The sequence below is a fragment of the Talpa europaea genome (genome assembly GCF_964194135.1).
Source record: "Talpa europaea genome assembly, chromosome: 16".
NCBI classification, from domain to species: domain Eukaryota; kingdom Metazoa; phylum Chordata; class Mammalia; order Eulipotyphla; family Talpidae; genus Talpa; species Talpa europaea.
In genome coordinates, this window is record NC_140084.1 from 34,006,950 (window position 1) to 34,079,038 (window position 72,089).

A 72,089-nucleotide genomic window follows, 5' to 3' on the forward strand; every position below is an offset into this window, starting at 1 on the left:
AGATTTATCTTTGGCTATGTCACATCATTTTCAAATATAAAAATGACCTTTTACTACCTAGAGAATGGTATATAATCCCTTTAGTACTCAGTGAAGAGTTTTATTAGATACCGATCTCTGTGGCCACTAAGTTTCCTATAGTCATTTTCGCAAATGCTCATGTAAGGCCAGACCCAGATGGAAGACTGTCCAGTGTTATGTTCAAACCCTGCACTGGTTGTTCTTCAGTTTTGTCAAATATCCCCATTACATTTTTAAATGCAGAGAAGCACTTCTGTTTGTTGTCCTTGTAAAGAGTAAGGAGGACAAAAATGGCAGGTTAGTTTCTGTAATTGTTTAACTGTATTTATCTCCAATTTTCTACTCAGTTGGTTTATCTAGCTTCTGTGTCTTCTTATATTCCTTCCTTAAATATTATTTAAGACAAAGCTCTAGTACTGCCTAAGCATAGGAGAATATCACAATATTAACACTCTCAATTCATTCTTTTAAATTTTTTTAGAATTTTTTCATGCTATTAATTCCCAAATATGCTTGTGCAGTAGCAGTTCTTCGGAACATGATTTACTTTTATTTAATACAGCTTAGTGCTGCTTCACTTCTCACAAAGAAGAATTGCTTGGGGATTTTGAAAAGCATATGACATATATGTATATTATTTGGAAAAATTAATTTCTGAATCTCAGTTTCTTTCTCTGCATCACGGGAATGAGAGACTACATTCTAGAACTATGCTCAAGGGTGAAGACAGAGCCAGCTCTGTATGGGAGTGATCTTTACTCAGTTTATAGTAAATATTTAGTTCTTTTTTTACTTTTGTTCATAACACTACTCTCATTGCTTTAAAACTTTAAATTTTTATTGATACACTACATCTTTAGCTACCTATTGTGTCTTAAACAAAGCAAAAGTCATCTATTTGACTTTTGCTTTGTTTAAGACACAATAGGTAGCTAAAGATGCCCAAAAATAGATGACTGGATCAAGAAGATGTGGTACATATATACCATGGAATATTACTCAGCATTCAAAAAAGATAAACACATGCAATTTGCAGCAACATGGATGGCGCTGGAAGGGATCATGCTCAGCGAAATAAGCCAGAAAGAAAAAGAAAAATACCGGATGGTCTCACTCATAGCAGGAATCTAGAAAACTTAAATAAGGGACCAGGAAAATGAATAACTATAAGAAAGTGAAAATCAAAATCAACAAAAAACTATGAACCAGAGACACTTTTAGGGGGGTGGGGGCAGGAGGGGAGGGATTGGGGTCAGAATGGGGGGGCTGCAATTGTATGGGGATTATAACAATAAAATTTATAAAAAAAAAAAAAAAAAAAAACAAAGCAAAAGATCCTTAAAAGACACCATAGAGACACTTAACCCTGTTGCTGACAGAAATGCCCACTGAGTTCAGTGTTATAACTGTACTTCTTTTTCCATTTTCTGTTAGAGAATTTCTGTCAACACGGGGACATTAGAAAGTGATGGATTTTAAACTATCCCTCACAGGAACCTGGGTTATGTGTTACACATCCATCATTCACAAGCTATTAGTGCACAGTCTTCAATGATAGAATAAAGTACCTGGGATCTGCTATTAAATTATTTCTGAGGACCTGAAAAGCAAAGTTGGGAATGGAAAAATTTTAAAGCATATGAGGTGGTCTCTGGATGCAACTAAAAATAAAGGAATGTATTATGCAGTGACTACTTTATAAAGTATCACTTGGTATATATCTATATATGTGTTCATTTTAGTTTATAGAATAATGAACAAAAAGTCAGGCAAGAATATCACCAAAAGACATAAAGTTTAGCAAATTAATTCTGAAGTAGTTATGGTACAGAAAAAATGTTACTTGGTAAATACATGTAGCCTATTCCACTTTGTAGAATTCTTCAGGATTAAAAGTTTTATTCCAGGAGTGAAGATTCCTATCAAAATTTTGATTCTTTGCCAATAAGATATTTGTGTGCGGGATGTTTCATATGTACAAAAACTGATAGGAATTTATATATGCTTACTATAACTGATACTTTAACTGACGTAACTTGAGAAAGCAACATGAAACATTCAGCACATTACCTTTAGCACATTCAGCACATGACATACCTGAAATATTGGAGGACTTTACACCAAAAACTTACTTTATGCAAAACTTTTATAAAATGATAGACCACTGCTCCTCACTAATGTAAATGTAAAATCCTCAATAAACTACTAGGAAATAGAATTCAGAGATATATGAAAAAAGTATACACAATTTTCAAGTAGGATTTATTTCTGTGATGTAAGTCTAGTACAATATTCAAAAATCAATCAAAGCATTCTGCCATGTTAACAAGCTAAAAATGAAAAAAAAAACCACATGATTGTATTAAACTATAGATGTTTGACAAAATTCAATACACATTCATGATAAAAAATCTGAGGAAAAATAGAGGGGAACTATATCAACTTGATTAAATTGCATCTACAAAAAACCTACAGTTAATATTATGCATTATGGTATTCAAAATAAGAGAAGGATGTGTTCCTAACAATCTCTCTTACTCTCCATTGTGCTGGAAAGTCTTGCCACTACAATAAATAAGAAATGTAAATAAAAGACTAATTAGAAAGGAAGAAATAAATCTGTCTATATTTGCAAGGAACATAACTGCATACAGGAAATTCTAAAGAATCACAGAAAAAATTTTCTACAAGTAATAAATTAATGAGGGTGAATACAACATAACATACAGATATCAATTATATTTCTATAGCACTGAAGATACTGATACTGGAATTTAAAATAAAATATAATTTAAAATCACTCAAAAACTGAAATGCCTAATGTAAATCTAGTAAAAGATGTACTGAGCTTTTTTGTTGAAAACTAGAGTGCTAATGGAAGAAATTAAAGAGCTAAGAAAAAAGACAACAGGTGTGTCATTTTAATAGGTTGGAAGACTCAACATCATAAAAATACAATTTCTCAAATTAACGTGTAAGTCCATTGCATTTCTGTCAGTATTACAGCAAAAATTTGGTTGACATAACTGATATTATTAAACATTTATTTGAAAAGGCAAAAGAAAAGGAAAGTGAATCATTCTCCCTGATTTCACTACTTACTCTCATAACCCAGACTATGTGATATTGAACACATAAAGCAAAGGAACAGACTAGAGGACCAAGAAATAGAGATGCACAGAAATCATCCTGATTTTTCACAAAGGTGCCAAAGCAATTCAGTACGTGAAAGATAGCCCTTTTAACAAATGATACTGGGGACATATGGTCATCCATAGGCAAAGTAATGAGCCCCAACCTAAAACCTCATATTTTATAGATAAATGAATTCAAACTGATTATGATTGACTGTAAAATAGAATTTTTTTTTAAGATTTTATTTATTTATGCAAGAACTGTGGTACGTTCAAAGGTGGGGGAGGGTGAGAGGATTCATCAGAGACAGAGCAGGGAACAGAACAGACAGACTGACAAAACGTACTGCTGAGGGGAGCAGCGGGTGCAACAGGAGAGGTCTGCAGTGCCATGTGGGGACCCTCACCAGCCGGCCGGGATGGAACCGGCACTGCAGAGGCTGCAGACAGCTTCACAGTGTGGCGCTCAACCCACTGCGCCACTAGGGGAGGCCCTTGAAAATTATTCTTTTTTTTTTTTTTTAATAGGAGGAATTCTTCAGTATCCAGAGCTAGGCAAAGATGTTAATCTGTGTCTCCTAAAAATATTTATATTCAGTATATTAAAAATCTCTCAGAACTCAACAAATAGGAAAGCAACCCAGTATAAAAATGGAAAAAGGATATGAACAGAATATCAGCAAAGAAGATATACAGATTGCAAACAAATGTACAAAAAAAGCACTCAACATCATGTGTCATTAGAGAATTGCAAGTTAAAAGAACAATGAGCTACCACTACATACTTATTAGCACAGCTACTAGCCTCAACACCAAAAACAGCTCACACTAGTGAGGGAACAGAGCAACACACACTCATTGCTTGTGGAATACACAGTGGAACAGCCACTTTGGAATAATTTGGCAGTATCTTAGAAAGCTGGGTATAGTCTAGTCACAAGATCCAGTGACCATCCTCCTTGGTATTTACCCAGATGAGTTGAAAAGTTATGTCCATACAGAAGCCTGTGCAGAACCATTGTTTTATTAATAATTAACCTGAACTGGAAACAATCAAGGTATTCAGTAGATGAATGAATAAATGACTGTATACACACCCAACAGACTAGTATACAGTAATAAGAAAGAAGCTATGGAGGCTTTATGCAAAGACATGTAAGATGCATGCATGAATATTGCTAAATAAAAGAAACTTGCCTCAAGGACTATATGATGTATGAATCCAATGCTGTGACATTCTAGAAAAGGCAAAACTATAGTAAATTTAAAAATTAGTGGTTGTCATGGCATGGTGGAAGTAAGGGATGGATAAATGAAGCATGGGGGATTTTTAGGGAGATGATGAAACTATTTTGGAAAAGTCTGTGTTGGTAGATACAAGACTTTGTATTTGTTCAGACCCATAGACTATATTATACAGAGTGGACTGTAATGTGAACTGTGGACTTAAGTTAATAATAATAATATATCAATAATGGCTCTTTATTTTTAACAAATGTATCACACTAATGCAAGATGTTAGTAATGACAGAAACTCTGTTTCTTGGTACTAGCTGCTCCAAATATTAAATAATAATCAAAATAAAATGGACACATTGGTCACACTGCATTCATGAGAACCAATGAGCCAAATGTAATAGAGCATTGTAGGGCAACTCTTCCATGTAGTAACAACCAGGCTGTAGTGAGGAAGAATCAATATTTTGCAAGGCAGAAAAAGGGGGAGCTGGTTTCCGAAGTAAACATATTGAATAATTGTCAGAGACTCTTTGTTACTTTGCTAATTTATAACTAAAGATTTCACAGATGGAGAAAGCTTCCTTGTTTCAGATATTAACTAAAAAATTAATTAACTTCTCAGACTCCTTCATAAACAGTGACCTACACATAAGCAATTGATTTAAGAACTTGGAGGAAAGGTCCACATATTCTGGTAGTGCAATTTAGAGGATAAAAGAATTGGGTGGAGTCAGCAAACTTCGCATCTAGATCATGTTCATCTATGTGATGGCTCCAGTCATTTAAAGTTTAGGATTGTGAGTAAAATAAAGATGCATATAGAATTTATATTTTGCAAATGTTTCACTACCAAAGATCTTTTTATTAACTTTCATCAACTCATGTTTTAATTTTATTTAGCACATTAAATCGTTGTCTAATTTTCTCCATCCTTACTTTTCAAAGGCACATACATAGATCATTCAGAACATTGGCTGACCATGAGATAGATAAGATAGATAAACTAGAGTTTCCATTTTGAGTTGATATAATGTCTTTCCCCAAATTTGAAAGATGCTATTTTATTTAACCCATATAACTATATTGAGATTTTCCCCCAGGCATTTAAAAATACTGACAATTTGTCCTGTGGATCACATTTACTTTATTGGATTTTTATAAAGATTAATGAATAGTTGCTGACTTTGCAAACAGTTTAACACAGTTGCTAAAACCATCAGGAATTTTAAATGTTGAAAATGTTGCTAGCATCATCACCATCACCAGCGGGCGGAGTCATTGCCATCCTCCTGTTCATCATCATCATTTTCCTCTAGTTGTTTAATGCATGCTTAGACATACAACTAGTTTCACTTAACTACACATGCTGCCCTGTTTCTGCTAGAACCAGGTCAGCTTTCTTTCTGTTCTTTTTTTAGATTTATTTTATTTATACAAGAGCCGGGGTATAGGCCAGAGGTACGGGAGGGTGAGAGGATTCACCAGAGACAGAGTGGGGAGCAGAACAGGAAGACTGACTGAAAGTACTGCTGAGGGGAGCAGTGGGCGAGACAGGAGAGGTCCGCAGCACCATGTGGGTATCTCCCTGGCCGGCTGGGAATTGAACCTGTGCTGCAGAGGCTGCAGACAGCTTCACAGTGCTGCGCTCAACCTGCCGTGCCACCAGGGAGGCCCTCTTTCTGTTCCTAATGCTACCCACTCCCTAAACAAGACAGTAGGCCAATGACACCACGCTCAGTTTCAGTAAAGCAATGTGAAATCTTTAGTGCCTATCCAGGTACAGAGAAATGAGGAACGCTTCAAAGCACCTCTCTGGGATTGAGGTGAAGTTATAAGACTTTGGGGTAGGGAGTGTTTCCATTTTCTCACTCGGCTGCACATGCGTTTTTCCATTCATGAGATGCCTGCACACAGGGCACATATCTCATTACAACATTATGTCTCCACCCTGGGATATAATTTTTAGTATTAGAATGATGCTGACGGGGGTCAGGTGCTAAGGTTCTTGGTTCTTTCTGAGAAAAGCTTTGGTTGTTTCCGGATCGGCAGTACACAGAGAGCTTACTATGGAAAAAAGGTTTGCGTGGACATAAACAGGCAAAGGTTGCACTCAGAAGAACAGGTTAATTAAGAAAAAGAGAAAGGAAAAGCAGAGAGCTGCCTTGTGCCAGGTCAGAAGCTGTCCCTACGTAGTGTTTTTGGGGGGTGTTCATTCCATTGTGGAATTTTATCTGTTGTGGAAACTATCACTTCTAAGCCCTAGTTGTGTTAATCTGGTGTTTGTAATAAGTGCTGATTCTCCACATCCCCACCACTGGTTTGAGCCTACGGATTTTCCATAACCTGTTTAATGTCTCTTTAATAACTCGTCTTTCCCTGTGGATCTTCCATTCTAAATCTTCCATCTATGTGACAGTCACTTTTAACTTACCCTAATCTCACCTCCAGAAGAGCGAAGCTGGGCCAGATCTGTCACGCTTTCAACTGTTTCAACCATCAACTTGCCTTTTCCTCTGAGAGAACATAGCTGGGTGCAGATACTGCTTGTTCTGATATCACTTTCCTTACCCTCGGTGGCCACAACTTCTTTAAGACTAAGTCAAAGGAGTCACCACTTTTGAATGAAGTTATCCTGACCCTACTGTATACCCCCAGAGCATTCCATGTTTTTGTTTCTCATGCCTTTCGATGGTTTGTTTAAAGAGACAATAAAGATACAATTCCAACTATGGATATGCCTTCAAGAGTGCATGGTCCAGTATTAATATCTCATACACTTGAGTATGCTGTGTTCCCCAAAGGATCTATTCTCAGAGCTGGAATTAGAACATTTTGTCTCTGTATCTGGCTGTCTTCTTCCTGTGTTTACCATTTTGCACTTGCTCAGAGTGCTGGTTTAATGACAAGAAGGGAAGACATGCTACTGTCTTTCCTTTATAAATATTCCTTCCCTTAACAATAGTAAGAGAAAGCATTTTTTTTCACTTAGAGTACTAGAACCATCTATAATTCTTCCTCATATATCCGCTCCAAAAAGCAATATACTGGTTGTCATTCTATGCTGAATGTTGGTCCTCAACTCCAGACTAAAGAGTTTTCTGCCATTCTTTTCTTCTTCCTCTGTTTTTGCTATTAAAAGTACAACCTCTGGAGTCGGCTTGAGATTAGCAGCCATTCCTTGTCCAGCTTTTGATTGTGAAATGCCACTTTTATTTCCAGCCTTGCCTTGTCTGATTTCCTCCTGTGTTTTTTCCTCTTGGCTTTTTAAATTAAAGTGCTAGTCCCTGGGGGTATATCTCTTGCCTGAAGCTGTCATCCTGTCTAAAGATAACAACACTGTATTTACCATCACAAAAAGAGAGAAAATAACATGAGAATGAGAGAATGTTTGACCTATTAGTGATAGTGTCTTTTCATTATAAAATAATAAACTGTTTAACTGATAGATTGTGCCAGAGATTTTACAGTTTATAAACCAGTTTCCACATGTATGCTTTCAGTTTATTTTGCTGAGATTTCAAGAATAAAAGGATACTCTGATCAATACGAAAGAGATCAACTTTTGGTTAAAATGGAAGTTCCACATGGAACCCCCAAAAATGTCTGTGTACAGTTAGATCTATATTTTGTGAGAGAAATAGTTTTTTAAAAATGATGACAACAATGGATGAGTTTATTTTTTAGCGTTGTCAAAGCTCTGATATGTTACAGGGCATATTTTATGAACTTTGACAATATATAAAAGCTACTCTGAAGGGGTGAAAAGCTAACTGAATACTATTTATAGAAAATAAAATAAAATTCTACCAATCACACTTTTTTTTAAAATTGGATACAAAATTGTGTTAAGTATATTTAAAAGCATTTTAATTGCAAAGTGCCAAAGACATTTTTACATGTAGACATTTGATATCTGCATGCTTCTTTTGTTTAATTTCATGTTCCAAATACTTCTGAATGCATAAAAATCCACATTGCCAAATGACAGGCTTAGAGGATAGAGCTATAATCTGTAATATACATTAGGATAATAATGTCTTAGAATATATATTACAATTGAGATAACAGAAGCATGGGGAGATACCAATTGAACAGGAGTGATTATAAAGAAAGAAAGGTTGATAACTTGAAGGGTAGTGTTCTGTCCTTCATGAACCAGAGAAATACTTGTCTCTGAAGCCAGTCTCATCTCTTTGTCATGTCTCAGCTGTTATCATGGCCAGTTTATATTAAGTAAACATAACATACTACTTAGCAGAAAAGTTGAATATTTCAAATTTAGGATGACAGAGCAGGATTCTTTTGAGAATGAAATCTTAATATTGATGAGCATTAATAATTATACAGGAACAAGTGCAAAAACCTAGACTATTCCAGGCAAAGACAAATGCTCTCGCTAGGCTACTGTGAGAGTTAACAGAAGGAAAGGATTTCCAAAATTATCAATAAAGCAGCATTACTAGGAGCTATAAAGCATTATGTAAATGATGCTTTAATGGTACAATTTAGTTAGTTATCCTAACATTAGGCAAAAATACCAGAATGGTATGAAATTGGAACTAACAAAAGAATATACATGAAAAATGACCCTGAACATGAGGGGTGAATAAGGTAAGGCATGGCGTTAGTAACATAATTTTTTTTAAGATTTATTTTCATTTATGCATTCAGAAACTGGGGTGGAGGCCAGATGTGCGGGGGTGAGAGGATTCACCAGAGACAGGGTAGGAAGCAGAAAGGCAGATTAACTGAAATACACTGCTGAGAGGAGCAGCGGGCAAGACAGGAGAGATCTGCTGCATCATGTGGGTAGCTCCCTGGCTGGAGATTGAACTCATGCTGCAGAGGCTGGCAATAGCTTGATAGTGCTTAGACTTTAGCCCCTGTACCACCAAGGAGACCCATAAATTTTGACTTTGAAAGTGAATATTTGATTTTCTGTCCTGACTTTGTTTCCTGTAAACTTGAGAAGTTCACTTACCCTACTTGGGCTATACTAGTCCTTGAAGATGTTAATAACCAACCTTACCAGATTGTCTAGAGGTTGACATGAGACAAGGTATGTAGTTTATAGTTTGGTGGTCTGATGAGTTTCCATTTCCATACATCTTCAATTGCGTGTTATGGGTTAGATTTGTGACCTGGCCATTCACTGACCATTCTCTGCTTCCTACTGTTTTCATTTTCATGTGTACCCCCAAAATAAATTCAGTGTAATGTCATGACATTAAGAAACCAGTTAGGGGCCTCCCCTGGTGTCGCAGCAGTTGAGCACTGGGCTGTGAAGCTGCCCACAGCCTCAGCAGCACCGGTTCGATCCCCGGCCACTGGCAAGGGTCCCACATGGCGCGCAGACCTCTCCTGCCATGCCCGCTGCTCCCCTCAGCAGTGTATTTCATCTGTCTGCCTGTTCTGTTCCCTGCTCTGGCTCTGGTGAATCCTCTCACCCTCCCATGCTTGTGACTGTACCCAGTGCTTGTGTAAATAAATAAATAAATCTTAAAAAATATAAATAAACCAGTTAGTCTGTCAATATGGAGGAACACCTGACTTGGAATCAGGGCCTTAGGTTCAAATCTTTGCAGTTTGTCCCTATGAAATATTTACAAGTGCTGCCCTCATCCTAGCCTTCTCAAATATTTACAGCCAGCACCTAAATGAGAACAATCTCTAGGCAGTACAACCTTGTTCATGACCTAAATTCTTAACATGCTCTGGAATACTCTCAAATTGCATTTATGTTCATACCTTTGTAGGGAAACCAAAGTGGCTCCATCTTGTATCAGTGCCAAGTTAGGCCAGTAGTTACCCTGTCCTAGAAGATAGCCAGTTTCACTATTGTTTCTTTTATGTATGTTAATCAATACTCACAATCCACACACAATTCTTTTAGTAATGGTTGAACAAAGATGTATTTGTTCTGTTCTTCAGATTCAATTTACCTTCTCAATTTTTTTTTTTAAGATTTATTTATTTATTTATTTATTTATTTATACATGCACTGGGTACAGTCAAATGGGAGGGTGAGAGAATTCACCAGAGCCAGAGGGGAGAGCAGAGCAGGCAGACTGACGAAGTACACTGCTGAGGGGAGCAGCGGGCGGCAGGAGAGGTCTGCACGCCATGTGGGACCCTCGCCCGGAGGCCGGGGATTGAACCGGCACTGCAGAGGCTGCGGGCAGCTTCACAACTCAGCGCTCAACCGCTGCGCCACTGGGGAGGCCCCTACCTTCTCAATTTGGGTGAACTTACTTGTTCCTACAACCACACGACCTGAGGCTATCTTCCCTTCTACTTCTGTGACTCCTACCCCCTCATACATGCTGCTGGTAATAATATTAAAGAATTAAGGTCTGATAGTAGAATTATCATATGGAAATAATCAGACTACTATATAGGGACATACAATGTTTATGGTATATGATTTTAATCAATGTTGACATTTGCAGGTTTCTAGACAGTATCACTGCCTATTTTGAAAAAAAAAATAATTATGGAGTCAGTTTGGAGGTGCAAGTTTAAAGGTTTACTTTGGACCATGACATAAAATCCTTGCTTTTTTCTCTGTATCATCTCATTTTCAGTCATATGTGAGTCAATCTCTCTTTTTCCTTCCTTCCTCCCAATACGAATTGAAACTGGTGTGGTATCTTGGGCTTTTAGCAGAAACTCTTTTCTTATAATGAATGGCTGTTTGTGAAGTAGTTAGCCACACAGATCTGATTCCAACCCCCCCCCAAAAAAAAAAAATCCCCTATGTGATACTGTCTAAATTATTGTCAGTTTAGTTCTTGGATTTTGTAGTAATCATCCTATATTGTCATTTTTACTTTGTCTCCTAAAATACAGGATGTTAAAAGTTATAAAGACCAAGACTTCCCTGGTGGCGCAGCAGTTGAGCACTGGGCTGCAAGGCTGCCTGCAGCCTCTGCAGCACTGGTTCTATCCCCGGTGAGGGTCCCACATGGCGCGACAGACCTCTCCTGCCGTGCCCACTGCTCCCCTCAGCAGTGTATTTTGTCAGTCTGCCTGTTCTGTTCCCCGCTCTGGCTCTGGTGAATTCTCTCACCTTCCCGTGCTTCTGACTGTACCCAGTGCTTGTATAAATAAACAAATAAATCTTAAAAAAAAAAGTTATGAAGACCTAGGTTTTATTTTAGCTATGCCACTTAATTCAATAACCAGCCCCTAATTGTTTAATATGTATTTTGATTAGGTATATTTGTGTTTGTCACATAGAAGTCATCATTTTTACTTCAGTTGGATTAATGGTTAATGGGTTAAACTGACCAATGAACAAACTATTATAATATTTTAGAAATTCTGAGGGGAACATGTAAGGTGTTATGGAAATATGGAGTTTTAACATCTAAATCATATTGCATGGGGTCCTCTCCCTTCTTGGGAAAATTTCACCAGAGCGCACTAGGTAGAGTTGAACTACACAAGGCTTTATTAGAGACTCAGGCATGAAGGGACCAGTATCAGAAAGGAGAATATAGCCTGGCTCCCTAAAAGGAGTTGGGGGAGACATTTAGAGGGTCGAATCAGGAGGCAGGTAGAGAGCAGTGTCATAGCTTGTTCTGGCTCAGGCTATGCCCGAGCATGTTCAGGTTGGTGGGGCTACATGCGGGCTCTTTGACTTGTCCCTCTAGGAAAATATGAGCTAATCATTAATCAGGATCTAACAATTTTTTTGTCTAGGATGCCATCTTATGGTTGGTGTGGTGGACGGAATTGTTTGGCTAGGGCTGGCCATTGTGTGTGATTTAGTCTACCTATTTAGACAGGGCTTTGGCAACTTATTCTACCACCTCCTGATTTCTTTTACCTAGGCTGTCTGAGTGCTAGTTGTGGGTGGTTATTCCAAGAGGTACTATTTAAAGTCTATTTTGAAAGCAAAATAAAAATAATTTAAAAGAATGGGAAGAAACTCATTCTAGGCACAGGAAATGCATCTTACCTGAATGACTTCAGCATGCTTCCTAATCCCAGAGCCTCAGTCACAGGGGAAATAGAACATCTAACTTCTACTGTATCACTTACATTTGAGCAGAATATCAAGTTTCTGGCTCTGTGGTTGAAACCTGGAATTGCATAAAAAAAAAGTTCCAGATGATATCTCCCACCTTTTTTTTTCTCCTTAACAAATTCCTTTTGCATAATGTCTTACCATGATCATCGATGAATCCCTACTTATCTACTTTAGACTTAAAACGTACCAATATGTTTTCCCTAGGACAAGAGAGACTTTTATTTATTTATTTATTTTTTCAAGTTTTATTTATACAAGAACTGGGGTATAGGCCAGATGTGCAGGAGGGTGAGAGGATTCACCAGAGACAGAGCGGGGAGCAGAACAAACACACTGATGAAATACACTGCTGAAAGGAGCAGCAGGTGAGACAGAGGAGGTCTGCCGTGCCATGTGGGTATCTCACCGGCCAGCCAGGATTGAACCTGCGCTACAGAGGCTGCGGATAGCTTCACAGTGCTGTGCTCAACCACCTGCACCACCAGGGAGGCCCAAGAGATACATTTAAAGCTAGACTTAAAAGCATTTGTTTAACCTGTCAAAATAAATAAATAAATATGAATATGTATATATAAAGCTAGAATTAAGGAACTTTAACTGAGAATTAATTAAGATTAATAGATGTAAGCACAAATTTCTGTTGTAATTTATTGCTGTAATTTGGAACTTAATATGCTCAGAAATTTCTTAGAGACATCAAATAACCCACATTTCCAGAGACAAATCCATTTTTTACTTCTTTCTACATTCAATGAAAGTTACGACCTAGTACTTTCCTTAGATCATAATTTAGATGTCAATCTTTACTACTCTAAAATAGTGGCCCTGGAGTTTTAGCTCTACTTAAGACCAGCTTCCAAATATAATAAAAAATAGCTATGAAATAAGAAACCTCTTAGTAATTCTACTGTCTCACAGCAGGCCCACTTGAAAAGTCACTCAATATAGGAAAGAAATAAAATGTGCAAGGTTCAGGAGGCAGGACCAAAAATGAAGCTTAAATGGTTGGAAATATTGTTTTATACTGCTTCACCATTAACTCTTTTGTGACAATTCAATGAAAACTTGTTTCTGAAGTTTCAAATCATATTACATAGAATATTGCAACTAACTTTCAGAATACTTTTCTTAAGTGAGTGACTTTTTTCAGATTCATGTCCATAACCTAGAAGGCAGAGATCTGCCCACACAAGTTTGGCCAATTAGATGCAACATGGCTCTTTAACATTTTGAGTCTTCAGTTTTAAGGGGACGATCTAATTTCACCTCCTTGTTTTAATCTCAGAAAATGCTGACATGGAGCATCCGTCAAGTCAGTAATATGTCCTGTACTGTCCTGACCTTTGCGCTGACTGTCGAGAGAAGATGGAGACACCAGTCATGTCAAGTGACTACTTACACTCAGTCTCTTTTGCAATTAGTGAAATAGTCTAAATAGGACAAATCAAAGTCCAGCACCCTTTTCTTTCATAATGAGATATGTGTAACACAGTTCAACAGGTAATGTCAGTTGAGGTCAATATTAAACAAAGAATGCACCTGTCTTGTATAAGAAATACACACTAGTGAATTAAATGTATTTAAGATGACTGTTCTACATAGTTCTTAATTTGTTCACGAACATAAAAATAATCTACTTTATCATTTCTGGTTAAAAAAGAATCTAAAATAACAGGATTCTCTGCTTTCTTGCATTTTACAAGAGGGAAGAACATGAATTTGGAACCAGAAACCTTTATTTAAGTCTCTGCTTCCACTTCACTAGGTTAGTGGTCTTGGGTAAATCACTGACTTTTGGGCTTCCCCTGGTGGCACAGGTGGTTGAGCGCAGCACTGTGAAGCTGTCCACAGCCTCTGCAGCGTTGGTTTGATCCTGGCCGGCTGGCGAGGGTCCCACATGGCACGACAGACCTCTCCTGCCGTGCCCACTGCTCTCCTCAGCAGTGTATTTCGTCAGTCTGCCTGTTCTCCTCCCCACTCTGTCTCTGGTGAATCCTCTCACCTTCCTGCACATCTGGCCTGTACCCAGGTTCTTGTATAAATAAATAAATAAATCTTTAAAAAAATCACTAACTTTTGTGAATTTTTTTAAAGATTCATTTTAATTATTTATGCATATAAGAGCTGGGGAGTAGTCCTAAGGTGGGGGGATGGATTCACTAGAGACAGTGGGGAGCAGAAGAGGTAGATTTACTGAAATATACTGCTGAGGGGAGCAGCAGGTGAGACAGGAGAGGTCTGCTGTGCCATGTGGGTCAACTTCCTCCCTGGGGATTGAACTCATGGTGTAGTGGTTGTTAATAGCTACATAGTGCTGAGACTTAACCCCTTGCGCCACCAGGGAGGCCCCTAACTTTTGTTAATTTAATATTTAAAGCATATAGAACAGAAATGTCTGTTTTGCTTCCATGGTGAAAAATACTATCAAGTGTGGTTTTTTTTTTTTTACATTTTGGCAATAATTGTGACAATTACTTTATTTTTCTGTAGTAATCCATGACCTGAGAATTTACTGAGGCATATTAGTTGCTATTTCCTCTCAAATTTACAAATATAATAGTACCTTTCTGAGTTTTCTTGTGATTCTCTTTGGGGGAAAGGGATCTTTGCTTATGCCTATGTCTATGTGTGTGTGTGTTTTAATTTGACTTTGTTCTGCCTCCTTATATGGGTTAGGTTTCCTGTTATCTTGCTGCTGAGCCCAGTATTCCTTTTTCTGAATGTCTTTTCCCCTTCTTTCAATGTCCTGCTTATTAAAAATCAAGAAATCCTTTTAGACATTCCTGAACTAGAACTAAATAACTCCTAAGTAAAGTCCTGGATGTGTTTATTAGTAACAGCAAAGATACACTTTTCTGCCTCTGTAGATGCTTGGATAAATTATAGATCTTGATTTTAGGCTACTTTGCTTCTTTAGTATATAACTGGTCAATAACATTGAGTGCTAGTGATGAGAAACATGACTAAGATCTGTTCTTATCACCAAAAGCTCACTCCAGTGAGGAAGACAATTGTGTTTAGTTGATTACAACTGTACTAGAGTAAGTGCTCAAGACTCTGGATCTTTAGAGAGATAGAGAGGGATTTGGTAGAGTCAGCATTTAACCTGATATTTAATGGAAGTGAGGGCTGAATCAGAAGGGTAGGGAGGAACACCTTGGGTAGAAAAAGCAGCACAGAAGCACAGTTCTTCCTGTACAGTAGGCTGCTTAGTATGTGTAGAGGCCACAATGCTAGAGTTACTTTTGGCAGTGGTAAGCAAGTAAACTAGGTAGGTAAACCAGGTCCATATCCTGAGGGACCTTGCAGAATGCAGGGAAAAAACTTGGACCTTATTCTAAGGAAAGTCTGCCTGGTCAGGCACCATCAGAGAAGCGACGAGTTCTTATATTTGGCCTCCCTCGACTTTAGTCTGCATTGAGGAGTGAATTCATGTTGATCTGTCAGTAATAAAATAATAATTAAGAACAAAGATGAGACTGAGAGCCTCCCTGGTGGTGCAGCGGTTAAAGACAGCACTATCAAGCTACCACCAGCCACTGCAATACAAGTTTGATTCCTGGCCAGCCAAGAGGCAACCCACATGGCACAGCAGACCTCTCCTGTCTTGCCTGCTGCTCTCCTTAGCAGTGTGTTTCAGTGAATCTGCCTATTCTGCTCTCCACTCTCTCTTGTAAATCCTCTCACCCCTCCACACCTCTGGCCTATACCCTAGTTCTTGTATGTATAAATAAATAACTCTTTATTTAAAAAAAGAGGGCCTCCCTGGTGAGACTGAGGGCCTCCCTGGTGGCGCAGCAGTTGAGCGCTGGGTTGCAAAGCTGTCCACAGCCTCTGCAGCGCCGGTTTGATTCCCGGCCACAGGGTGAGGGTCCTACAAGGCGTGCAGACTTCTCCTGCCACCCGCTGCTCCCCTCAGCAGTGTACTTCGTCAGTCTGCCTGTTCTGTTCTCCACTCTGGCTCTGGTGAATTCTCTCACCCTCCCGCGCTTCTGATTGTACCCAGTGCTTGTATAAATAAATTAATTAATTTAAAAAAAGAGAGACTGAAATGAATGTGTGTGTTTAGTGAAAATATAATCCCTGACGAGTGAATGAATCCACAGCATGGTGCATGGTGAATGGTACAAAACCTTTAAATATTGTATTAATCTATCAAGGTTATGAATAAAAAGGGATGTGTTTTTTTCATGAGGTTGAGACAGAGAAGGCACAATATATTTTCAACTAGTAAGGTCTTGCCTGTAGTTGTTCCTTACGCAATTATGGAGGTTATCATGGCAAATCCATTTAAGGAATTTCTTCAAACACTCACAACATACATGTATGGTAAATCTAAACAAAAGATTGAAAGATCTTGGCATGGAAAGGGAAGGATTCAACATCAAGTGATTTTCAATTCGGCTTTTTAAAGTAAGTCAAAACAAGGCACTGTCTTGAATTTTGTTTTACATGTCACATGTCAGGCTTTTCCAGATAGTTATTCTGTGTCCCTATATGCAGATTGCAATGAGGTATAATGATGAGGTATAATTTAGATGAAGACCCTGAAATAATACAATTTAAGTAATGGATTTATCATGTACTGTAGAAATATTTCTTAAAGTGAGAATAAGAGATCTGTTGTTATTAATGCCAGCCACATTGAAGTTACTCCAAGTTGGAAATCAAATTTGTGAACGATAAGTGGTTTATATCATTATTGAAACATACTTTAAAAATTTATTGAAATAGGCAATTTTATATACAGTTTGATGAATGAAGTGGCGTACTTTCAAATAAAAACAGGAACATTGAACACTTACAATATTTATATTGAAGGTTACTTTCAGAGGATATGCACACACACGTAACATAAAGTTCAAGAATTTATTCAGAACATGAAGTATAAATATTTAAACATGTCAAAAATAATACTTAACTAATAGGAAAATACTGCAAATTGCTGTTGGATAGGTCACAAAATAATGTCCCACAGAAAGGCAATTTCTGAACCCAGAAGAGAAATTAAAAGAAAATTGTCTCTGACTTAATATACAGATTTAAATAGTTATAGGTTTCAACTGATTATGACATGTGTACAGAGATTTTCAGAGAATTATCAGGGTCTTTGTAATTAACTGTTACTCTATTTGTCTTTCTACTGGATTTTGGCTCCTTGAGGGCAGGGATGTTATCTTAATGATTCTTTGTATTCTAAACCCGAAATTCTGTACTTGACATGTATAAGGCCCGGGGTTGATGTTTTGGTAAATGACTACATGCCTGTGTCTTGTGCAGGCAGGGAAGGTGGATCATATTACAGCCATTACTAATTGCCCTTGTCTAAAACCTTGCAAAAGATGTCAAGTAATGACAGAACCTGGATAACATTCTCGTTTTGCAGTCCTCTCTCAAAAAGAAATGAGACAGGTATTCAGGTGAGGATGATAACATGAAGAAGGCATAGCCCTGAAAAAGACTGGCAAAAGGGTTGTGGATTAAAAAAGTACTGGATAGCAGTAGTTTCTTTAACACTTTATATGATTAACATGGAATATTGTGCAGGTCTGGAATATCTCAAATTCACATATAATGCAGATTATACAGAATCCTAATCTCATCAGCAGATCAAGCTCTATGGGTGTTAATGATTGCACTGAAGCATCAAGAAACAAAAAGAGGGCCTCCCCTGGTGGCACAGCGGTTGAGCGCTGGGCTGCGAAGCTGCCTGCAGCCTCTGCAGCACGGGTTCGATCCCCAGCAGCAAGCAAGGGTCCCACATGGCGCACAGACCTCTCCTGCCACACCCACTGCTCCCCTCAGCAATGTGTTTCATCAGTCTGTCTGTTCTGTTCCCTGCTCTGGCTCTGGTGAATTCTCCCACCCTCCCGTGCTTCTGACTGTACCCAGTGCTTGTATAAATAAAATAAATAAATCTTTAAAAAAAAGAAACAAAAAGATTTCAAGGTCTCCATCATGGAACTGACATGTCTTGGGTTGGGACAAGTCTAAATGGAAGAATATATCATACCCAGGAGAGCAAGAGGAACCGGGGATGATAAAATTAGCACTAGATTTGATTCTGTCTTAAATAAATTGTGTATGTGACACTGTTTCCTTTCTTGTAAAACAGAAAGTGGTAGGACTCACTCTCACATTTATACAAATTAATCTATGATTCTGTAATCTGACACGGGTCCTGTAGCCACGTGAAAGGAGAGAAGTGACGCCTATAAGGTCGACTTATCTGTCTACTTTTTCCTGGAGAGATACTGCCATCTTATCAAAGTGTAGACAGAAACAAATGGCAGGGGAAATTATGGTAAACTGGTTCACAGCATTGATTTGGGAATAAAAGGAATCTGGATTCAGTGCCCAAATAATGTGCCCACTTTTTGTAGCTATAAAACTTTCTGTAAGGGGAAGATAGAAAACTTTCCCTCCCAGGGTGGTGTGAGTGTTTAGAGTCATAACGTCAAGTTCCCGTGAAGCGTCAGCAGCACAGTGAGCGCACTGGCAACTCCACTTAATTTACTCCTGCCAGAGCCCAACACTCTTGTCTCATCCTGCATCTGCATGATCATCTCTTCACCTTTTCCAGAACAGAAAGATAACCCGATCCTTTTAAAATGTGAAAGGAAAATAATGCAAAATATTTGAGGTATTCTTTTCATATGGGAAATAGTCATATGAGGATGGAATGGATATCTTGGAATCCCGCTTTTGGGAGTCCCTCATATGCTTTTACCTGTGAGGGAGCTAGCAGAGGAAGCAGACAGGGCAAGAAAAGATGGTTTTCTGATGCTGCTTGCAAATGCAAACAAAACACTGAAGCTGAGACACAAACCCTTAAGACTGGATGGATCCCTTTCTGTGTTACTGCTGGGGAGAAAGCAAACACCCTTTCTGGTTTCGTTTCCCAGCTCTATTCAAAGCTGTTTTCATGACCTTCCCTTCTCAGCCCCAAACTATTTCCCATTACAAAGTGACAGAAAATTCAGACTTTTTTCAGTAACAGATAAAGGGACCCTGATGTGATCTCTAGCTACATCTTCACTCCATCTTCACCACTTTTCTCTTTATTGCCCTACTTGAGCCTCACTGAACTCTGAATCCTACCCCTCTAAGATGCTAAGGCAGACCTTGTCTCAGGGAAGTTCTAGTTTTGCCTCGTCTCAGACCTCTCCTTCATAGAATCCTGCTCCTCCTTCAAGTTGTAATTCAAATGTCATGCGCACAGATGCCTTCTCTGGTTCTCTAAAGTGGCCCCATATTTCATACATTTTGCATATTCATGAGTCTTTGTATTTAATTCACAGCACTTTCCATTTTCTGAACATGATTTGGCCAATTAATTTATGGTTTTATTGACTAGTTAACTTTCTGTCTTTCCCAAAGTTGACAAGTTCTCTGAAAATAGGAATCTTGTCCTCTTGCTTCAGTTCTTGACTGAAAGTATCTGGAACAGGCTTGGTGCACAGTATGTACTCAAGTGATATTTTCTGAATAAATGGATGAATAGATGGATGTTCACTTTAGCACTGCCCTACCTCGTTTTCAGGGGCTGGGAGCTCATCCCCCTTAAACCAAGCTACAGACGCACCTAGGAACAGCTGAGAGACAGTGAATTAGTCCCTTTGCTTAAAAATATTTCCTACAAAATAACATTACTTGTGTAGATTTTTAAGTAAATATGACAGTGCTCCACCCACTTATTAAATCAAAAGCTCTGTGGTTGGGGCTGGAGCATTGATAAAAAATGAACAAAATAAGCAAACCCAATAAAACTGCCTTAGTGTTTCTATGCACGAGTGATTTGATAACTACTGGCATACCTTTCTCCCAAAAAGAGCTGTGAAGTAATCTGCTTTCAAGATTCCATGAAATGAGATTTGGAAATAAAGTTTTAAAGTTGGTGATTTGTATTATGTGGGAATCTACAGGGTAAAGCAAACCGGAAAGACACGACTCTTAACTAAAACAAGGAAGAAAAGGGAGTCTGTAATTCTATCGCACATTAGATTGGCCACTTCAAAGTGCTTCGTTCATGAAACCTCTGGGTCTTTTGCAGATGGTCCTCTTCTTTGATCTATGTACAATTTGTTCTGCTTCTATCTTTCTCTGAGGATTGCTGGGCTGCCTTCACTAAGCAGAGGTACAAAGTGAGGGTTCTTTAGAGGACGGTGGCGCTGTGCTCTAATTTATTTTAGGCCGATAAACACTGATAGGACTTGAATGGGAGTCATGTGTCCTTGTTGAAAGAGCCGAGTTACTTGAAGCAGCCACAGCAGACACTAAGAAAGAATTAAGTGCAAATTGAATTTAAGAAACCCATTTATGTGTAGATTGAAAGATATGCTTTTATTATCTCAATATCAGATTCTCCCTCAAAAGTTCCCAAGCATATGAATCCTGTTCTGCGTGAATGTATGCATGTTCCTTTATATTGACTTTCGAAGACAGACTCAGTTACATTTACATAGTAATCAATCCAGATGCAGTGGGCCACTGTAATTACCTAACATTTGGAATCTAAATTTTGCTGATTAGAGTTCTGAAATGACGATTTATTAAAGGAGCTGAGCGATTCCAAACCATTTCCTCAGGAGGATATTCCCATTACAAATTATTAGCAAAAGTTGTTCCCTAAAAGCTTCCCAAAAGAGGCTGAAAAGGATAAAAAAAATTTTAAAAACTGCATAAAGAGGCACAAAAAGATATATTGATGTAATTGTAGCTAATGTGCTATACATCATAACCAAAGAGTGTTTTTTTATCTCTTATTAAAAAAGAAAAATGCTGGGGTATCTCACTCAAGACACCCTCCCCTGGGGGAGTTGTAATCTACTACCTTCCCCTTAATAAATTCCTTACTTCTTTACATCAAAGAGAAAGAGAGACAGAGAGAGAGAGAGACAGAGAGAGAGAGAGAAGAATGCTAATTTAATTTTGAATATCTGTGACAAAAATGATAAGGGAGGGCCTCCCCTGGTGGCGCAGCGGTTGAGCGCTGGGCTGAGAAGCTGCCTGCAGCTTCTGCAGCACCTGTTCAATCCCTGGCCGCTGGCGAGGGTCCCATATAGAGCGACAGACCTCTCCTGCTGTGCCCGCTGCTCCCCTCAGCAGTGTACTTCGTCAGCCTGCCTGTTCTGTTCCCTGCTCTGGCTCTGGTGAATTCTCTCACCCTCCTGCACTTCTGACTGTACCCAGTACTTGTATAAATAAATAAATAAATCTTTAAAAAAAACAATAAGGGAGAAAACTACAGACACATCACCAGGCATGAGAGCATATCTCTTGTGACATGAACCTGGTAGGAGGCTGGTTTTCTCCATGCCCTGGCCATGTTTTTTTGCCAATGGTTCTTCAGCCACGCTACTTAAAATGAGATAGAGACCAGCAATTTGTCTCTTCCTGCTCTGAAAAGACAGCGTAGGGACTTTGATCTGATCTCACAGGAGATCTCCTTGTTGTCTGCCCACACTGATTTGGAATCAGAGCAAAGGCTCATGAGTCTGCGTCATTGTTAATTGAGCACTAATGTCAGTGATCATCAGGACCAAAAGGAAATGTGGCATTTCAGCTGGGACTTAATATTCTCATTAATTGTAATATAGTCAGTCATACCTGTGATACCAAAATTACTGTGTAACTTCATGGACAGGAACATACTGTGTATTTATGTAATAATGTTCTTTCAGAGGATGGAAAAAATACCTCAAAATCCATGTGTTTTTTATAAGTATCCACTGGAATACAATTACTTTAGGATCGTGTTTTTTGCAAGAAGCGCATCTGCAGTTAGCATAACTCAAATCATCATGATTTGTACCTTTTCCTCTCTCACTGGAGATCATGGTATTTAAGACTCATATGCACACAAGCCTCTTCTACTTCTAATTCACTACTCCTCCCCACTTAACCCATAGCTCTGGTGACAGATTTTCTCATCTTATTTCTTCCAATTCTGCCTGTCCCAACTACTGACCCTCATGTGTAATACCAATGACAGAGATGAGCTCTCAACTGCTTTGAAGCATTACTCTGCAAACCTGTGATTTGGCAAATTTGAAGGAAGTCTCTTCTTTCCTACAACAGCTCTGTAATACTAGTTGCTAAGTATAGGGATGTATCTTCTCTATCATGTGAAATCCATCTCCCACAGAACAAGTCAAGCAAGATTGTGATAAGGTCTTTGTAAAGTGCCTTTATATTGGATGATCTAGTTTGGGTTATAAAAAGAAAAACAAATACCACATCCTGTTTTGAACTCAGTTTGAAGTCACAGCAATGAAATGAATAGGTTCTAGTGAGCAGATCAGATGGGGAATAAAATTTAAAGATGTTTCTCTGGCAGGAAAAGATGTAAAGAAATATTTTGTAGATGAAGGGACATAAAACTTGATGACTTTGAAGATTCTCTTTAAATATGCAAGTACAAAAAATGAGGAAAGCTTCTTGTAATGAAGCTTCAATCAAGATTAGAAATAGGGAACCTTTCTAAAGAGACAGGTTAGTCTGGATGAAACTTAGGGATTGAGTTTGAAACTTAGGAATGGATGAACACCATGATAAGTCATAAAAGGAGGTTAGGGATGAGTGGCTGAGTCAAATTTCCGAGACTGCAGAGCAATTTTAGGATTCTCTGCCTATGCTTGGCCTCAAAAGAAACAAGAGGAATTCAATGCAGAAAAATATTCAATGCAGGTAACTTTTAGAGTTATAAGTTACAATGAGTAACCCCTAGATTACTCATTTTGGGTTTATTTGAAGTAATTTAAGAAGCACAGTATCAAGTGAAGTCATTGATACTAGAGAATAGGAGGAAAAAGGAAAGGAGGTAGAAAAAGGAGAGAAGAGGCAACAACAGCCGATGTCCTTTAACTTAACCAGTAATAGATTCTTCCTTTGTGTGCTCTCCCAGTAAACCTTTCTTCATCTCTCCAGTCCCATACACTTAGGTGACACTATATGGTCACCATGCACACCCCACTATGTGTTCAATCTACCATATTAAAGAGACTAGTGAATTCTGACTCTAGGAGTTTAAGTCTCAGGGGTGAGGTATGGGCTGTGCCACGGATATATGGGTGTTATCTGAATATGCCAGTTTGCGTAAGAGGTTTTTTTTTTTTTTTAAGATTTATTTATTTATTTATTTATTTATACAAGCACTGGGTACAGTCAGAAGTGCAGGAAGGTGAGAGAATTCACCAGAGCCAGAGCGGGGAACAGAATAGGCAAACTGACGAAACACACCGTTGAGGGGAGCAGCAGGCATGGCAGAAGAGATCTGCGCGCCATGTGGGACCCTCCCCGCAGCCGGGCATTGAACTGGCACTGCAGAGGCTGCGGGCAGCCTCACAGCCCAGCGCTCAACCGCTGCGCCACCAGGGGAAGCCCTTGTATAAGAGTTTTAATGCATGAAATTGAAAGGTTGGAAGAGCCTGAAAACTGAAATGTGGACAGTTGAAAAAGCAGTGTGTGAGGAGATTATTTCAGAAAGAGCCAGAGAGAGAAGGTGGGTATACAGGAGCAAAATCAGAAACACATAGTCCACAAAGGGCAGAATTTGTAGATTTCTTATTTGTGACTTTATAGCAGTGAAAGTTTATTTCTGTTTTCAGCATAGAGACATTTATAAAAAAATGAATAAAAATATAGAATTTTAATGCAGGTAATATTATTTCAGCATCAAATACAATTTGATTAATATTCAAAGGTTTTTGGAAACATGTTTAACTAGGATATATAAATATGCGCCTTGTGGTATTATGTCAGTGCTAACAATGATAAGACAATTATTGCTAATTGCCATAATTTACTTGCCATGAAATTGATATTGAGAGGATTGTTCATTTAGTAAAAATGTCCCAGATGAAGGACTTCCTATAGGCACTGCTCAGTATAGGCCTAGTAGTTAAAGGCTAACGGTGATGGGTCTGGAGATGAACAACCCTAGTTTGAACCCTGACTCTGCCAAACACCAAGCACCATTCTCTAAAGAATGGTGAAAATAATGCCTGGCAAAGCAGGTAGAAGGGGAATAAGAAATAATGAAATATTTACCTCATAGAGGTTTTGTGGGAATTAAAACCCATGGAAAATAATTAAAACAGTATTTCACGTGTTGCAAGCACTATAAACATGTTGACCTTCATTATGACCATTTAGTTATTGCATCTCCTCTGTAGTAATTCCCTCACTGTACACATTCTAAAGAGGAGAACATTTGAACTTAGAGAAAGATACTCATGCAAGGTAAACAGCTTATATTATGTGCAACTGTGGTGAATCTTTGTGATTCTGAAATCCATTCTTCTCCAACTCACTGGAAATTTCCAAATTGTGTTCTCTGTTGCCTTGTCAATTGGAGAATGAAGTTTGTGCCTCCTCTGTGTGGGGACTCAGGAGAGAGGGGGAGGGAGGATTCATGGGAGCTGAGAGAAACAAGCTCTTGTTTCACTTATTTCACATTTTCTGTTTTGTCAATTAGGAACCTAAGTAAGGTTTCCTGTGAAAAGTAGTCTGTTGCAAAGAAGGAGAATAACAGTGTGACTTTGGAACACAATAAGCTATGTGCCTAAAACCCTTTCCGTCCCCCACCATGATAATCCAGAATTCAATTTTACCCTATTGATAGTGTCAAGATACTCAGAATAAAAAGGATATCAGACATTCTACAATATCATAATCTGGGCTATATTATGACTCTCTTAAGGAAGAAGGTGACTTTCAGCTTTAAAGGGTCTTGATTTTAATACAGTCAATATTTATTAGTCCACAATGCGTTGAACCTTTCAGAAACCTCTGATAGAGTCAACTACTATTTTTTGCCCTTTGTATACTACGTTTCTGGTTTTCCTCCTGTATCTACACTTTCTCCATCTCTGGTTCCTTTTGAAATCCTCTCCTCAAACACTTCTGTGAATGTTCACCAGTTTAGACCCTGGTAGTCTAAACAAAGCAAATCTTTCTGAAAATTCAACCAAACAGCAGCTTCCCTTGATTTTCCCCTGATACCAATTAATCAGTTTGGACATAGAATTAAGTTGCCTTTACAATGCTTCTGAGAAAAAAAAATAAAATTAGTTTAAAAATATCCTTTTAGTTTCAATCATTGTTTACAAGAAATGAGAAATTGTTGTACAGATTATTATGCTGTTTTTGTTCTCTCGGTATAATATTCCTTTCACAGTAAGCCTTTTGTGACTTATTTATAAGTCCTTTTGCTGCTTGATGAGGTAGTTATTTTAACCTTATTTTGCAGTGACAGAAAGTTTCAGTCATTTACCTCCAAAATTAAAGTTTTATATGTGAGAGATAAGGCATTAAAAACCAGATCTGGTTTCTCTTTCCAGGTTCACTGAGAAATAATTGGCATATGTCACTATATTCATTTAAGGTGTGCAATATGATAGCGAAGCCAGATCTTTCATATCTTAAGGTCATTGGTAAGAATTGTGTACTGTTCAAACATTCCTTACAAGAGCTTTCTCTGCTTTCCTCTCTGTCACATTGCATATAATTCAAGCTCAAGGAAAGTCCAGTATATTTATGCAACATTTAATTTGAAGTATTAAGTATTGAGAATGTTTGCATAGGTTAATGTTAGTGTTCCTATATTTTACACCTCTCTCTATAAATCCCAAGTGTTTATGGTACCTTGGTACTATGAGGGGCAGCAAAACTATAATGAGGCATGCTGCTTTGCTTTATTGCTTGCAGTAAGATTCTGCATCCTAGTTTAAAAACAAGCAAATTAACAACAACAAAACTAGGACCTTGATGTGTTATTTCTTCCTTAAGTTCTTTAACCCTCCAATACACTTTAGGAAGGCAGACAATTGCAGAGGCCATCACAAAACACCCGGATGACTGCTTCTTGGCCTTTTGCTAAGATTATGTCTAGTACAAAGTACTGTGATAGAGAGAGTAGAAATTTTTTCAAAACTTTGTTAAAGGAGGCAGAAAGTAGTAATTACATTGGTATCTGAGAAGGTTCTTCAGAGAAATGGCATTTGAGGCAAGTCTTGAATTTTGAGAAGGTGTTTTTGAAAAGACAAGGAAAGGGAGAGGATTCCAGATGGAAGGAACAATATATGCAAGACCCAGAGGGTATGTGTTAGCATAGTTTGTTGAGGAATGTAGATGCAGTTCGGGAAGGAGAACATAGTGTGTGGGTGTGTGGTGGAGTATTGCAGGAGATAAAGCCAAAAAAAAAAAAAAAACATAGCTTGGAACCAGATTTTGAAGAGCCTTCAGTGCCAGAGTGAAATGTTTGTACTTCACTTTGTAGGAAGTAGACGACCATCCTACAGTTTCAGGCATTAGCCTACCACGATTAGATTGATTTGAAAAGATAAATTCGGCTCTATGTGGAAGAAAGACCAGAATAGAAGAGGCAAGGAGGTAAAGCAAAATGATCAAGTTCTCCTCTGGAGAGCAAAGTGCCATATTTGTTGAATGAACTATTGATTTATCTCCTTGAGCCCCGTCTTGTAGCTGTCCACACCCCTTATGATCATTTAAATGTGAATGCTTCTTTGGCAGTGAAAGACTTAGCTAATTTGCTATGTGTCTTAATGAAATAAAGCCTACTTTATAGGAGCAAACAATCTTGAACATCATTGAAAACGCAAGCAATTTGATGAACTTCATGGAAGAATTCATAAGCAACATACAGGAAACAAAAGTAATATCCATAGAGGGTTTTCATTACCATGCTGTTTCACACTGTGAGGACTGATCTATGCAGGAGTCAGTGTCCTTCCTCGGGGTAAAGTGATGGGTGCCTTATTATAGACCAAGTCTTCTCCTATGTTAGTGCCCAAAGATGAGCAGGAATATCAAGGGCAGAGTTTATATTTATAAATTAGAGGGCCCACTGAAAACACGCAACTATGACTCTAAAAGAGAAGGAATCTTTAAGGAATACACATATTATACGGAGGTATGAGCATATTGTTTCTGTCGACCAGCAAGAACATGATGGGTGTTACCTTATCTCCAAAGCCGATTGACTCTCTGAACTTACTCTTTTGTCTCTTTAGGATTTGTGGATATGGAGGTTTCTTAGCTTTGCTTTCTTCTCCCTTCTACCATTGGCCTTCTACTGAAGTGGGATTTTTGTTCTATTCAACCAATGTGTCAAGGGCTTTTATTTGCTTTCATTGAAATCATCAAAGGGCATTTTTATAACTTTCTTATGGCCTTTCTCATGTAGAGCATGAAATACTCCACCTCCCCAGTGTTCAGCCCACCTGCTCTCTCCATTTCAGCTCTTGACAACTCTGGCTTGGACTTTCTAGACAGCCTAACAACCATTCTTGCCCTCTCGGTAGGCTTTTCATTGTCATGAAAAAAAAAAGTGACTACTTAAAAATGGCAAATCTGTTTAAAATGATTGAATGGTTTTCATCCTCATGTAGCTCCTTACCTTAGACTTCCTTACATGGGTATAATCTTTAGAATGCTCTGGTCTCTTTTAGAGTATGTTGTCTCTTTTCTACAATCCAGTTACAAGGACATTCCTTTTTGTTACTATCCTAACTTTTGCCCACCCTGTTTTCTGTCTTAAATACTCTTTCTTTGCATTTGTGCCTAAACAAATCTTGCCCATGCTTCAGATATCAGATAAAATGGTAGTTTTTCAAAGAAAGCTTTCTGTAATCTCTTACAGCTGTTTAAAGTTTCCATTTTCAGGCAATCCTGACCACATGGGCATTTTCTTTAGTGCAACAAGTTGCATTCTCTTGAAATTTTATTATTTGGGAAATGTCTGTTCTCCCCACCAGACCTCAGTTTTACCATGGCAGGGAGGGGTTAGTTTTCTCTACTCATTCATTTTCCCAGTTCACCTCTTCAGGATAAACAGTATGTGGTATAAATAACAACAACAACAACAACAAAAATAGTGCTGGACAGCTGGTTGTGAAGTCTACTGTATTCTGGCCTTACAGTTTACCACGTGTATGACTTTGAGTAAGTTATTTTCACTGATTTTCATTATCCTTCTTTGTAAAATAGGAATACAGTAGCAGTATTTAGCGTAAATGACTGCTAGAAAATCAGAAGAAACAGTAGGAGAAAACATCCAACAACCTAGTGCCTGCAGTATAGTCTTTATGTAAGGTCACAGCTTGATGCTCTAAAAACAGTGCTGAAATGTAACCTGGGATCATTATATGCGAAAAGAAGGCCAAGGTATTGGGATTGGGCCAAGGGAGAAGTTAAGCTGCAATGAACGCCCCACAAAACCTCAGGCAACCCAGTGCTATCAAAAAAAACCAAAATGACTTGACCTTTATACCTTGGCTCACTCAGTCCCTGGACACAGGCAGCCCAAGTCCAGGAAGGGACGAGTTGGGTGAAGCAGCTCCCTGTAGGTGGCCTTATTGGAGGTGACTGCTGTGGACAGGGCAGCCGATGAAGTTCTCTCCATTAACGAAGAATCGAAGTCTAAATGAATTTGCAGTAGGGGGATGCTGGGGAGGTTGCCATCCAGAGCAGGTCTGGCTTTCACCCTCACAGCCCAAGCTTTTATTGAAAATATGAACAAAGGAACAAGAAAAGAGCATGCAATTGTGTTTTTGCTTATACAGATTAATAAGTTACTACTGAAAACAAGTTTTCCTGGTTATTGGGGAATATGCACAGAAGCCAGCAGAAAACAGGAGTCAATTCTGGGAAGAAGTTCTGCAAACAGAACTTCTAAGATCCTGGAACACCTTGTGCAGAGTAAATAGGTATTCTCAGAAGACTCCGGCTCTCCTTAGGGTGATGGGCTGCCAACAGGTGACCATACTCCTGACCACTGGGCAGAATGACCGTCCTTGGAGGAAGGTCTGTCTAGGACATAGCCACTTCTGTACTTCCCCTCAGTGCTTTCACTCATGGGGACATGAGTCACCATCGTTACTCTTTCATAGAATGCCTGCATGGGCACCCACAGAGCTTCCATTTTTATAAGGTTTTAAAACAAGCGGTCAAGAGTACTGGTATTAAAGCTTTCCTGATCAATGGCACAAGCACACCGGAGACACAGAAGAACATGATGGATGCTGAGAAGAGGGAATTAGAGAGGAACGTGTCAATTAATCTCAGACTGGAGATTCCATAGCATAGAAGGAAGTGAATGAATCTGTTTTTGAGGCGTCTAGGAAGTGAACGCGGCTTTACCACTACAAGAGATCGTTTACATTTGCCAAGAGCATTTTATTTGCCGGTGTTTTGGAAATCTGAACAATGTGTAAATGAACTTGTATAAAAAGAAGGAAAAAAAAAAACAGGACCCATGCTGATTTAAATTATTTTTACTATAAGATTATTTTTGCAATAAACATTAAAGTAGTTATAAAATTCATAGACTTATAGCTAACAAACAACTATAAAATCACAGATGTATAACTAAGTACAAAAAATACACATTAATAAAATTTACATTAACAAACATGAATTTTTCTTGACAGGTGATACTGTTTTACTGAAATAAAATCCCTGTTTGCCATGTGATTGCTCTAGCAAAGGTTCTTTTGCAATTGAAATATCAATTCTACCATGTACACAGGGGGACTCAAAGCTGTGATCATTTATCTCCATTCAAATGAATATAAAACCGTTATTCCTAGAGTGTAGAGTGATGTGACCTTCATCTGGCATGTGCATAACACTTATGGAGTAGAAATCCACAGTTCTTTTTCTTCATTACTGCTGAACAATTAAAATGGTGCTATTTGTCACTGACAATTTCATACACAAGGATATTCGCGGGATATGAAATCCTATGGAAGTGGACTTTTAACCAGCCGGCCATCCAGATTATATACAGTATGCAGACATCAATATTTTCTAGGTTTTTTTTTTTTTAATGAGCATGTATTTCCTCAATTCCTTTAGATTGTGTGGTTTCTATTATTGGTGGTTTCCAATATCCATTCTCCATTTCATCGTTAGTGACAGTCATACTTTTTAGGGAGATGCTGCTGCCCATAAATCAGGGCACATTTGTCAGTATTTTTAGAAGTGACATCACATGCCACCAACAGAGTTATCACTGGAAATTTTACTCAGTACAGCCATCAAAGATATTCAAAAAGAGAATAATGGTCCTTCTTTTTTTCTCCATACTGTCATCTGTGGTGGGGATCTGACGGCTGCTGTGCTGGGAATAATGTAGGATTGTGAGGGCAAGGGGCATAACAGTAGGAATGTTGGAGTAGGGAGATTCTTACAAATTCTCACGACCATGGAGCCGCCTCACAAGTCTTGCCTTTCATTTCCACGAGAGACAAATGGAATTTTATTTTCAGGTCTCTGTGACACTTGTAGTCCTGAATCAAAATTATGATATAGACCTGTCTAATTTTCATCACATCCACACAATTCTTTAAAATGTATATTCCCTTAAAAAAATAAAATAAAATGTATATTCTCTTTACTTACAAGGAATGTAGACAAGGGTCAAAAGTCAGCATCAAAAGCCAGACTTGGCCATCTTTTAGCTGTGGGACTGAGGAAGTTGCTTAATTTCTCTAAGCACTAGTCTTCTGATCTGTAAAAAGGAGCTAAAAATATGAGAGCGGTATTGCAAGCATTTAATATGATCATGCACATAAAATGGTTATCAGACCAGTACATAAAACAAACGATGACTGGAAATTACTGATGATATTATTGGTAATGGGAATGACTCTGCATAAACAGCAACAGTTACCACTCATCACAATGTCCATCCAGCCCCAAATTAACAAACAGGTGCAAGAAAAAAATTGACACTTTCTGAAAATTTCTTAAATGATGCCCAGAAACCTCTACACAGCTCAAGAATGAGCAGTTTGAGGCTCTCTTGAATTTTAATACAAAACTATCATCTTTTTGACTGTACAAAAGAGGATACAAATTCCTCTTTCAGACTCTGCTTTTTTGCAGATAGTTCCCCCCCGAGAGCACACACGTTATGAAGCCATCCGTGCATATGTTGCTGATGGCCTGGCAAGTCCTTAACAAGCACGTGAGGCCCTCTCACTGCACCTTGTGGAATTTAGCATATGGTCGGCAACATCTCTGCATTGTCCGGAGTGCAATTTGACATGAATCTCTGTTAAATTGCCACCAATTAAACATTACATGGCATAATATTGCATGTGATGGAATTAAGATATTATTTTATGTATTTCCATTTGTCCCTGGTCACCATATGACAATGCCTTCCCCTCTCCTTTCACCTCCCCCCAAAAATGACAACTGCGTCTATCACTCTCGCTGACACAGCAGGCTGAGGGGAAGACAAACAGACTTCATTAGGCCTCCGGTGCATATCTGTAGAGAAAACACATTTTAAAAATCCGTTGACTTTCAGTATTTGGCTGATAGCACGTGGATATTGTAGCATAGACTCAATCAGAGTATTAACAGCATAACACACAGGGCAGACATGACTCCGATTATCTCCAAACATGCATGTAACAAATTAATAATTTCTACAGTTATACAGTTTTTAAATTGGAGGTGAAAAGTGCCAGCAGATTTTATGTTTTAATGTGCTAGATGTAACGCTAAGTGGTTTACAAATAAAATATTGCCTCCATTACTATTCATTAATAACTGTGAAGGAGGCATTATTTTGTCAGCTATGTAAGAAAGCATCTTTGAGGCTCATTGCTAGTAATTGACCGTGATCTCAAAACTGGTAAATGATGCAGGCAGAATTCAACTATGTGTTTATTTGAATTACTACAACTTTATTTTATGTATATTATGCTGTAGGTAGCGCCCAAGAGATACCACAGATAAAATTGTTCAATATTTGTTACATGTTAATTCAAAATTTTTATTGAAGTGATAGACAAATGGATCTGACTAGTCATGCTGTAATTAATGGTTTAGTGAACATTTTCTGAGGCAGTGTCACAGGCGATTCCCAAAACAATCCTGTAGTGATGTTATCATCATCCTCTATGTGTGGATGAAGAAACTGAGGTGACATCCTATTGTCATCTAGCACATCTGTTAGCAAAACTGTCAGTCTTCAAGAAAAAGCTTTAGAGGGGCCTCCCTGGTGGTACAGGGATTCAAGTCTCAGTGCTATCGAGCTATCACCAGCCACGGTATCATGGGTTCGATCCCTGGCCAGAGAGCTACCCACATGGCACGGCACACCTCTCCTGTCTTGCACACTGCTTCCCTGAGCAGTGTATTTCAGTCAATCTGCCTATTCTGCTCCCTGCACTGTCTCTGTTGAGTCCTCTCACCCTCCTGCACTTCTGGTCTACTCCCCAGTTCTTGTATGCATAAATAAATAAATCTTTGAAAAAAGCTTTAGGACTAAGTATTCCCCACACTAAGAAATTGATGTTATCAGATACTGTCCAACAGATCTTCATCATCTTTTGTCCTGTTTATGCTTCTTTCATCAACACAGACAACATACCACAGCTAGCCCATGGACCCAGACCGAGGAAGCAGAATTTCAGCCAGACACTAGTTTGGAGACTGACCTGGCCAAACATAGTCTAGCTCAGCTGACCCTCAACTGCCCTGCTTTCCACAGCTACATTACAGCAGAAAAGTGAATGGAAAGAGGACTTTGCTTTAAAACACTATAATGAGTATGTTCATGGGTGTATGTGTGTGTTTAGATTTCTGGTATTGGACTAGACACCCCTACATTTAAAGGAATTTCAGCATTTTGTGGGGAGAGGATACAGCATCTTATATTGCCTCTTTCAAGAGTGAATGCCCTCCTAGTAGTAGAGATGGATTTAGTATTATGAGAACAAATCGCATCCTGAATCTAAGGCATTTAGTTGGCAAAGGAGCCTTGAAAAATCTTTCATTGTTCCACTCACTGAGGCGAAAGCCAAAGGTGACAAAGTTCAGGCAACAAGGTTCAATTAACTTAATGTAATCACTTTTTCTAATAAAATATATTTTATTCCATTGTGAGATAAGGAAAATCAAAAGCCATTTTGTTATATTGCCTGATTACCTATTCCTTTTTTGTTTCTTGTGTTTTTAAAATACTTGCTTATACACACCCCAAATAATCACTAATTAAAAAAAAAATAAGCCTTATCCTCTGTAGTAATCAAAAAGACTTGATGAAATGCAGCAGTATTTTAAAAGTCTCTTGTAAGTTTTTGTTGCTGTTAAAGGGCCTCAAGAAAAATGGTATTTTTAATTTTGTTTTTCTCTGCAAAGGAATTTAATGATTCAGACAGCTATTAAAGCACTGAGTGTCTTTTGTGGATTAGTCACTTTTCTTTGTGTGGAGGAAGGTATTAAAACTGCTAAGTGTCCCTCCCCTCCCCCCACCCCTTTTTGTGGTGTTGAGTGTGTGGCTTTCAAGAACAATAACCCAAGTTTTGGATTTCACTACCTCAGGGGATTAGTGTTAATGTGGCTCCTGAGGAAAGGAAGATTTGGCATGTGTATGTGTGTGCCTGGATCAGTGGAAATGAGCATCCTGTCATTCAGCACCCCAAGCCAGAGACTAAAACCCCTATAAGTCTTGGTAGATGGGCCAATTGATTGAGTCATTGGTGTTTATATTTGTATTTGTAAGGCCACTCTCAAACATCACTTATGTACCACTGGAAAATCCTACAAAAATATCTATACTCATTTGAAAGCGAGGGTGGGGGGCTGAGGTTCAGCATTTCTAACACCCTTCAAGATGGTGTCAGTGCTGCCTGACAATACTTCGATAGCACGGTTCTGAAAAATTCAAGAATTCAAGTTGCTACTGTTATCAACAACAATCCAGCTGCAGCAGCAAGGCAGAATCTTTGTCTTCCCAACACTTATGCTCTTTTGGGGACCAGGAATGAGAAATGTTATAAACCCTGGAACCTGTAAATATGTTAGATCATATGATAAAAGGGGATTAAAATTATACATTAAATTAAATTGGTTAATCAGTTGATTTTCAGGTGGGACACCATCCTGGATTGCCTGGGTGGGCCCAGTGTCACCAGAAGGGTCTTTAAATATGTTAGAAGGAAGCAGAAGTGTCAGAGCAGAAGGATGTGATGTGTGAAAGTCACAACCAGACATCAGTGGCTTTGAAGATGGAAGGGTTCCATGAGCCAAGGATGCAGACAGCCTTGAGAAACAGGAAAAAGGCTAGAAATGTATTTCCCTTACAGCTTCCAGAACCCTTGCTGAAAAGCAGGGTACCCTGATTTTACCACATTCACCCATTTCAAATTTCTGACCTACAGAATTTTGAGATGATAAATTTATATTTTTAAGTCACTGAGTTTGTGGTAAATTGTTTTAACAGCCATAAAAATCTAATACAACAAGAAAACATTTAAATTATCTGTTCTTTGGTCACTTATTTAGATAATAAATGTCATAAGTAAATTAAGCAGGATAGGGGAAAAAGAAGTTCAAAAGCTGCAATTTTAATCAGGGCCCCCTAGAAAATCAGAATAATGATTTTGCTTTGATAATAATAATCAATGCTTTGCTCGCAGGTAGATGAGTGGGAACCAGAGTTAAGGGAAAGTGGAAAAAAAGTGATTATTTATGGAGGTAGCTATAATTTCTCTATTTGGGGTGGGGGAGGTCTTTTTTTAAAAAAAGATTTATTTATTTATTTATACAAGCACTGGGTACAGTCAGAGGCGTGGGAGGGTGAGAGAATTCACCAGAGCCAGAGTGGGGAACAGAACATGCAGACTGACGAAATACACTGCTGAGGGGAGCAGTGGGCGCAGCAGGAGAGGTCTGTTGCGCCATGTGGGACCCTCGCCGGTGGCTGGGGATTGAACTTGCGCTGCAGAGGCTTCCTTCGGCCAGCTTCACAACCCAGCGCTCAACCGCTGCACCACTGGGGAGGCCCAAGGGGGAGGTCTTAAATAGGATGATATGTTGGGCGAGGCCTCAAAGATGTGAGTGAGCCATTGAATTCCTGGGAGAGCTGTTATATAGAAGGGAAAAGTGATTGTGCTGGAAGTTTCTGAGCTAAAAGCACTAAAAGCAGGCTTTATGTGTTTGAGAACTAGTTAGTTTTCAATGAGGGTAGAAGTAACTAAAAGAGGATTGGTGGGAGATGATGTGAAAGAGGCACCAGGACATGTGACCTGAACCCACTTATAGGTTGTGGACTATATAATATGGGAAAACAGAGTTTTTTATGGATGGAGTGATATATTCTGAACTAAGGTTTAAAAGAATTATGCTAGATAGTTTGCTAGAAATAAATAGCAATAGGGTAAATTTGAAAAAAAAAATCAGTTAAGAGGTCATTGCAGTAATCCAGGTGAGAGATGAGAGTGGTGAACTAGGGTCATATTGGTGGTTTAGGGGGTGTACAAATTCAGGATCTAATTCAAAGTTAAAATCAGGGATCAGGGAAATGGGGTTAAGAGGTAGAGAGAGTTTTCCTGGAATACTTAAGTTTGTGCCTGAGACAATGGGAGTTGCCATTTGTATATCTGAACAATGAAGGGAGACCAGATGGAGCTGATCATTAGTTATATCTAAAATCTGACTTGAAAAGATAGATATGAAGCAGCCACATGAAGATGCTCAAGAATCAGTGGGAGAGATGTCCTTCTGGATTTCAAGGGAGTGGCTGGCTCTGGAGAAAGAATCTTGACTAGCACTAGTATAGTCGCTGTTGTTGCTAACACAGGATTGACAAAATCAGTGGGCAGCTAGCAAATTAATATAGAGAGGGGAGAAGAGGGAGGTGAGAAAAGATAAGAGGTCTGAGGACAGAGGTAGTGTGGTAGGGAAAATACTACTTGACTTGCACTGTTAAGTTTTCTCCCATTGCATTCAAAACAGTAAATTTGTCCAGTAAATAGAACCACCTGATTAAATTTGGCCAATAAAATGTTCCTGGCAGTGTTTTATCCACCTAGCACTGAACCATAAAACTCTAATGTGATCTTCCAGAATATTCACCTTCCTTGATGACCACATTCTGACTCATTGGACCATAATATGAACCACTTTTATTGAAAAAGTTCTTTGTGTTTGATATATTCTTTTTATTTTTAGAGTAGTCAACTTACATTGAACAATATATTGTCCTTCAAAGACCTTGTAGGTGTTTAACAGAGAAGAAGGAGAGGTTCAAAGATTTTTAGGGAATGATCATTTTCTGAGGCAAAAGGGCAGCACATGTCATGTTTGTGAGTCTTGGAGTAAAAGTCTTTCAGATGCGGAACATGGAGGCCTAAGTCTGAAGGTTAAGATGGTGCCAAGGTGGGGAGAGTCCTGAGTGCACCAAGAAGAAAGGCATTTGGGGTCCTCTGCAGTTTATGATCAGGCAAGTGAAAAAATTAAAGCTAAAGTTTAGAAAGATTGGCCTTGCATCGGCTTGAGAGGAAAAGATCAAAGGGAATAAAACAAGAGAACCAAACCATGGGAATATTCAAGGTGAAAATTAGCAAATCAGGTGGGGAGAAGTGGGAATAATATGATGATAAGAATAGCTGACATTTATTGAATGTTTACTGTGTGCCAAGTTTGGCTCTCAGCACTTTAGAAAGCAGTATTTCATTTTCACAATTTAACAGTGAGGTTAATTCTAGTATTTCCAATTTTATATTGTGTTTTAAATACAATTCTCTGAACGTTTCCTCAAGGTAAACAGCAAAATTCAAGCATCAGTTATTGACTCTGACAAGTTCTCCAAAATTTCATTCAAAAGACCCAACTTATTCTTGTTTACTCAATTTTGTGATATAGATATATGTGCACATATATACACACAGCCAAGTTATATGCATTGTGTATTATATGTAATCTAGCATATTATATATACATACCATATGCAATTAAGTTCCTCCTATAAGTCATCTTGTAATTATTTCTTTTTTTAAAGATTTATTTATTTATTTATACAAGCACTGGGATAGTCAGAAACGTGGGCGGGTGAGAGAGAATTCACCAGAGCCAGAGCAGGGTACAGAACAGGCAGACTTGACGAAATACACTGCTAAGGGGAGCAGCGGGCGGCAGGTAGAGGTCTGCTGCGCCATGTAGGACCCTCACCGGTGGCCGGGGATCGAACCAGTGCTGCAGAGGCTGTGGGCAGCTTCACAGCCCAGTGCTCAACCACTGTGCCACCAGGGTTTGTAATTATTTATTTCATGCAATTCTCACTCTGATATTTTCCCATCAGAAAATTATAGATTAGAAAAGTAAGAAGTTAAGAAACTTGTCTGAAGGTACCTAGTCAGACTTCATCAGAATGGCATTTATTTGAATCCAAGTTTTCTTATCCATATTCAATTGTCTTTTATTTTTTTTATTTTTTTTTTTTAGAGGCATGTTTTTATTTATTTATTTATTTGTTTGTTTGTCTGCTTCATTTATACATGCACTGGGTACAGTCAGAAGCGCGGGAGGGTGAGAGGATTCACCAGAGCCAGAGCGGGGAGCAGAGCAGGCAGAAGGACCGAAGGACACTGCTGAGGGGAGCAGCGGGCGGCAGGAGAGGTCTGCGCGCCATGTGGGACCCTCCTCTGATGGCAGGGGAGCAGCCGGGGATCGAACCGGCGCCGCAGAGGCCGCAGGCAGCTTCGCAACCCAGCGCTCAACCACTGTGCCACCGGGGAGGCCCTCAATTGTCTTTTAATTAAAAAAAGAGAGACTTAAAAATAAGAGAAAAATGAAAGATAATGGTGAATTGGTCAGGAAAACTAGATAGATTTAATATTAAAATATTTTACATATTTTTATAAAGTATGTTCCAATTCTATATTCCAAGCTTTGTTTTCTTATTAAAAAGACCTGTGTTTTCCTTTTTATGTGTGTGTACTTGAAATACTTAAGGCAAATGACCTAATAACATTTAAAATAATTTTATACTTGTCAATCAAAATAAACAAGTATCATTTTCCACAATTTGCTTTAATAAATGTTTTAAGTCCCATTCTGCAAACTTGGAGAAATGTGAAACCTTAAGGAAGTTTCCAGTCACGAAGATTGTGGCCTAAGTTATAACGTCACAAATAACTGATACCAAACCAATTGTCATTAAATTTAAATAATAGGGCAGATTCAAGATTCAATATAATAACATCAGTCACCTGTAAAGTTAGAAATGATGTGCATCTTGCCACATGACTGCCAGAGAGATATTAAATACAGGATTTGGGAAAACGCATGTAACTCACAGGTGTGTCAGTCCCACCATGCTTAAAAGCAACATTGGTTTGTTCTCGTTTTTTTTTTTTTTTTTTTTTTTTTTTCGCCTCCTACCTTCCCTCTGCTTCCATCACGAGAAGTTGTAGTTAAAGGCACGTAGCCTGTGCTGGGTCAGGGAAGAAGACCACTGATCTGAGTTGAACATGGAATACTATTTTATCAGGATATAGTTGACACATAACATTGCATTAATTTTGGGAATGCAACATAATGATTCGATATTTGTATACATTGCAAAATAATCACCATAATATTACCACATAACCGAGGGGCTCCGGAAGACTCCAAAATGTTAAGGATGCATACACTAAAAGGGGTCCAGCCATCTCTCATACAAAAATAAAGGAACCAGACTATTAGTGTTAATGACTTTTAATAGAATTGTTGTGCATGGAGAAGGAAGAGAAGAAAGGTTGTTTCTAGGGCCTCCCATGGTGGTGCAGCAATTGAGCGCTGGGCTGTGAAGCTGCCCCGCAGCCTCTGCAGCACCTGTTCAATCCCCGGCCCCCGGCAAGGGACCCACATGGCGCGCAGACCTCTCCTGCCGCCCGCTGCTCCCCTCAGCAGTATACTTCGTCAGTCTGTCTGCTCTGCTCTCCCCTCTGGCTCTGGTGAATTCTCTCACCCTTCCACGCTTCTGACGGTACCCAGTGCTTGTATAAATAAATAAATAAATCTTTAAAAAAAAATAAATAGGAAAGGTTGTTTCTAGTAATAGCTTCCCAATAAAACTCCATAATTATCCATCCCCTCTTGGGCAAATGCCCAGTAAAAAAGGGTTGACCTATACTTTCTGGCAGAGAACCACACAAAAGGGATTGAGTAGATCCCAAAGGGACAGGAGGGAGAGAACTTTCAAAACCACAGTACAAAACGAGATAATGGCTACTGCTGTCTGCCAGTGATGGCTTCCTCAAGCATTTCTCACCAAGGTGTCTCATCTAAGTTTTTCTTCCAAGTGTCCCTATTACTTTCTGCTCCATATGTCTCTCCTCAGCATCCCCCATCAAGTACCTACATGCAAGCCAAAGACTGAAAAGCAAGAGAGAGGCAGCCCTGTATTATATAGGGGTCACTCAACTCCACCCCATAATTCTCTGCATCACCCCCCCTCAGAAACTTTGTTTTATGCCATTCTGGGACTTATGATCCAGGCTGGCTACATGTAAGTAGGGGTGCTACTTCTCCCCCTTTTATGGAGATGCATTCAGTAGCAGTAAGTCTAGTTACCCTGATATATTACTACAACACTGTTATATTGTTAATAGCTGTCAAAATTTCTAATTACACAGTTTATTTCCTTGCAAAGCTATTGTGAATTGCGTTAACATTCACAGGAGTTGTTTCTCATGTAAATGTCATCATGTCTGAAAATGCAGAAATAATTCAGGAACCTCTGGGAAAAGTTAGCACAATTCCCCTTTTGTCTCAGAAATCTCCCTTTTTTTTTTTTTGAGTCTAGTGGCTTTATGAACTTCATAGACAAAAATAATATAGAATCAAATCAAAGATATGGTTGACCAGGGGCCTGTCTTTTTAACCAGAAAACTTCTGACAGAACTTTTTCTCTTTTAAAAGCTAGGGTAATGTTAGAAACAAGGGTAACAGTTTGGAGGCTGGTCCAGATTATTCAAGACCAATATCCTATTTGAAAACAGTAGTTAGTATGTCTTTATTCTCAGTCTTTAAATATGATCACACAAATTTCCATGACAAATCACCTTCTTTTTTCTTTATATTTCTACATTTTACCAAGTATTCAATGTTTTTTGAGAGGAGAACCTTTCTTTGTAGCCATCCTGGAGGCCAAGAATGGCAACTTGTCCTATTTTTCTTATTATAAAGACAATACCAATCATGCATGCAATTCCTCTTAATTAATATGCTTCCTCCTTCTTCATGGGTTCTTAAAAGTCTCAAACTTAACCTCAATTTGCATAGTCAGCAGCACATATTCTGTTGCTGATCACAGGCTTAGTTTTTTACTGATTATGTTAATGCTATGTACTTCCCAAATTACCTTCCTTCCCAAGCTTAAGTGATTCCTTTTCTTCCTATGCATTTATGGCTTTTTGTTGATCTTGGTTTGGTTTTGTTCTATGTATCTGATGTTCTGCACATGGATTGCTTCTCTTTCTTTAGTTTGTTCATAGGGCTCAGCTTCAGTCCCTCACCCACCATAACTTTCCTGTGGATGGTGTCCAACTCAATTTGCTCTGGTATCTGCTGTGGTTCCCAGAACATTTCATTGTCAATAAAAAAGAGTTCATTAGTCAATCATTTAATTAGCACATGCTTTTTCCAGGCCCCTATACTTTATTCATGATAGGTTTCCTCTTTGTCATTAATTGCAAAATTCCTATTCAGTTCTCAACATTTCATGTCATCAAATATGCATAAACTCTTACCTTCCTAAAAACATGCCATTTCATGTATATATTTTAGCAAATGATACAGACAACATGTCAATATGAATGAATGTACCTAGAAGCACTAGTCTTGTTTTTATTGGTCTAAACTTAACATTAAAACTTAATGCCTTGGGGCCTCCCCGGTGGCGCAGCAGTTGAGCACCATGCTGCGAAGCTGTCCTCAGCCTCTGCAGCGATGGTTCGATTCCCCACTGGCCAGGGAGAATCCCACATGGCACAGCAGACCTCCCCTGCCTTGCCCGCTGCTTCCCTCACCAGTGTCTTAGGTCTTTCTGCCTGTTCTGCTCCCCACTCTGGCTCTGGTGCATTATCTCACCCCCCTACACTTCTGACCTGTACCCCAGTTCTTCTATAAAATAAATAAATCTTTAAAAAAAAACAAACCCTTAATGCCTTGTTTACGATCTCACCTGATTTTGATGCCAGGCTTATTATATGTTCACTATAGTTATGGATGTACAAATCATGGGGGCTTATGAAAAATCAATTTATACAAATTGACTCTACACAGTAGAAAGCCCCTTTTTTCACTACCTGACTTATTCTGTAATGCATATGCATGTACAAAGACATCTAAAGTTTTTTTTTTCCCAACCCCACTTTTCAAGGCACTCAACCGTTACACTCTGAGACAGCTAAGCTCCTGGCTTCTTGGGTCTACACAGGTATCATATTTGTAACCATTAATATGCAGACAGGAGATGATTAAATGCAGGCATGATAAAATGTGACACCCCATAATAAATGAGAATGAAAAAATGAATTTGTAACCATAAATCATGTATTAAAATTTATGTCATAGGCTTACACTGATGAAGACAATGTAGAAATAAGAAAATATGAGATAGACCTATTTTAAAAATTATAATGAAAGACATTTAAATTTTATGATTTTTTTCCTCCACTCTTTATCTTAGGTAGAAAATTTGACTTCTTGCCCCTGAAGCTAGAATGCTTGAACTTTGTGGTTCAGAATAAGACTTTGGACAGTTACCAGTTTCATTATAATGCAAATTTTAACTTTAGCATTTTAAATATGAGTGCTTTTATGCATCCAAGACAAAATAAACCATCTATTTTAAAAGGCACAAAATTATTGAAGTTTAGTTTTAAGCATACTTACCTAAAAAAATCTGTGTATGTTATTGTATGCCCTATTATATAACATTTTATACTAAATCATAAAACTTTAAACTCATGAATTAAATTATATGAAAACATTTATTTAAAACTTAAATATAAAACTAAAAATTGCTAGGAATTACAAAATATAAACAGAAACCCCATTTACAAAGCTACATCCAGGGCATCACTAAAAAATATCAGAACTTATATTTCAATAAACTTGCCATAATTTGAATTTCAGATGGATGTTGTTCCTTCAAATGTACCCCATCTGGCAGGATGTAAAATTATTCCAGCGCTATTGAAACAATTTCAGGAGTCAGTTACATATGCAATACCTGGGTTCTGTTAAAAAATGAGTTTCAGAAAAAAATGATTGCCTTGAGATTGCAGGAAAGTAAAGAAATTACTCCCATCATCCATTAGTATCTGCCAAATCTTTTTTTTTTTTTTCCCCTTCATATCCTACATTTGGGAAATGTCTTGTGCAATAGAGTGAATTTGGGTTCCTTCCAAGGAGCTTTCATCACACAGAGTGGTCTTCTGAAGTCATGTTAATTATCTGCCCTTAGGAATTGAGTTGCATTCCACCAGAATAGGTATGATGGAGCCCTAACACCTCATAATGTGACCTACTGGGGAGATAAGGACTTTACAGAAGTACCAAGTTAAAGTGAAATCGTTAGGACGGGCTCTAATCCAGTATGACTGGTGTCCTCATTAAGGGGAAATTTGGACACGGAGACAGACACAAATAGAGAAATGATGATAAGAAGAGAATCAGAGAAGATCCCCCATCTATCAGCTAAGGAGAGGAGCCTGAACAGTCTTCCTTCGTATCCCTCAAAAGGACACAAACCTGCCAACACCTTGATTTTGAACCTCTGGCCTCCATAACTATGAGACAATTTGTAGTACTTTGTTATGGCAGCCCTACAAATCTAATACAACCACTATAATGCGTTGATAAATTCCTTTATATATTTTTTTTAATAAATTTTATTGTTATATTCCCCAACCAATTGCAGCCCCCCCATTCTGACCCCAATCCCTCCCCTCCCACCCCCGCCCCCCTAAAAGTGTCTCTGGTTCATAGTTTTTTGTTGATTTTGATTTTCACTTTCTTATAGTTATTCATTTTCCTGGTCCCTTATTTAAGTTTTCTAGATTCCTGCTATGAGTGAGACCATCCGGTATTTTTCTTTTTCTTTTTGGCTTATTTCGCTGAGCATGATCCCTTCCAGCGCCATCCATGTTGCTGCAAATTGCATGTGTTTATCTTTTTTGAATGCTGAGTAATATTCCATGGTATATATGTACCACATCTTCTTGATCCAGTCATCTATTTTTGGGCATTTGGGTTGTTTCCAAAGCTTAGCTATTGTAAACAGTGCTGCTATAAACATAGGGGTGCAGGTGTTCTTTGGAATTGATGTTTCTGTGTCCTTTGGGTAAATACCTAGGAGTGGAATTGCTGGATCATATGGAAGCTCTATGTTTAGTAGGTAATTCCTTTATATTTTGTTGCAAGAATCACAAGCTTAAATGTTTAGTGGCGATTACTCTGTATTGTGAAAGCTCCTGGGAAGGATCCCAAATTTACCCAATAGGTCTAATACCACTGTACTAGGGAAATAACAGATAATCAAGAAATATCCATTAAACCCAAATGTCTGCTAAGTAACATATCCTTAGAAAGAATACTGGAGAACACACAGTGCAAATTCCAATCTGATCCACTGATTCTACAGAGATTTAGTTATTAGGGGAAAGGGAATGGGAAAAAAAGTCATATATATATATATATATATATATATATATATATATGGCTTTTGCTAATTGGATTGATGGTTTGCATATATAATGCCACTTTGCTCTGGAGTCAGGAGAACTAGAGTTAAATTAGATTTATTTTGTTTTGTTTTGTTTTGTTTTTTTTAATAGAGGCATGTTTTTATTTATTTATTTATTTGTTTGTTTGTTTGTTTTGTTTATACATGCACTGGGTACAGTCAGAAGCGCGGGAGGGTGAGAGAATTCACCAGAGCCAGAGCGCGGAGCAGAGCAGGCAGAAAGACCGAAGTACACTGCTGAGGGGAGCAGCAGGCGGCAGGAGAGGTCTGCGCGCCATGTGGGACCCTCCTCAGGTGGCCAGGGAGCAGCCGGGGATCGAACCGGCGCCGCAGAGGTCGCCGGCAGCTTCGCAACCCAGCGCTCAACCGCTGCGCCACCGGGGAGGCCCTTAAATTAGATTTAAATAAAAACTCTTTTATATGTTCCTTTAACCAATACAATATGAATAAATAAGTTAGTAAATTAATAATAATGATAAAAGAATGTATGTAATGAAACAAGATAGACTTGAATTCAAATTCTAGATATGATAGTTATCCTGTGTGAAGTTTGCAATAACTTCCCTCTCTCATTTGTGAAATTAAATTTTAAATGTTTCTCTGAAAGTATCGATGAGAATTAAATATCATGCCTAATGTTGTTGGTCTAGTTATAGATACTCAAAAACAAATAAAATAAGGTTAGAAGTTCAATCCTTAGCATCATTTATATTTTTTTTTTAGTGCAAATGATTTAAAATCCTATGGACACAGATACGTGTGTATGTTTCTATCACTGCTCTTATTGTTATGTGGAACACAATAAATTAACTTCAGAGATTAAGACAATGTTAATTCAGAATTTTGGGCTCGTTCTTGGGAAGTGTGTACAGGCGTGGGTAAGCATACAGGCATGGAGAATTTTGTGAATTTTTTTTAAAAAAAGAAAGAAAAAGGTGTCCTTGCTCTACTTTGTTTACATTTATGGTTTCAAGAACATAATGCTAAAGGTGATATTAGTTGAACAAAACAAAGTTATTTCAGCTACTCTGGAAGCTAGTTGACAGTAAGTAGTCCCTTGAGGCAAGATTCTTCCCAGCAGCATTGTTCACTACAATATTTGTTCAAAACTGATGAGTGATTTGTAAGATCTGCCCCTTCAGGTAAAAAATGATATTGATGCCATGTAGCTAATACAGAACCAAAACTAAAAGCAAAAAAAACAAACAAACAACAAAAAAAAAAACCCTCAAACCTGCAAAATGATGAACGTATCACTGTTTCCATTTTTTATTTGAGTGAAAGATTCATTTTGTAGTATGCAAAGTAATCCCTGGTGTGATGTAGCTGAAAAATAATAGAAAAGAGAACTAAGTTTTCATACAAAGAGCCCTGGAGTCTAAGCGAGCATTTATTATTATTTCTCCAGTATGTTGAGTTCTGTTGAGTTTAATCAAACAAAACTTCCAGAACTACCTTGTCAAGTTCGTGTTAGATGGTATGAAGGGCTTGTGTGCAACAGTGTTTTCTGAGCACCTACTCTATCCCAGAACCCTCAGGCACCTTGTGTTATTATTATTTCTAGGCTACAGAAGTGAAAACACCAGACATAATTAAAATGATTCCCCATGGTTAAACTTCTCAGCAGCAGCAAAACTTGGCCCAAAAGCTCAAGAATGCTTTGACAGGACCAAGGGTAGAATCTAATACTTATTTTAAGGATAGAGGAATGAGATAAAGAAGCACAAAAAATGTCCTCAGATCAGAGTCACTCAAAGAATGTAATTTAAGAGGCCACCACAAGGTTATTTTGCCCCAATCACAGAGGAATGGAGCGGAATGGGTAAGAGTGGAGATTGGAATAGACTGCCTTTGTTCAAGGCTCAACTCATTCCTGTTAACTATTCTTTAAATGGGAGGTTGTTCAATCTGCCTGTACTTCTATTTCACTGCATGCCAAACTAGAATGACGAGATAATAACTCAGGTTTCATAGTCTGTGATAAAAATTAAATTAATATGGGTTCACAGCTGGGCCGGGCTATTGTACGGTTTCCACCACTGTTAGCTGTCAGTCGTGTTGTTATTTGAATTTTCCATATCGCAGCTCTCTCATGGCTTTGACTTATTGATGGGCACTATTTCTTTATTGCTTTTGCTTCCTTCCTTCACCCCTTTGTCTCTTAGCTGCTGTGGACATAAACGTAACTCTCTTATATTCAAATTCCTCAATGGGGTGGATATAATAGAATCGGTTAGTCACTATCAGATGTAACTTTTCCTTGAGAGTAGCATATCACTTTGCTTGTGTAAAACTACTTTGAAGGACGCAGCCTTTGCAGTGCTGGTTCGATCCCTGGCTGCCGGCGAGGGTCCCACATGGCGCGCAGACCTCTCCTGCCGTGCGCGCTGCTCCCCTCAGCAGTGTATTTCGTCAGTCTGCCTGTACAGGGCCTCCCTGGTAGCGCAGGGATTCAAGTCTCAGTGCTATCAAGCTATCACTAGCCACTGCAGCATGAGTTAGATCCAGGCCAGGGAGCTGACTCACATGGGGCAGCAGGCCTCTCCTGCCTTGCCCACTCTTGCCCACTGCTCCCCTCAGCAGTGTATTTCAGTAACTGCAGTAGATACAGTGTATTTAGTAGATGCCTGTTCTGCTCCCCACTCTGTCTCTGGTGAATCCTCTCACCTCCCCTGCACCTCTGGCCTATACCCCTGCTCTTATATCCATAAATAAATAAAAATAAATCTTTAAAAAATTGTACATATATCACCTATACATATATCACTTAGACCTGCCACTTATATCTGGTTTTGGTCTCTAGCAGCACTGATATTCTTTCTCTTCTGTTTTTCTACTTATGCTTAAAGTAATCAACCAGTTGCATTAAATTGGAAGCAAAATTGATAAGCAGTAACTAGGGGTAAAGCCATATATGATTGAGTTAGGACAACTTCAGAGTAACTGCATTTTTCTTCAAGTGTCTTAAACAAAAAGTGATTTTTTTTTTTCTGGTTTAGTAAGATGTCTGTCGGATGATTGCTGACAGCAGTTGAATGGTTTATTATATCTGATCTGGCAATTCTTACTCTATTGGTCTGTCCTTATGTTTATACTTTGTAGTCACAATATGACTGCTGTAGTTGATGTTTAAAGCTAAAAGCACAGAGAAGATGTTGTAGGGAAATAGGTAGTTTTCAAGAAACTCCAGTGACATCTGCTCATATCTGCTAGGCCAGGACTCGGTCTGATGGCCTCCCTCACACCTACAAAGTAAGCTGGGAAAGTTAAATTCTCTGCTAGGTCTTAGTAAATTGTTTTCTTGAGCCAAACAGCTTTCTTTTTTCAAGAAAGAAGAAATACTGGTGGGTGATTAGGTAATTGAAATGTATATTATATAATGATGGTAGACTTTTGTGTGAGAAGAACTTGAATTTGGTAGAAGTTCACTGCATAAGAAATGGTCATATTTTCAGAAATAACTGAAATTATGCTAGAACTTCTGAGAACAAATTCATACAATGAAAGTTGTATTTAAAAAGCGAGGCTTGGGGGCCTCCCTGGTGGCACTATGAAGCAATCTGAAGCCTCTGCAGCATGAATTCAATCCCCGGCCGGCCAGGGAGCAACCCACATGGCGAAGCAGACCTTTCCTGTCTTGCCCACTGCTCCACTCAGTAGTGTATTCTGGTTAGTCTGCCTGTTCTGTTCCCCACTCTGTCTCTGGTGAATCCTCTCACCCCACCCCCACCCCCGCATCTCCGGCCTGTGCCCCAGCTCTTGTATGCATAAATAAATAACTCTTTAAAAAAAAAGTGAGGGTTGCATGAATCTATACAGATGATAAAAGTATATAAAAATGGGTGTATTGATGCCACACATATACACACACCCTTATGCATCAGTGCTCATCGGTTGGTAGAAATTGCCTCGATCAACCGCTTTGGCCTTCAGGCACAAAGAGAAAGGAAGTTGAGATCCACTGTTGCTAGCAAACATTGGTGAAAAAGTGATGACAGATACATGTATGTATTATTTTTTGTCTGTGATACAGGGATTTGCCTCTCATTGGCAATGTTCCGACTCAACATTTACGACAATTTAAGCATCCATGCGTCCACCAGGGGAAAAACAACATCATATTGTACAGAACAGTACAATACAATATAGTGATTTTGCTCTGAATTGATCCATTTGATTTTGAAAATACTAAACATTTGCTCCCCAAACACACATTCAGGCAAGGCTGCTTTTTTCCTAATTGTGGTCCTGATAGAGAAGGAGGTAGCAACCTCAGAAGATAAAATTTGTCATGTGTATCCCAATAAATGGTTTGGGAGAGCACCATAAGAGAAGGAGAAAAAGAAGAAACTAATGTAGGAAGTAGTAATAAGTAATTATAACTTTCAAACACTTCTATGCGAAATTTCTTAATATTTGGGAGGATGCTAGCAAAGTGTCTTTGTTCTTTTGATATGGCAGCTCCAATGTCCTGTACTATGAGTGTCACTTTCTTTGGATCCGTCCACCAAGGTTGTCACTGAATCTGACAATACTGCATCAAGTGCTTCCTTCAAGGAAGAGGCACTGCACAAACAGCCACAAAGCCCAGATAGTTTTTCTGCTGTGGTTTTCCAGAACTTGATGAAATTACCATTTATTTAATACCCAGAGATCTTAGTCCATTTGGGTTGCTACAAGATAATACTATAGACTGGGCAACTTATAAACAACAGAAATTTATTTCTTAAAGTTCTGAAGACTGGGAAGTCCAAGTTCAAAGTACCAGCAGATTTGGTGTTAGTGAGAGCCCACTTTCTGGTTCATAGACGGCCATCTCCTTGCTGTGTTCTCACATAGCAATAGGAGTAAGGGCATGCTTTGGGATCTTTTATATATAGGCACTTCCCATTCATGAAGTCTCCACCCTCATGACTTAATCACTTTCTGAAGGACTTCCTCATCCCAGTGCTGTCCTACTTGGCATTACATTTCAGCAAGGGAATCTTGCGGGGATACAAACATTCATTACATAGCTCAAGGTTCTACCCAGCTCTTTACTTTATAAAGTGTGAATACTAATAGGCATTATATCATCAATCAGGGATTTTAATCCAGAACTCTGAATCAAACCATGTTCTTTCATATTTGTTTTAATTAATTAATTTTTAATTATTTATTTTTTACATCATTGTTCATTTTTAAACAATATTTGCTTCCCCCACCCCCAGCTGTAGTGGCCGTAGAATTTCCATCCCCAATGCACCTGTGCACCATCACCAGAGTCCCCTGTGCTCCTCCCTCCCTCCATCTGATCCCTCTCCCTCCTCCTTCCCTGCAGGATGTTTCTGGTTTATAATTGTCTGTTTTTGTTTTGTTGTGTTTTGTATTGTTATTTTTTTATACCGATGTCTTATTTGGTTCCCCTATATTCCTGCTATAAGTGAAACCATCCGATATTTTTCTTTTTCCTTCTGACTTATTTCACTGAGCATAATTCCTTCTAGCTCCATCCATGTTGCTGCGAATGGCATGAGTTTATCTTTTAGATTGCTGAGTAATATTCCATTGTATATATATACCACATCTTCTTCATCCAGTCATCTATTTTTGGACATTTGGGTTGTTTTCAGGTTTTACCTATTATAATAGTGCTGCAATAACATAGGGGTACAGGTGTTCTTTTGAATAAATGTTTTTGCATCCTTTGGGTAGATTCCTAGAAGTGGAATTGCTGGGTCAAATAGTAGCTCCATTTTTAGTAGACTGAGGAGCCTCCAGACAGCTTTCCATAGTGGTTGGACCAGTTTGCACTCCCACCAGCAATGTAGAGAGTTCCTTTTTCACCACATCCTAGCCAACATTTGTTGTTGCTAGTTTTTTTTTTTTTTTGATATGTGCCATTCTTGCTGGTATAAGGTGGTGTCTCATTGTGATTTTGATTTGCATTTCCCTTATTATAAGGGATATTGAACATTTTTTCATATGCCAGTTGGCCATTTGCATTTCCTCTTTGGAGAAATGTCTTTTAAGTTCTTCTGCCCATTTTTTTTAAAGATTTATTTATTTATGCATACAAGACCTGGGGTACAGGCCAGAGATGTGAGGGGGTGAGAGGATACACCAGAGATAGAGTGGGGAACAGAACAGGCAGGACCGAAGTAAACTGCTGAGGGGTGCAGTGGGGGAGTCAGGAGAGGTCTACCTAGCCATGTGTGTTTCTCCCTGGCCGGCCAGGGATCGAACTCATGCTGCAGAGGCTGTGGATTGCTTCATAGTGTGGTGCTTAACCCCTTGTGCCACCAGGGAGGCCCATTCTGCCCATTTCTTGACTGGATTATTTACTTTCATATTTGACTTGAGATTTTAAAAACACACTTTATACTAGACACACACACACACTAAACTATTTATAGTCAAGATTTTTTTAATTGAGGTAATATTACTTGATAACACTGTGTGAAGGTTCCAAGATTACATTTCTCACCATGTTCACCACCAAATCACCTAATGTCCATTTACCATATCCACCAGCCAATCTAGGTTTTATGCCCATCTTAATGTTAAAGTACCTGATGTCAGAGAAAGTATTATGCATATTTTTATGTCTCAAATGCCTAACAACATCAGTAAATGAACAGTCTCAATAAATAATTCAGTTCTATTGTATTTCAATACGTAATATGGAATATTCACATTTTACTGGTAACAAGAGTATGTTCAGTTTATAAAAATTCATGGTGGTGTATACTTACACATTGCATATATATAAAGGATCTCTACTAAACATCAACAAGTAATTTTAAAGGTTTTTACTTTTTGAAATCATTTGCATATTAACAATAAGGATATAAAATACGGCAATAAAAAGTCCATTTCAGGCTAAGAAATAAACATCATATCTACAAAGACATATGTAGAGAAAATAAAATTAATGTGGAGTTCTTAAATTAACAGCTTATCAATTATAACCAAATCTGTAAAGTTAGTAGGAATTTACAGTATATAAAAGCTGTTGAAGTTGGGTTTTTTTTGCTATGAATATCTATGAATATCTTCAGCGAAACTGATAACAAATGTAATTTATATGCCACATATTGCCTTGGAGAACTCAAAACAATTTACGATGTTAACAGTCTCTGACAATCCTAATTGTAATTAATTTGCACTATGAATCAGCTATTTATTTCTTTTGACCATGATCCACAGTAAGAAAACATTTTACATTCAAGCCCAACATGCTCACACACACACAACTGAAACAAAAATTTTACAAGAATAATTACTATGTTGAATCATTTTGATCGTATTTCTTCTGCTTGATTCACATCTTTTCTCCTTAATTCTTTATTTTATAAGAATAATGATCCAGAACCACAAAATTAATTTCATGGCTCACAGAATCAAGAGTGGGCAAGAATTTTTATCTGAAGGGTCAGAGAGTAAATATTATATCTTTTGCAAGACATGCACATCTTTGTCATAGCTACTAAAACAAATTGGCAAAACAAGAAGAATAATTTTTAGACTCTATGAAAAATATACTGCTCATCAGAGATTGGGGAAGGTGATAGGTTTATGGCACCGGACATTTGGGTGGAGAGTGAGTGAGGTGTGTACACACACAGTGGTGTAAAGTTGTACTCCCAAAATTATATCAATATGTAAATGAGTAGCAAATTAATGAAACATGTAAACAGGTTGAATTTTGAAATTTAGTAGATGTGCTAAGCATATTTATGAGACTATCATAAAGATAGGACAGTAGAAATAATGAATGAAATAAATTATTCTTCCAAATTAAAAAAAAATAATAACAACTTTGGTACACTGTTTATCTTTGCTTTTGAAGCATGAGGCAGCCATAAGCAATCGACCAAGGTTTATATTGCTCAAAAAGTTGTTACTCTCAAGCATTTGGCATTTTGTCCTAGCACATTATTTTGGTTAAATTTTATGAAAGAACCCAGCCTTATATATGTTGGAAATGTCTTTTAATTGCCTTATTAGGTAGTGACAATTATTCTTTTTTGATATTGCATCAAAACTTGATGAGTAGAAATTTTTTAATTGTTAGTTTTAACATAGAATCTGAAAGTTGCATTAATGAAATTTTGTTAATGGCATCACTTTTGTTAATGGTATCTCCAAGAAAGTCTAAATATTGGGATACTGTCAGATTCATGACTTTTCTAAAGCTTTTTGTTTGAAACTTGAATTTTCTTTGGTATCACATAGTCTCAATTCTTTTCCTTAAAATGAAATGATTATTCATTTCCCAGAAAAGATAAAACAAATACCCATATCTGCATGATCATATTTATTTTTGTGTAGTAGAAAATATAACCTTGTACAAAGAGTTCTCATGTATGCCTTCAGGTTCTTGGAGGTAATTTCCAAGCCTTGGAATGACATTCATCCCTATATGACTGTCTCTTTCCTTTGGTACCTTGAACCTTGCCAGATATTAACAATGGGATTTAGGATCAGGACCTTGGGTTCCAGTGTGATTAAAGGGAGTTGGGATTATGCTGTATCAACTTCATCAGTGCTCAAGCTGAACTTGATCTTGCAGTAGATGCATTTGGAGTGGGTCTGGGAACACCAAAGTGAGAAGCCAAAAGATAGCAGCACAGTTTCAAATAGTGGCACCACCAAGTCTTTGACAGCCTGGTCATTCTGGTCTGCCCCTACTCTCTGCCACTGTCTCCTTGACTGGGCGGTCGGGGTTGATCACCATGTAGCCCAGGGTAGAGCTGGCCCGAAAATGTCTGGGCTTTCAGTATCTGCTCTGTGTCACCTGTCCCGCATTGTGCAACCCACAGTGCAGCGGAGTGAAGACACAAGCCTCATAGGTATTGTCACCTTCTCAACCTTTTCATCCAGTATTTCTTTCATGAGCTTGGAGATTCTCAAACTTGATTCTGCCCACCTCCATTTTCTTCTCCTCATGCCCTGGACACTCTAAGCCCTCCTAGGTAACTGAGATCAGGCTCTTCCCATCAAACTCCTTGTGCCATCACACTTAGTACTCATGAAAAGTACTATCAGATATATGAGCTTGAAGCCCCACTTCTGCAGTTGCTCCACAGAAGCAGAGTTGGCAACCTGCTCTTTGCTCTCTCCATTGATGTAATAGACTTCTGTGTCTTCTTCATTGGAGAGACTTATTCTGAAAGGGAAGTCAGCTCATCTCCAGACCAGGAGATGTGGTGGCACAGCAGCATAGAAAGGCATCACCTATTGGTAAAATCCTCATAGATTCCAAACTTCATGTTTTGAGAGAATGATTCATAGAATTTCATATCCGCCAGCTCAAAGAAGAGTTCAAAGAACTTCTTAATAATGTTTTTGTGAATAACCTTCGAGATTTTGATCTGTTTGATCATTGCTCAAGATATGAGTAGGGGCACATCCTCAGAGTCATCCAGACCACAGACAGAATTTCGATACTCTGGTATCAACAGCTGTCCATAATGCACACCCTGGACCTAGAGTTTGATGTGGTTCTTTTTCTTCTTGCTCTTAAAAAAGGGAGCCTGACATGGAGTGACTGGCAATGCCCTAACTTCCACCTGGCCTTCTAGAAGTTCTTGACTGCCAAATGGTCTTCCGAGTAATTGGTTAGGCTCTGTAGACTCTCCAAATGTCTCAGGGTTTCTCATACAGTAAAAAGAGAAAACGGGGGCCTCCGTGGTAGCGCAGGCAGTTGAGTGCAGCACTGAGAAGCTGTCCGCAGCCTTTGCAGTGCCAGATCGATCCCCACTGGCCATGAAGCAACCCACATGGCACTGCTCCCCTCACCAGTGTATTTCAGTCAGTCTGCCTGGCCTGTTCTGTTCCCTGCTCTGTTTCTGGTGAATCCTCTGACCCTCCTGCACATCTGGTCTGTACCCCATTTCTTCTTATATAAATAAATCTTTAAAAAAAAGAAATTATTAAAAAAAAGGGAGTGACAGCAGTACTTTAATTTCACTATAAATATGATTATGGACTTACACCCTTAAGTGATGTCAGGGACTTTCAAGTATCTGTTTAATTTACTTTGAAAACCAATTCTCTAACAATAATACCTCATGTATCATATACGTATATCTCAAGAAGCTTAATAGTCACACTTAGAGAAGATTAATTGAAACTTAATTGGAAACTCTTCCACTGAGTTTGTGTTTCTGAATTTCACTAATGACCCAGGTATATTATTGTCTCTCATTTTAATTTATTTCCTGGAACTTTCTCACATGCCACCATTTTGCTTCTCTGCTTACAATGTTTTCTTCCCACAACACTGTGTGTTCATTATCCACCTAGGATCTCACTTTCACATGGATTTATTCATACTCTAACATGCTTCACATGCCCTCATCATGTCTCATGTTCCTAATCCACTCTTTATTATTTTTATTTTTTAAAGATTTATTTATTTATGCATACAAGAACTGGGGCATAAGCCAGAGGTGTATGTGGGTGGTGGGGGTGAGAGGATTCACCAAAGACAGTGGGGAGCAAAACAGGCAGATCTACTGAACTACACTGCTGAGGAGAGCAGCGGGGCGACACAGGAGAGGTCTGCTGTGCCATGTGGGTGGGTCAGCTCCCTGGCCGACCAGGGATCGAACTTGTGCTGTAGTGGCAGGGATCGAACTTGTGCTGTAGTGGCTGGCGGTAGCTTGATAGCACTGTCTTTAACCCCTGTGCCACCAGGAAGGCCCCTAATTCACTCTTTAAATACCTTCTCAAGGTACAATTGGGCTGGGTACAGTACTTCTTCTGGGCATAAAAGTTCTATTAGAACTTTGAGAGATTAAGAACATTCCAGGTTTTGTTATTAAGATTTTTTTTTCTTCTGTAAGTAATGTTGAATTTTCATTTAAAATTAATAATTCTTAAACTGTGATGAGTTTTTGATCTGTTGACAGCATTCTTTTACTCAGGTGAAAAATGTTCTTTAATTATCCCTGATTTTTTACAGCTTTTTTGTTCATCTGTTTTATTTCTTAGGATCACCTGTGATGGTTATGTTAGATCTTCTTTCCCTACTCTTAATATTTGATACCATTATTTAATATTTTACTTTCTCTACTTTTACTCCATATTCTATGAAAGTGTCTTAAACTTGTCCTCCAAGACAGGTATTTGATTTTCTAAAGTATAACATTTGCCTCTGACTATTTTGTTTTGAGGTTTCTTTAATTTTTTTATATTAAAAAAATCTCTGCCTTCAGATCAGTTCTTTAAAAAATATCTCTATGCTCAAGTATTTTTGAGGTTCACTGTCATATATCTTTCCTTTTTAAACACAGGACAGCTATTTAAAACAATATTTTTTTTGTTTTATGAAAATAAAAATTAGACATCTGACTATTTTCTTAACCTTGACTGAAATATTCCATCTACTTAATAGTATATTTGTTTTTGATATATGCCATGTAGAAATTTCTCTTACGCTGATCTATAAATGCAGAATCACATTTTCTGATCACAATCAGAAGGATCTTTTGCCCATTTTTGGATCTGGTTGGTAATTTTTTTTTTCATATTGTCCAGTTGTCTGACTTGTTTATACATTTTGGTACTAGCCCATACCAGATAGGTGATTTGCAAAAATCATCTCCCATTCAATAGGTAGCCTTTTCATTTTGAGGTTTTTTGCCATTGTTGTTGTTCTGCAGAAACCTGTTGGTTTCATGTAATACTATTTATTTTTGCTGTCAGTTCTCTTTCCATCGGCATATAATTCCCAAAGATATTTTTAAACCCAGTGTCAATGAACTTAAAACTCATGTTTTCTTCTATGTATTCTATGGTTTCAGGTCTTACATTCTTTATTTTGATTTTTTTTTTTTATGTTGAATAAGGTAGTGGTCTAGTTTTACCCTTTGCAGACAGTTGTCCAGTTTTCCCAGTACCACCTTTTGAAGAGACTTTCCTTTCTCCATTGAAGTTCTTGACACCATTGTTAAAAATTAGTTATCCATACATATGTGGGTTTATGTGAGAGACTGGGCTCTCAATTCTGCCTTATGGAACTGTGTGCCTGGTTTTGTTCAACCTGTGTTAGAATTGAAGGGATTATGGAATAGTGTAGTCAAATATCAGACATCGTCAAATCTACAAAAATGGTAGGACAAATAGGAAGAATTACAAAGTATAAATAGTGGAGATAACTGTGAACATTTATCTAATCCAAAATTAGAATTCTACAGCTGGGACATTGAGTCCCAAGAGAAAGTGAGTCTACCCAGAAAAAAGCTAGAACCATTTTTCTTGATGCCTACTGGGGCTAGTATTTAGCATTGATGGTCTATGTTGCATTTGTTATGCTAATCACCTTTCTACACCTTTGTGTGATAGGATTTCCTTAAGGCCCTGACTCCCTGTGTCCCTGCCACCTTGGGAAGTACCATTAACAATTAAACACATCTGCTAGCCATCTCATAAACTTCTCCATAGACTGACTACGCTTGAGAGGTCCCTGCACATGCTTGACATAAGACACAAGGCACCACAGGCCCTCTGCTTTCCAGGTTAGGATGAAATCAGAAAATCAGGATCAGATTAGGTCTGGGTTTCTCTGCTAGCTTTCCATGTGCAATTGGGAATAAGACAAAGACCTCCAGCAACAAAGTAGCAAGAGAGGGGAAGGTAAGAGGAATTTCTAAGAATCTTGTATATGATGAGAAAAGCTTTTCTCTACTCCAGTTTTTATTTGCAGACAAGTAACTTAAAGTCCAACAATATATCACCAACCTAGCTCCCATTTTTTTAATCCCTAGAAGAATGCACTTTTCACAGTCTCTAAGAGTTCATTATCTCAATGTATGATCAAAGACTGTCACTTTCTTCTGTTGAAGACCACTCCTCAAGTGTTTCCCTACTTTGTAAATTCTAAATGCTTGTTAACCAGAAAACACTGAGTCCTATATTTTAGATAAGACTATTTTAAATTTAAACAAAATTTTGCGTTCTCTTCTAAATTTGAATATTAAAACAATGTCCAAAATTTCAAATGATAATCTCTAACTTCCTGCTTATGGAACCTAGTTATGAACAAATGAGACAAGTTAGGAAGACGCTCTGACCTGTTTATAACAATATAATATTTGCTGTTTATCTTTCACTTTGCTTCTCTCGTTCACTCTCTATCCATTCCTTCCTTCCTCTCTCTCCCTCTGCCTCCCTTCTCCTCTCTCCAATTCAGTGTCTATTTCTTACTAATTTTACACAGATGTAATAATTCCCTTCTTCAGCATACTTTCTCAGTAGCACTTGGAGAACTGAGTTCACCTCTGTTTCCCTAACAAAAGGTTCAAATCTGACTTTTTGATTGCACTATAAAGTCTAGGGGAATCTCAAAATTTATTTTTCCCTTTATGAAAGAATGCAAATGATTCTCAGGTCTAAGAAAACCAGTTCTAAAACAAATGCTGCAATTTGATATGGGGAGCCTTCCCCATGTCATAGTTAGTTCTCTAAGTAAATTCCTCTAATTTTGCAATTAACTGAATTGTAAAATCCCTCTCACTCTGTGATTTATCCTTGATTGGTAAGCATTCTTCCTATAAATTATGAAAATTGAGCTTTTCAGCTTAAGAATGCAAAACTAGCCTTATTAGAACCAATGTGTAGAAAGGAACATATTTTATTTGCACCCTCTTTGTGTCTATTATGTAGTCCAGTTATTGTATATAAGGAGTTAAAGTAAATCAGTGCTTTCACTAATACTAATAATTATATTTTATTTTTCCCTGTGGTGGGACTTGTTTGAATTATTCGCATTAATTTGCTATTACAATATATAGCTTTTTAAGAATTTGAAGAGTGTCAGTACTTCAACCACATATATTTAAAATTCATTACTACATATATTCTTCAGTTTCTGTTACATGAATGTGTCTGGTACTGTCAGAAACTGTTGGCCTTGTGGGCACTGTCCATGGTGCTACTGTTAAGATTTAGAGGTCCCAATACCTACCCAAATAGGGTAGGTAGTGTGTGTATCACACATACATATATACATGTGACACACACACAAATATGTATGTACATACACATATATAGGTATCCCCTTTACCCTAGTGAATTCTGATGCAGAAGTAGAACTTAGGTTATAAATAAAGAGCTGTAAAGAATGAAGACAGACATGCTGAATACCATACTAGAAAGGTGGGTGATAGCTTCCTCCCAACTTAGCTGCAGGATTTTCTGAGATGCAGAAGAGGCTGAGGTAGAAGGAATCATCATTAAGGAACAGTGACTCAGAACTAAATCTGTGAGCAGCACCAGAGGGCTGGTGTTTTCCCTTTTTCTGTATTGCCAGAAAAGAGCTCCAGAGGATTATGTAGGAAAACTGAAAGCCACCCAATCCTCCTGGACAAATATATCTCTAAAGGGGTGTTCGTGACAAATTGTCATAGAAATCTTAAAAGGATCTCTGTTTTCTAAAATCTTATAGTTATCAAAACACAAAGGAATGCAACTATATAGCCTGCTCTCTTCTTCAGTGATAGGATTCAGCTTTTTCCCTTTTTTTTCTGTACTGAGAGGCTATTTCATGCAGGCTCCATTTGGCTTAAGATAATTCCCTTCACTGTTGGCCTCTGGATGGACTATGTCAACGAACAGCTTCTAAACTAGTCATCTCTGAATGCTACTCCACTCTGGTGAGATATAATTGTCATCATTCCTGTTAAGGGACTTTGGGGCCTCCCCAAGTCTGTCTACCAATCTGAGCTCTGCGTATCATGCCTTTCGATTGCTGGGGAAGGATAGCTCCTTCAGCAGGAAGACAATTATATAATATACTGAAATGGAGCTTTGGGGTGGAGAAATTTCCATAACGGTTGAAGTGATCAGAGAGGGAACAATAAACCAGGCTGTTTAGACTGGATGGTGCACTGTATTAGATGATCTATTCCCTGGTCTCTCACCATGCCTGCCCCATTAGCTGTGGCCATGAAAGTATAGAGAGCCCTCAGGAATTTTATGGTTTTGCATTTATTGCAGCTTGTCTTTATGAATTGCACTTCGTTAAAAATGAAAAGAAACAAAATACATCCTAAATGTAAACAAGGTTTATAGTGATTGACTCTGAGCATGGTATTGTAAGGATTTTTATATTTACACATCATCTGCTTTCCAAAAATTTAACAATGAAAACGAATTACTCTAACCATTACGAGTAAAATAAATAAAATTAAATCACACAATTCAAAACTTCATAAAGACTTCATTCCCTGCTTCTAAAACTATTATACCCACAGAGAACACTGGTCTGGTTTAACTGATTTTCAGTCTCCAATAGACACATTAGATCTACTGTGGGGATTTTAAGTTGTGTTGGGTCGTCGTACTTCTCTTTAGCTAAGCACCTCTATATTTCTTTTTGGAAGGAGTGTCTCACCATCCCATTGATGTTTAGAAGAATAGTGTATAGAGGTATGGTAGACATTAAGATCAAATGAACCAGTGGCTGCCAGGGAGCCATGCACAGACCATACATCTGTGTACTTATACGTTGTCTTGAACTTCCATACATAGACCCAACACTCCACTTATCAACCCTGTGATTTTTAGAAAGCTTCTTTATCACTTTCCTCTTCAAATGTATCACCTAAGATAAAGTTTCTGTAACATGTATGGCTAAGAGTTAACACATTATCATATATGCGTGGGCATATATATTGATGTATGTGTATATAAGATTATTTGAAAAGCATACCTCACTAATAGAACAAAGTACAACGATTATGAATAAGCAATGTAAAGAAAGGGGAAAGCATAGGTAAATGAAATGAAAAGATACTAACTTCCCTGGTATTGTAGATTTGGACACAAAGAGTCTTTTTTCATTTTGCCCCTATGTGGGTAGATCACAAATTTGTTGTAACAATTGGATAGTTCATTTCTTCAGTATTCCTAGAATAATACTTAACATATGAGAGTGTTTTGATAAATAGCTTAGCCTTTAAGAAATCTTTAGGAAGGGGAAATGTATGATCCAGCTATTGTTTATGAACTCAAAGCTTAGGGTCTGATTCCAGAAAGAAAGAATTTTTGGCACAGGGCAGGGGAGATAGGGAATAGACCATATTTTGGTTTTGAGACCAAAACCAGGGGCTACAGATACTCTGAAAACATGGAAGAATCCAGTTTTACAACGATTAATAAAACTGTAATTCATCTCCTACCACTCTATTGTGAACACTTGGCTTTGCTTCTACCTTTCTCATCTTCATCCCTCCCTCCTATTTCTGTCAATGTATTTTCACTGTAATTACCTTTTAATTAAGTACCTATTCTGTGACTTGTGCTGCAATAAACTATATGTATATATCATCTTTTCCAGCTAGTATTCCAGGCAACCTTGTAAAAAATATAATAATATCTCAGTTTTAGGTAGGTAATGAAATCAGAGGGCAGAGTAGTTCATCAGGCTTATTGAAGTCACCCAGTAAAAAGCATGGCAAAGTCATGATTGAAAGCTGAAAATTTCTATTACAAAAGCCAATTATTTTATGTTGTACATAAAATGGGGCTCATCCTCAGGGACCCCCACATTCCCATAATACAACAGTGGACTCACTTACAGAAGCCACCAGCAGGTCACATTTGACATTTGATAACGATCTCACAACAGGCTTATTCAGAAGTGGAAGAGTCTCAGGCAGTCACTGGGGCAATGGTACAGAGTGAAGGGAATCTTCTGGCACAACTTCTTGGGAAAGTGGGATTTTATTATGTCCTCTTTCAGGAACTTCCCAAATCTCTGTATTCTTCCTTGGGCATATGTAAACTGATTCTCCAAACCTGTAAGTGAGCTAGGTAAATACTGCCAGAGTAGCAAGCAGAAAGCAAAGAAAAGGGGAAAATGTCAATCCCTTACATATGAAAAATAAATTTTAAAAAATCTTTTAAGACGCTCTAAAATGTTGCCATATTTGCAACTCTGAAAACTGTGGAGTAACAACCTATGCATGCAGAATTTAAAGCATATTTCCTGTGGCATCTTCGTGCTATTCAACAGCAGGAGGAGAGGGGAGAAAGCATCTCACTTACAAGTTTGCAGTAGGAGTTATTTTTAACTTTAAAAAAGTATGTTATTGATAAAAGTCTTAAGTTTTCTTTCATTTTTATGCACGCCCCCCGCATACCCTCTGCTCTAGCAACAGAATATTTCTCACCATTCCCCAAACACATCAGACTCTTTCATATTCCATGATTTTGTACATGATATTTCTAATGGATATACCCTTAAAAAGAGTTTTGCCTACTCTAAATTTAAAAGGCAGATAAAATGTCACTTCCTCTGTGAAACCTCCCCAGGCGACTTCAAATCACCGGATAACCCAACCTCGCTTGTACTCCCTCTGCTACCACACATATCTTTACATCACACAACAGTTATATTTCAGTAAAGTTGCATTCATTAGTTTGAGCTTTCTGATTGCATCGCCTACATTCTCTGTCGTCAGGGGTTGATGATTAGTGTGACTTCAATATTCACAGAGACACGGACACAGAGATATATTGATAAATAATATTCCAACTGCTCTGCTGGGTCCTCCTTGCTTTCTGTTCAGGAGACAGTCACATTTTATGAGGATTTTTTTTTCTTATGTGTGATAAGCTTGGGAAGACCCTAAAGAAAGGAAAAATAAGTGATTCCAATATGTTTGTCATCTCAGAAAGAGTGAGTCATTTATTCTCCTTGAAGTGTAATAATTCCATCCTGCATCCAGAGTAAATTCTAGAACTGAAAGTTCCTATGAAACCTCTGGTTTTGCAGCCTGTAATCGTCTGACTGATTTGAAGCTGTTAATACTTGGTATCAGTAAGTCGACAGCTTGCTGCTCTGATATCTAAAAACCTTCATCTATAAATTGAGAATAATTGTACTTATATCATGGAGGTTTAGTGGGAATGAACAGATAGTTGGTACATGGCCAGGGCAAATATGTTGTAGCAACAGTTTTCCTGGTACATTGAACCTGTGGCTTTACAGTAAGTTCTATAATTATACATCTGTTGATTAATGTATCTAGAGAAGACATGTACCTTGTTCCAGCCATCAGTAACATAAAGTGGTGTAAAGAGCACTGGATTAGGAATCAAGGGCAGTTGCCTCCTCTGATGTGAGGCTGTAATCAGCCATGAGTGGAGAGGTATCTTTTGCACAAAGCTTTACACACACGAGCGTCCAGTCTTCTCCCAAGTTGTATTTGTGATCTTGGGCAAATCAACTCTTTTTAATGGGTCTCTCTCCATACTTGTTAAATGACAATAACAATATCTGCCAGCAATTTTGAGTGGTTAAAACATATTACAATAGTGCTGCTTACTGACGTTTTCTGAATGCCAGGTGCTAGGTTAAACACTGTGCATGAATCACCTCACTTAATATTACATAATTCCTGTGAAGCAGATGCTACATTTACAAATGAGGACATTAAAACTTAGTGGGATGTCAGTAACATGTCCAAGTAAACAGTCATTCCACCTGTATTCAAAGCTTGCAGCTACTAAGCTGCATTGTTTCCCTTTAAATGTAGTTTAACATTTACTTTGGGTGTATAAGGGAAATATATGGAGGTTAACAGGACAAGGCGAAGTCTTTGATTTTATGACAATTGCAATTCTGGTAGAAAAGATAGAAACAAACATAGTAACAGTTTCAGCTTGTGATAGTAAATATGGAAAAAAAATAGAGCGGGATGACGTAAGTGGAGCAGTCCTTCAGATACCATAGTCAGAGAAGGCCTTTTTGAATTGACAACATTTACTATGAGAACTAATTAACGTCTGTGTATGTCAAAGGAACTCAACAGCATCTGGGGCAGAGCTCAACAAATGTAGGCTGAGTGTAAGCAGAAATCAATCACTGAACCAATCAATTAGTCTGCCTATCAGCCAACCTAACACCACTCAGCCCTTCTAACTAATTGGCTATCAGAACTAGGCAGTGATCCTTCTCCCACACAGGAGAACCTGTAAAACATCATGCCCCAGGCTAAAATTGGTCTGGGGTGGGACCCTAGGAACCTAAGGTTTAAAAACTGTTCAGAGGATTCTAATAATAAACTATTTCTTATCTCTATGAGCCTCATTTTCTTTATCTGAAAAAGTCTCTAGTACCGGGTAGATCCTTGCTACTTAATGTGGAGTCCTGGAACAAGTGACATTAGCATCAGTTATTAGAAATTCAGACTTTTGGGGCCTCCCCTGGTGGAGCAGCAGTTGAGCGCTGGGCTGTGAGGCTGCCCGCAGCTTCTGCGATGCCGGTTCAATCCCCAGCCGCTGGCGAGGGTCCCACATGGCGCGACAGATCTCTCCTGCCGTGCCCACTGCTCCCCTCAGCAGTGTATTTCGTCACTCTGCCTGTTCTGCTCCCCTCTCTGGCTCTGGTGAATTCTCTCACCCTCTTGCATTTCTGACTGTGCCCAGTGCTTATATAAATAAATAGATAAATCTTTAAAAAAAAAAAAAAAGAAACTCAGGACTTTGGTGTGCCACCCTGGAACAAGTGAACTAGAATCTGGACTTTCATAATAGCCCCAAGTGATTTCTAAGCATCTTGAACTTTGAGACATGCTGGGTTAGATGTTGTCGTGAATTGAAGCTGCCGTAGAAACAAGGAGAATGGGAAAGCTGTGACAAATCGCCTTTAAAAAGAGGATACTAGGAGATGGGAGTAGGATGAAAACAAGTGTGGGAAGAGCACAAGTGACCTTGGTGATAGTTCACAGGTGAATGGATGGTGGGAATATTATGGGGACTACAACAAGATGAAAATGTATACATTGTACCAAAATGAACAATGGTGTAAAATATATAAACTAATTAAAAATAAATAAATATTGAAAAATAAATTTAATCTTAAAAAAATAAATAAATAGAGGAAACATGTCCGTGTTCCCTCGGGTTCCATGAGTTACCCTGAGAATCACATTAGCTCTTTTTTGGGTTTCAGAATTCATTCTAAAATGTCTCCAAGAAAAGCTTGGTACAGATTTTATTTTCATGCTTCATGATACTGTTTTGAACTTTAACCAAAACTTTCCCAACTTAAAGAATAAATTATGAATAAGGTCATAAATCTCATTAAAATCTAATATTCAGCAAAGCTGCCTGGTGTGTATAGTATAGAAAATTGGATTTTACTGTAACTGGAGCCCTATGTATAATACTGCAAGTTAATTACAGAGGTTAGTTTTTCAAAACATAATGATAGCTTATACAAGCGCAGTCTCTGTGCTACCATCAGAATTTAAGTGCTCTTAAGAGACCAAATTTAATAACCATTCACCTATTCAGGTTCACAAGACTACATATTTCCTGAGTAAATAATAATTTACATTTTTTGGTACAGATAAAATTAACAAATTAATAAAGGCCTCACACATAGACACACACACACAAGAAACAATTCTTCTTGTATTATAATATATGCTAAGTTTGTGTCAGTTTTAAAATTCTATTACGTCTTGCTTAGCCATCGATTTAAAGGTTTGGGAAATTGCTGTTATTTGGGGACTCAGGTGGTACCTTTGGGTATTTGTACATGTTGACTTGCAAATGGTTACTCAATCTGTGTTATTTGAGTTGATGACTTAATCACAATAATTTTATTGTTTATGCAGAATATAAAAAATGTAAAGAGCCAGGTAGCAAGCATTAACTGATTGTGCTTCTTTTGTCTGTTGCTGAAGAGAATTGAAAGTGCTTTTCTCTTAGAAAATAGCACCTGTTAAGACCGCAGACATACAGAGAAGTAGAGACACACACACACACACACACGTGCATGCACACATTCCTGCACAGCTACTTCTTCAAAATAGAAGGATGGATACCAAACTGACACAGTGCTGTGTCTTTGTTTTCTTTCCTTAGCTAAATAAGTTTTGGGTTCCTGTAAAATCAATATACTAAAGGATAATTTAATGAAAAGAAGACACAAATTACGTTTTCTTGTTTCTTTGAAATAAATTAATTCACAGGGTGCTTTATCTTGTTTAGATGTTGTCTTCACCCAGGAGATATCACTGAATAATCTTTAATGTAGAAAAATAAACTCGGCACAGTGCAGATATACATTTATATAGCATTGATAAATCAAATTTAAACATCGATACTTGTTAGCATTCCTTTAAATGTGCTCTCCTTCCAGCTAATGAAAACCAAGGAGAGATTCAGAATGCCCTGCTGTTATTGATTACTGAGAGTTCTAATTTCCCTCCTGAGATTGAACTTTGGCCAAAACTTTCACATTCATATTTTCCAACTAAAGAAAGTAATAATTATAAATTAATGATATCAAGTCTATTGAAATGCAATTACTACAGTTTCACTGAGTGGGGAAAAAAAACAATCTCAGCTTTAGCAAAGTTTCAATCAACATCTTGATTTCACAAAGCCATTTGTATTCATGGCAAAATGGACTTGGAGCTATCGGAACTGTGCACCTGGCTTTTCTAGTTCATCTCACTAGCTTTGCGCACCAGCGGTGGAAATATTAATGGGTTCTTTCTAAAGTCATAATGAGAGATTAGGCAGTTGCTGGTTTTAAAATAAATAAAGAGACTAATATTATGTCCTCAGGCAATTTTGCAAAAAGGGGAGGAGAGGGAGTTGACAGTAAGAAGCAGCCTCCAGCTCTGCACATCTGGCTATGGCCACTCTAAAAGGCTCTTTCACAGAAAATGGGACGCGGTTCTCCAGTGTTTCTAGATTTTCCACGTGTGCATTCTAAAAGGAGATTCTAAATAGTCAAAACTGTTACTTTCCAATCCCAGATTCATCTGCTGTGCTGTTGAGGTCCAATCAAAGTTCCTTTAGGCATTTTCGATCAGCAGAGACATTCAGCTTTATCTCGTCTTGAATCCAATTTTTAAGGATCCACTGAAGTCAATAGGAATATGTTAATTTAGATTTATCGTCACAACCCCATAAGTGCTTATAAATATCTGCAGGATCCACATGTAAGCATACATAATTTAACATTATCGAAAGCATTCTGAAATTGCCGACTTCTTGGAATTGATTATAGTTTCCAAAGGATTTTGAATTATGCACAGAAAAAAAAAAGTACAATTCAAATCCAACATTCTCCAAACTCTATTTATTATGTGATTGGTAGCAGTCTATGTATTTAATGTGAGACAAGTAATTCTATTAAAGTGATAACATGTATTTTTTATAGTATTGCAGATTGCAAATGTTTTATTTGACAGCATTTTTTCTTAGTATCAAAATTTCTGCACACCCATTTTAAAATAATTTTGATTTTTGGATGTATCCAGGAATCCAAGTTTATCTTTTAACAACTTTTCTCATTGCAATAATCAATGCTTTTCAAAATTAAAAAAAAAAAATGTTAAAAATCACCCAGAGAGACTCTTTTGCTTTTAAGCAAATCTAATGAAAATTGAGCTAAGAAAATCTAACTCATGCGTTCTAGTTATACTTTAAAGCATTATGTCTTCCATAGCATATGTTTACACTTTAAAATACCAAAGCATATCAATTAGCAAACATGCTTATGAAAAATGCCCATTTAAAGGAACATTCGTACAATGTACATAGTCTTGTAAATCCCAAGATGCTGACAACATGATATGCCAGCTGCAGACAGAGAAACTGATGAAAATGCAGTAATTCTGAATTTTAATATAATATAAACCATGTCAGCAACATTTTTGAAGAGCAGCTGCCAAGATTTCAATCCAACTGAATGGATAATGTTATTTTTATATTTTGTTCTCTTCTAGCAAATTAGACTTTTTCCCCCTTTTTCCTTATGATGAGCTTCGCCTTAACAACAACAACAAAACTTGTGACTGAATATCATGCAGTGAATTATCACTCAGTTTAAGATGAAAGACTAATTATAGTGATGAAAAATATAGAGACCACAACATTGCCAAGGAGAGAAACTGCAACAAAATATTATTTGTTACTTCAAATTTGTTATATTCCATTGCAGGGATAAGTAACATTTTTTTTTTAATCTGTTTCCTGTTCAAATTCAAATTGCAGTATATGACATCTTGCTTACTAACTCAATTTTCTTGTAAACCCAAGTGAAAAACACATTTGACAGAATATTTTGTGTTGAGTCAGATTTCCCTCAGTTAAGCCAGTCTCTTGGGAATGTCTAAAAATGCAAAATAAATGGACTGTGACACCACAGCTTTTGCCAAAATGACGTACCACAGCTATCAGGCCGTCAAGATGCACTTGGCTTAGGGGTTCCAGAAGCCCTCAGCATCCCGCCCCCTGCTAAAGAGGTGCTGACAAGTCCTTGGGTGGTGATTATTTATAATGATTCCCTTTATCCTCTCCCACCTACTCCATCTTCCACAGGGTTCTCACTTTGATCTTTTCAGAACACATGCAGGTGCAACACACCTGTTTAAAGCTATTCACTAAGTTCCATAGACTTGGAAGAAAATCAGAATCCTTTCCTGCTTCATAATCTGGCCCCTGCCTACCTTTCATCTCATTTTTTTTTTTTTTTTTGTTACACTCACTCCCCTGAATTACCCACAAGTTATACTCCTAGCATAAGGAACCCTTTTCAAATTTTCTAAAAATCACTCTTTTCTCCTGGCATCTCTGTATCCGTGAGCAAATCTCTCTGCTGGAAAAAAGCTTTCTAAATTGCAAATTTCTAAAGCTTCATACTTTCCGTATGTCCCAACATTCCCACAAATGAGCAGTGAGCATCCTGTCCAGGCCACCAGGTGTACCGGTGTAATAAGGCAGTGAGCTTGTCACTGTGACCCAGTGACATTTATTTTTTTAAAAGATTTGATTATGCATACAAGAGCTGGCATGCAGGCCAGAGATGTGGGGGGTGAGAGAGGATTCACCAGAGACAGAGTGGGGAACAGAACAGGCAGATTGACTGAAATACACTGCTGAGGGGAGCAGCGGGTGAGACAGGAGAGGTCTGCTTCACCAAGTGGGTTGCTTCTTGGCTGGCCAGGGATCGAACTCATGTTGCAGAGGCTGCAATTGCTTCATAGTGCGGTGCTTAACCCCTTGCGCCACCAGGGAGGCCCCCCAGTGACATTTAAACTCACCATGGAAACCCCCTTCTGCCTTGGACTTGTGTACTCCACCCTGGTCTCCAGTAAAGACTCTTGCCCATGGCTACTGGTCTGTTTGACTGATCCCCCTGACTCGGTGCCCCTCATGTTGTCCCTCTACATGGCTTCCATTGCCTCCTTTTTCTGGGACCTCTAAGTGTAAAGAATTATTTAATTTTATATACCTTTCCATTGTAGCTTCCATGGCTCTGTTGGAGTAATCCTTAAAGATCCTTTAAACGGCATATACTCCATTTTCAGCACACCTTCCCTGGATCTCCTAGACATCCTCTCCTCTAGGAGAGGAAGCTTCTCTAAATCCCAGACTGGCTCTACTCTATGTTTGAAGAACCCCACTGTTTTCTGTGCTAGGATCGTTGTCTCTGCTGCTCATCTTGATTAGTGTGGGGGAGTCATGTGGTTAAGAGAATAGCCATCTTTTAAAATATCTCTACCACATACAGGATAGTAGCTTTTGAATAATTATTTAAATTCTCTAAACCATAGTTTAGATTAAATTGACTTCCTGCTTGATAAAGTAATTGAGAGCAAAGATTGAGTTAATCCCAATAAAGTCCAGGCTATCTAGCACATTGGGTGAGCCAATAATTTTGGGGTCCAAAATTTGCCTTTGTGTGCAGAGGTGACCAAATCCCTCTCAAAGTCTGCACCTCTTAACATTTTGGGGATCCTGGGTGTCTCTTGGTTGTGTGCTAACAGTTTCAGCAGATTACGTTTCCAGAAATCTATGAATCGATAAAATTATGCTTAATCACATGTGTTAGATGTACAGATATATCTGTATTCAAACATCTGAAAAGACACACAGAACTAGCAGTGTAGTAATGACTGCTGTATGAGTCATGTGACCTCAAACAAATGAATTTACTTTTTGGACTTTGACTTTCTGGTCTATAAAGTAATAGTGCCTTAACGAAAACTTAGCTTTGTTTCAACTCTGTCCTGAGATCTGAATCATAACTACACTCAATAAAGGGCTTCTAACTACTGGTCTGAAAAACTTTAAATTCTTTCTTATTTAATCTGTGATGAATGTAATGGGTAGGGATCACTTTTTTTCTTTTGCCATGGAAAATTTTGTTTTAACTGAAGATAAGGCATTCTTTTCATTTTAAGAAAGGCATATTTTATTTTAGTAGAGGTGCAAAATCTGTTAAAGTTTGATCATGGTAAGAAAAGCAACATGTTGGGTCTGCAAGTGGGCAGTTTCCAGAATCCATGGCAATGTGTGTATCACAACAGCATTCATTCTGGCACTTTCGCTCTTCAGAAAACTGATTTTGAATTCAATTCGAGACAATAACAGATTGGCTGTTTTGAAGAACATTTGTTTGTACCTAAGCAAAAAGGACAATCACAGAGAGTCTATATGATGTCCCAGTTCCAAATTCTCTTGAAGAGACCTACACACCTCTTTGTAGGTCTCTTGAAAAGACCTATACACCTCTGCAGTAAGAGTTTCTGCAGATAGATGTTTTTCCTTTTGAGCCCACAGCCTCCAATTTCACTCTCTGATGTTCACTCATATATCAGTCACTTACCATGAACCACGTTCACAGGACTGGCCTTGAATCCCCTCAACCTGTGTGGTTGCCTTTGTATCTATTCCCAAGTTCAGTGCCTTGTACTCATGCTGCTGTTACAGTGACCACATACAGTTTCCTGAATTTGCTCTATTTTTAATGTCATGAAGCCTTTATATGTGTCCCTATTTCTACTGGAATACATGCTTTCAATCATCCAGTAGGCAAACTCCTACCCAAGCTCTAAAATCTAGTTTAGATATTTTCTTAATTGATGTAGAAGCCTGCCTCCCACTAAACTTGAGAACGAGTGTTATTATGTATTTCTGATTCTGATGCTTTTCATATTTTGTGGGAGAAAGTATGTGGGCGGTGGGGAGTTTGAATGAATGAATGGCACTGACTGAAGGGAAAAAGGCCAGAGCAGTAAGAGTCAGGAGTAGGAGAGTAGAGGGAAATGAAATGGGAATGAGCTGCACTCTTGTACAGAAATGTATAGGGCTCTGATCGAAAAAATTAGTACGGTAGGTTGAAACACAGTGGTCGACAAGATTGGCTGGTTTTTGGATGCAGTGAGGTTGTATTCGAAATTCTTTTTTTTTTTTATCTTTTCAAAATATTTATTTATACATACAAGAACTGGGGTGTAAGCCAGAGGTACGGGGGATGTGAGGATTCACCAGAGATAGTGGGGAGCAGAACAGGCAGATCTACTGAAATATACTGCTGAGGGGATCAGCAGGCTAGGCAGGAGAGGTGACCTGCACCATGTGGGTTGCTCCCAGGCCACTAGGGATCGAACTCATGCTACAGTGGCTGGTGATAGCTTGATAGCGCTGTATTTAACCCCTGTGCCACCAGAGAGGCACCTATATTCGAGATTCTTGAGAGTCAAAGAAGTTTCTTGAGCAGATAAAAGAAATAATAACATTATTTTTGGAGAATCCCATTTTTTGCTTTAATAAAGTATTTGACCCTACAAAGAAAACCAGACTTGTTTAATAAAATCTGAAATGGGACAATAAGAAAATGGTAGGGTTGCTATCACATGACACTCACCTCAGTCTTGTTGCATATACATGGTGACTCCTGCTTTGAAGTGGTAATTTATAAAATATTAACCTTGAGACCTGGATAAGTGAATGTCATATGCAGGGCATAGAGGCTGCACTCTGGAACTCTGTCTCATTATGGCAAATAACAGAGCAATGAAAGAAGCACAGAAACGTTCCACTACTGGAGGTCAAAGTTCACAAGCAAAATGCCTCCCTGTGTTTGTCACTGCACATTTGCATTTTATATATCATTTTATTTTCCACTGTGCTTTAATAATCATGTTAGCTATTTACCTTTACACATGCAAAATTCACAATTTGCATCTGCAAATATCTGCTCCTAGATACATCTGCCCACCTGCAGCATAATTAACTAACTGAAATTCTTTGACATTCTAAGAGGTAAACAGTTTCCTAGCCCTGATGTTGGTGAGTCTGCAAATAGAAAATGTTGATCCTTGAGTCTTTTTTCTTTCTTTCATTTTTTTTTTTTTTTGAGATACAGCATTACCTCTGCTACTTTAAGACCAAATCTTCTGGTTGTGGTTGCTGGTAAAAGTGAAAATAACTTGGAAGTACAATGGGTGATCTGAAGTATTGCCCCAGTCTCATTCAATCTATCAGTCAATGACTAATGGTTTGTAGCTGAATCCCCTTAGAAGATTGCTTTCATCCAACTCACCCAAGTTCATGACAACTTTCCAGAGTCTCACCTCCTTCCTGGGGTCATCCTGTACCCAGTGACATGGTACATTAAGGCTTTGCTCTCTTAGTTCAAATGGCTGTAACAAAATACCATGGTGAGTGGCTAAAATAGCAGAAATTGATTTTTCACAATTCTGGATGCTAGAAAGTCCAAGGTCAAGACACTGGCGATTTGAGTATGGTGAGGACCTGCTTTCTGGTTCACGGTCTCAAGGTGACCCCACATGACAGAAGGAAGGCTGGAGAACTCTCTTGGTAAGGTTATTGTATTCATGTGAACCCCATGGTTTCTGACTTAATCACAGCCCATATGCCCTATCTCCTAATACCATTATATTGGGAGCTAGAATTTCAACATATAAACTTGCAAGGATTTACCCCAATTCGTGAATTTGCAGAACACCCCAGTTCCAAAGTTTCCCATAGCACAGACTTTCTAAGCCTTTCTAAGTTTGCATTGCAAGCCAACTTCCCTCGGCCCAGTGCTGGTTACTTTACCTCCCACATTTGTGGGAAGGTGAGAAAACGCTACCTAAAATGTCCTGTTTACTAATCTCCATTGCAGAGTGTCTCCAGGGGAACTTGAGCTTCTACAGGAAATAAGAATAGTTAAGTCAACCTAAGGGATTTGTGTTTTGAAACTCAGCATGCTAACTTAATCCATTGAAAATCTCACAAAAAGGCTAGCCATTCCTTCACTGGGATAATCAAAGTATGCTAAATA